Here is a 72,089-nt window from a genome sequence, read left to right on the forward strand (position 1 = left end):
CAAACTTGTCAAACATGACCCAATTAACATCTCTTTCAACTTTAACAAGTGTTTTAGTGACTAAAACGCCATTTAACATTTACAAATCCTATTTTCATTAGAACAAACCCTAGCTTGTGGCTATTAGGGTTTCATTACAACCACATAACCCAAATTCGCCCATTTTACCCTCAAATGGGTCAAACAAGTCTCTAGTAACCAAAACCCTAACCATTAACCAATTAAAACTCAAAACTTAGAGTTAGAACTTACCGAGACTATCAACGCGTAGCTAGAGACACAAGGAACAACTTTAATTCTTGCTCTAAAGATCAATCCTCAATCCTTCACTCTCAAATCTCACTTTTAATCTAAATGGGTGTTGAGTTTTTGGGAGAGAAAATGAAAGAAAAGATAAAAGAAATTAAATGAAATGGATGAGTGGTTGGGACTTAATGCTCCCATCAGATTTATACGCTAAATTACTAATTTGCCCCTTGAAGTCATTTAATTTGAGTTAAAACCGGCACCAGTCTGGCAGAAATGTCGCGGCGCGGCTCAAATCGTCGCGGTGCGACGAACAAAAGGAAAATCACCCCTTCTTAACCCAGGTTCTGTCCCTGGTTTGCTCGATATGCCGCGGCGTGGACCCGTCTGTCGCGGCGCGGCCTAAGGCACTATCTGGCCATCTCGACAACCTTAAACACAAAAATCATTTTACACAACATTCAAGTCGTTCAAGCTTCCAATACACGTCTAAACATCGTATCTAAGCCACACAAGACTTAACGTTTAACCAAACTCATATACAAACTTATATACGCACACATTAACAAGTACATACATATATATATATATATATATATATATATATATATATATATATATATCTACCCAATTACGCCTAAACAACTAGTTACAAATGTACAAACGATTAAGTATGTACCTTTCGATACGTACGGGAAATATATATATTTTTAAACTATAGTTGTATATATATATATATATATATATATATATATATATATATATATATATATATAAGTAGTATTATTATTATAAAAAGGGGGTTTTACCGTTTAATGATCGATTTGTCGATTTTGAAACTTTAGTCGCAGTTAAAACCTAATGTAAAATATTAAAAATAAATATAACTTAATTTAAAGCGTAAAGTAAATGACGATAATTAAAGTGAGATAAATTAAAGTGCAATAAATAAAATGACGATAAATAAAATTGCGATAATTAAAAAGTACGATAATTAAAAGTGCGATAAATAAAATGACAGTAAATAAAAGTGCGATGAGATATAAAATAAAGGAATTATGCTTATTTAAACTTCCGTAATCATGATTTTCGACGTGTTGATTTTAGTTTATTACCATGGGTTAATTGTTTTTTGTCCTGGATTATTTGATATGTCCATCTGGTTTTTGTCCATAACAGTCCATCAGTCATAAATATAAAGTGCGAGTGTCCTTGTCAAATTATCCTTATACCCGAAGTCAAATATTCCAACTAATTGGGGACTTAAACTGTAATAAGGTTTTAATACATTGTTAATGATTACACTAGGTTATCGACTGTGTGCAATCCAAGGTTTTAATACTTCATTAACAATTACACCAAGTGTCCTTGTATGTAATCCACCCCTGTTTTAATGAGTCCATTGACTATTAATCCATCCCCGTGTTCGGTTAAATGAACGATTATTAGTATTTATAAATATCCAGCCCATCGTGTCCGATCGAGTGTAAATGGTTATAAATAAATACGTCAAATTGTAAATCTCTATATTAAATTAACGAACTATCATTTAGTTAAACAAATATAAAGCCCATTAATAGTCCATAGTCCAATTTCCACAAGTGTTGGTCTTTTGTCCAAACCCCAATAATGGTACAAAGCTCAATAACCCCGTTTTTAATATTTAGTCCAACATCATGATTACTTCGATTTAAATAAGCATAATAATAACTTAGCTACGAGATATTAATTTAAAAAGGTTGAACATAACTTACAATGAGTATTAATCGCGTAGTGTTACACGGACAGAATTTTGACTTACAAACTTACAACATTTGCTACCATAACCTTATTATTATTAAACTTTAATATTAAAATTATAATTAAAATATAAATATAAATATATATTAAGAGAGTGAGAGATAGATTGAATTAGGTGTGTTGAAATCGATCAGAATGCGCGACCTTTTATAGGCCCACGTTTCACGGTACAGCTCCACGAGTGCGGAGCTTTTGTGCTTCACAGCTCCGCGAGTGCGGAGGTTCAATTTCCAGCTCACACAATTTGGATCCTAGCTTGCCGACGGTTTTTAATATATAAATATAATATATATATATATATATATATATATATATATATATATATATATATATATATATATATAATTTTATAGAATTGATTATATATTATATTATATTTATGTGCATAGTTAATTTGTAATTTTAGGACCGTTGCGTCGTGCGTTGATAGTTGACTCAGGTCCCGGTTCCGGATTTTTGAACGCCTTTTCGTACGATTTAATATCTTGTACTTTGTGTTTCACAGCTTGTACTATTGTAATTTTTAGACGTTTCTCATCAATAATTTGAACCACTTGGATTGTACTTGGTACTTTTTAGCTTTTTGGTCATTTGCGTCTTCAATTCATCGGATCTGTCTTTTGTCTTCACCCATTAATATTTAAACGAATATCACTTGTAAATAGAACAATTGAAACTAAAAGCTTGTCTTTCTTGAGGGATAATGCTATGAAATATATGTTCGTCTTAAGCATTATCACCCCCCCCCCCCAGTTTAATTTTACGAAGCTTTTTAACCAAGCTATGTTGAATTAAACTCAATCTGCCACTTGATTACTTGATTTGACGTCTCTGATCTTAGCAATTATTTACCCGGGTGCGATTACCTTATCTCAATCGTATATGCAACTAATTCAGGAATCAACATAACCTATCTAATGGCAATATCAAAAGTACAAGCATGCATAATCCTATATACTCGAGCACTAGTCAGGGATACACTATTAGTATGTAAAAATTAAATTATGAGTACTCACATATCAATATTGAGATTCAATATTGCAGGAAAGGTACGTAAACGCAACGGAGATGATAAACACTATATTGACCTCACGAGCATACCCATGAACCATACTCAATCACCTCCATAGCTATAACCCATAATTTCCTTAATCCTATCCCACTCGAAAAAACAACTTTGAAATCACTCGGACAGCACTCCTTCGTAATATTTTATGTATACTAATGATATCTTGAGATAATACGGAGTAAATATATATATGTAAATCGATTGAGAGAGTTTAGAGAAAACTATTTTCAAGTTTCTATGAAATAATGAAACCTATTGAATTCTATTTATAATAGATTTTTGAATTATTAAAGTGAATTATTAAAGTATGAATTATTAAAGTGAATTATTAAAGTATGAACTATTAAAGTGAATTATTAAAGTATGAATTATTAAAGTGAATTATTAAAGTATGAATTATTAAAGTGAATTATTAAAGTATGAATTATTAAAGTTAAAGTAAAGTAAAAATAAAGTAAAGGTAAAGTTTAAGTATAGTAAAAGTATAAAACTATGTACGTATAATACGCGTATAAATATATATAATATTAATTTAAATCGTTATATATATTTAATAAAATAAAATATAAATATCGTTATCTTTATCATACTAGTTAAGTAATGAGTTGTCAAAAGTGGTTCTAGGTATTTATAAAAGTTATATACGTTTTAATAATAAAGTTCTTTTTAAACTGAAAACATTTTTGTACGTTTGAAACTAAATAGATCAATCGAGTCTTTATGAGATTCAATCTTCCACTATCCTTTGTCTAGTTCTCAATGATTGACAATTTGTTCATATTTATAAATCACTTTACCATTTTTCGAATATTGTTAAAATGAAAAGATTTCTCAAATCAACGTGGGCCTTTCAACAGAGACTTGTAATCATAATTCAATATATCTGATAATTCAATCATTTGATCTTATCTTCTAATTCCATTGATAAACATTTTGAAACAGATACAATCATATAAAGTATTTAATCTAATATTTTGTTTACGTTTCAAGTTATAATATATATACACATATACATATATAATCATATTCGTTTAATGGTTCGTGAATCGTTGAAACTTGATCGAGGTTGAATGAATGTATGAACATAGTTTAAAATTCTTGAAATTTAGCTTAACAAATATTGCTTATCGTGTCGGAAACATATAAAGATTAAAGTTTAAATTTGGTTGGAAATTTCTGGGTTGTCACATGGACCTACTAGATCAATGCCCCATTTTGAGAAAGGCCATGCTGACAGTACCGATATCATCTCTTGCTTTGGTTGTTTTTGAACTTTAGCATGGATCTGACATGGCTCACAGGTTCGTAAGAGCGTGACTGTATCTTCGTGCATGGTTGGCCAGTAGTACCTCATCCTTAGTATCTTTGCTACAATTGACCTTGGTTCGGAGTGAAGTCCACATATACCTTCATGCATTTCTCTGATGATCATTGAAGCTTGGTTTGGTCCGACACATCGAAGCCATGGGGTGAGGAAAGATTTTCTATACAGAGCTCCGTTCATCATTTTGTATGACGGTGCTTTGATTCTGATCTTTCGTGCTTCCTTTTTATCTTCGGGTAGAATCCCGAGTTCCAAGTATTCCCTTATTGGCTTCATCCATGTGTTTTCTTCTTCAGTGACTAAGTCGTGGACTTCCTGAGCTTCAATGGACCTTTTTTCTAACACTTCAACCAATACTTCTTTTGCGAGGTGCGCGAAGGTGATGGAAGCTAATTTGCTCAGGGCATCTGCTTTCTTGTTTTGACTCCTCCTCACATGTTCGATTGTGAAGCTTCTGAAGCTTTCCATTAGCTCCCTGACCTTTGATAGATAGAGTTGTATGGTAGGTTGTCTTGCCTTGAAGATACCTAAGACCTGGTTAGCAACAAGTTGGGAATCTACAAAGGCTTGCAAATGCTCGATTTTCATCTCTTTTGCTATTCTGAGCCCGGCGAGAAGAGCTTCGTACTCTACTTCATTGTTGGTTGTGTTGAATTCGAAGCGCAGTGCATAAGTAAACTCTTGCCCTTCTGGGTTAATTAACATGAGCCCTGCCCCTGAGCCATTAGAGCTAGAGGCTCCGTCGGTGAACAATTTCCATTCATTTGTTTCAACACGCAGAATGATAATCTGTGCGAAGGTAGAATCACTCCCTTCGTTTGTCTTCGTTGTTTCTGCCATGAAGTCTGCTAACACTTGGGCTTTAATTGAATGATGAGCTTGGAAATCGATGTCATATTCCCCGAACTCTATGGCCCATTTGGCCATTCTTCCCGACTTTTCTTGCTTCATGAGTACCTGCCTAATTTGCTTGTTAGTTAACACAATGATAGGATGAGCCTGAAAGTACCTCCGTAGTTTCCTTACTGTGTGGACTAGAGCAAGCGTGAGCTTTTCGAGTTCAGGATAGTTGGCTTCCGCACCTTGTAGAACACGGCTTACGAAGTATATTGGGACCTATACCCTTTCTCGCTCTGCTACGAACACCGCACTGATGCATTCTTTGGACGTTTCTAGATAGAGATAGAGTGTTTCTCCTAGCTTCGGCGACGTCAGGGTCGGCATATTAGCTATGTGTGCCTTCATATCAACGAAGGCTTGTTCTGCTTCTTTGGTCCATGATATCTTTTTCGCTCCCAAACATCCTTTTGAAACTTTGAGGAAAGGTAACTATTTTTCAGCCCCCCTGGACAGGAATCGGCTTAATGACGCTAGCTTCCCATTTAAGCTCTGCATCTCTTTGACTGTGGTTGGTGTTTTGAGTTGTTGTAGCTTGTCTACTCTCTCCGGGTTTGCTAAGATTCCTTTCTTAGTGATATAATATCCTAGGAACCTTCCTTCTTCTACCCTGAACGAGCATTTCTTGGGGTTTAGCTTCATGTTGACTGTCTGAAGAGTATTAAAGGTTTCTTGAATGTCTTTCAACAAAGTGCTTTCTTCGGAGCTTTGATCACCATGTCATCAATATAGGATTCCAAGTTTTTCCCCAGTTGCTTACGAAAAACTTTGTCTACCAACCTTTGGTGTGTAGCTCCAGCATTCTTTAGTCCGAAGGGCATCTTCTTATAACAATAGATCCCCTTTCTTGTGAAGAATGATGTCTTTTCTTCGTCTTCCTCGACCATTTGAATCTGATGATAACCCTTGTAGGCGTCAAGAAAACACTTATATTTGTACCCGGTTAGGGATTCCACCTTCCAATCAATCTCCGGCAGAGGATAGCAATCCTTTGGGCAAGCTTTGTTGATATTTTTGAAATCGACACAAATTCTCCATCCTCCGTCAGATTTTTTCACCATGACGGGATTCGCAACCCAAGTGGGGTATTTTGCTTCTCGGATTATGTCAGCTTATAGTAACTCTTCGACTTCTTTGCAAGCAGCCTCATCTCCCTCGCTGGTGAGGTTTCTTTTCTTCTGATGTATTGGTTCCAGGTGCTTGTATTCATTGAGCTTATGCTCTGTGGAGAAGGTTGTTCCATCGATACTGAGCATTCGAGGGATGCCGGTCATATCTCTGTATTCCCAAGCGAAGATATCAATATTGGCATGTAGTAGTTTGCGAAGCTTTTTATTCGTTTCCGTAGATAATGAACCTCTGATTGTCACCTTTTGCTCAGGGAACAGAGGGTTGATGGAGATTTTCTCTTCGTTCGAATCTTCTTCTCTGGCTTCAAGGATACATTCCCCTGGCCTTTCCTCTGTTTCCCTGATAGCCATGATTACTTTTTCTCGATCATAGGTCGAAGCTAGGGTACCGATCCCTTCGGGCGTGTAGAACTTTACTAATTGATGTATAGTAGATGCAATTATTCCCATTTTCATCATGGCCACTCTACCTAGCAGAATGTTATGCTGTGAGGTGGATCGAACTACTACAAAGTCTAGTGTTTCGGTCCTGGATAACGGTGGTTCTCCAATCGTGAAATCGAGGTCTATCTCTCCGATAGGCCAACATCTTTCCCCGGAGAATCCGACTAGAGGTACTCTTGGTGGATTTAGGCGGGCTTTAATGGCTGGGCTAAGCTGATTCAAGCAATGCTCATACATGATGTCGCATGCACTGCCGCCATCCAGGTAAACTCGATGTACATCTCTCTCACAGACTCGTCCGTTGATTGTTACAGGTTTATCGGAGGGAGTGATGGTATCGAGTGCTGGGAAGGAGATCTCTTCCCAATCTATCACTTAGCTTTTTCTTCCCCTCTTGTAGGTCCTTAGTTTCTCAACGGCGAAGCATTCTGCGACCATCAGTATGGCATTGTCAGCATTCGGTTTCTTTTCTTCGGGCTATGGTTCTTGCTTCGGTGTCTTCGGGTTGCGCATGCCCTTTACCAGATGCGCTAATTTTCCAGATCTGACTGCCTACTCTATGGCCTGCCTCAACTGTATGCAGTCGTCTGTTTCGTGCCCGAAGTCATTGTGAAAGTCACAAAATTTGCTTGTATCTCCCAACTTCCCCTTGCTATTCAGCTTTGGTGGAGCTTTAAAAGCTTGAGCAGCTCTTTCGGTAGCTAGGATCTCTTTAGGTGACTTCATCAACGTTCCGAGGATCCCGGGGGTGTTTTCCCTTCGGTAAGGGGAGAACCTGTTCCGTTCGTTCTTTCTTCCGGACTTTTCTTCACGATGACTTGCCTTTTATTTTCGCTTAAAACCTTGGGATTCTTCGTATACGAAGCTTTTGGCGGTGTCTTTAGCATCCAACCAAACGTAAGCCTTGTCTAGTAAAGCTTCGTAAGTTTCGGGGAGATCTTGGCTAAGATGCTCCACCATCACTCGGGTCCTACATCCGTATAAGAGCCCCGAGATTCTTTGTAACTCGGGGAGTCCTGGGATCTGTTGGGTTTCATCCGTATACCGGATGAGAAAAGCTCTCGAAGCTTCGTTATCCTTCTGCTTAATACTGTGAGTAGCAACATGATTTTTCTTGTGCTTCTTTTGCTGGCTGAACTTTGACCTGAAAAGTCGTTTAAGGTCCTCGAAACTCGAGATGGAATCCTTTGCTAAAGAGTCGAACCAGACTCTTGCATCGCTTTTGAGCACGTATGAGAACGCATGGCAAGCTACAGCAGTGTCCCATCTTGACAATCGAGCCGCACCTTTGAAGATATTTATAAAATCATCAGGGTCATCTTTCCCCTCGTAATACCCCAGATGGGAAGGTATCTTCATCCCGACAGGTAATGGGTGGTTTTTTATTGAAGATACAAAAGGGGTTTTCTGACTTTTCCAGGATTGGTCTAAGTATCCGCCGACGTTTCCATTGGCTTCGTGGTGAAGATTGTTCGCTACGAGGGCGCCTCCAGTATACACATTTTGGTAGGGTAAGCTCACCCACGGATTACCTCCGTTCCATATTTGCGGCCCATAGGCAACGAAGCGTTTTGATGAGTCACCATGGGAATGACTCCCGTGGCTGGTAGGACCGTGCTGGTGTTAGGCATGTTTTGCGAAACAATGGGAAACGGACTCCCGAAGGTATATTGTTGCGAAACTGGCCCTCCGGTGTAGCCCAACGGGGCACTGGTGGTTATCATTGAATGAGCCGGTTGCGAAGGCACCGGCTGAAGAGTGATGTTCGGAGGGATTGCCAGCTATGAGATCTGGGGCCGACTGGTAAGAGGGAGACTTCTTGTTGGCCTCGCCTCCATTTCTATTTCTTCGTCAATGTCCTCGCTATCATACGTGAGGGTTCGCCGACTGTGTAGGTTCCCCTCTTCTCGAAACTTTTTGATAACGGCGCGTATGTTATCGTAGTTGTTTAGTATGAAAGTTTTATCGATTAACGGCGGTGGCCCAGAATCACTCTGATCTGTGGTTATGGGCATAGTTGGAGTGATTGGCGTTCGTGTCCCAGTTTCGTGCTGATCTACCTCAGATGGTAAAGAGAAACTGGGTGGTGGGTGATCAGATTCTGCAATGATCTTGTGTTTTTCTCAAACAAAACGAGTATTGAGGTGGTGTCCCACGGATGGCGCCAATTGTTTGTACAATTCTTGGCACTCCTTGTTAACGGAACAAGGGTATTGAGATCTGATCACTGAATGGGTGATATAACGGGGTATGATGATGAATGTATGCTTGTTGGCGATTCCCCGAAGGTAGTACGAAGGTATCGTACTTTACGCCACCAAGATACGAAGGTAACTCATTGAGAGTGTTTTGTATATGAGTGATTATGACTTAGAGTGAATGTCTTGTCCAGAGACTACGTTCCCTTTATATAGGGTTAGGCAATAGCTTTATCACCAGCTTTCTAGGTGGATTCAGTCTTCGAGGCAATCTCTGATGAGACAAAGGGGACTTTCCCTTCGGCTGACTGTAACCTCTGCTGGTTCAAGAAAGCTAGCCTGCAGCATTCCTCTTTTGTCATTTGGATGCTAGTGGAAGCGAGTTTGCTCAACCCGCTTACTTCTCTCCTTCAGTATAGGTGATCTTGTGACTTTAGGAGAAGTCCTTGTCCATTGGTAACCGTGATCCCTTCGTCAATACGTTCCTTCGTTGCTATTGCTTCGTATAACGGAAGTGGTTTCGTACCAACTCTGAATATTGGGATTCTACTTTGGTAGCATTCTTCTTTTTATCATTTGGGCGCCATTATTTGATTTCGGGGATATCCCGCCTTTGATTTGTATTTGACATATGTGTTCTTGTGATCCCATCTTATGCCACCTGTCATCGTTAGGCATGATACCTTCGTTAGCGTAGCTTCGTGTGTCTTGACGGGAGGATACACTATCAGAAAGCAATAATATAAATTAGAAACCAAATCCGCAATGGACGTTCAGATTTAAATTTAACATATACAAAATTCAAATCCTGAGTGATTTACTGATTGCGTTATGACGAGGATTCAGATTGAAGAATTAGCAAATCAATTTTGAAACCTGCATATTAAAATTAAAAAAGACGGATCGATAAATAATAATTTACTGTATTAGGTTATTGTAACTGAAATAAACAATTGGTAATGAGAGCCAAGAAAAGTGAAAACGCACCGCGGTCAATAGTTCCTGAAGAATTGGGATGTGAGGAAGAGGTGTTTATCAGTTAGATTTTCATTTTTCGGTTTATTCGAGTTGTTTTGTTCGGTTTCAAAAGTTTAGAGGTAAAACCGAAAACTGGAACCGAAATCGAATTAAAATGATAATCGAATCTCGATTTATTGTCGATTCATGATGTTTTGGATCTAGTTGATTCATAAAAAATGATAATCGAAGCTCTAGGAATCTGTTCCAAGTCTCAATTTGAAGTAATTCGTGATTTTAAATTTTGTGTTAATTGGATATTACCTCAATTCTTGGGGTGGCCAGAGAAGGGTTGGAAACAGGCAGGGAGTATTCCTGATGGGCTGCGTACACTAGAGTATGGGGTCGGATTACTCGCCCTTCCTGGGTAACCCGAACAGGGAAAACCTTACAACTTTATGTTTATGTTTATGTTTGAACACGCAATCTTTTTGTGAGCAAAAATTAAATTGCAATTCTTTTTTGGCTTAACCAAATTGAAGGTTATCATGATTGTCAAATTGGGTAACTTAGGTTACCTTTTCGGGCCTTTTTTTTTTTTTAATTCAAATGTATGAGATCTAACTAAATTTTTACCAGCTAGTGAAGCTCGAGTTGAGAACTCATGTAATGATATCACAACACCTATCATGGGACGATCGCTACATTTTAGACAACCACTCTTTTTCCGGCTGCATTTCAAGAGGGAATATGCAGATTGTACTATGGTAATCAACTTTACAATATGCTCTACTGATCAAAGATTTGCTGATGTGTCGTTTTAGTTTGGTGGAACTGTCTATATCAGTTTTTTTATCGGACGTTCTTAGAGTCACTTCTTTTTCGTGTATCAGATTCACTTGGGACTTTATTCACATCTTGATACTCTGGAGCCCTTTTAGATACAACCAAACTGGCTGATATTTTATGGTTACCAAATACTAAAAGAGCAAAGTTAAAATTAAATGAATAAATCAATATTTGTCTTTTGAGGAACTTAGTGATGTTTAAATTTGCATTTTTAAATTGATTATACTTTTTAGATAACTATCGTTAACCAGTTGTACCAAACTTGTTATACATTAACGGTGTTAAATAACGCAATTATGTAATAATTAGCTTTTTAAGGGGATAATACGCGAGAAAGGAATAAACTGATTATACATTTGCTCCAGTATCCTGCTTTTTCATATTCATGTTTTGTGTCTCTCAAATCAAAAAATAATTGATTTTTATAATTAGTTTGTCAAATGCTATTGATTAATTATTTACGATTTAAGAACGTTATAATCAGATAATCACCTTCTGCAAATGGAACACCCGTAGTGCCATAAAGTATGAATGAATTTAGTAAGTGAAAGCAGCTCCAACATTAGAGATGATTATTTGTTTACATTTGTGTCTCTCTCTGTTTCAGATCCTGTTTACAGTAACATCACCATACCTAGCTAGCTTTCGTTTCTTATTCAAATATACTTATATTTGATCTTTTTCCAATTCGTAGGTCGACCTGTCAAAATTGTTAAAGGATAACATGAATATGCTCAATCGTCATTTATTGTACACTAAAACGATGACACGTTGTGGTAAAGTTGGAATATGATCTACATATAAAAATACTTTTTTAGGGACCATGGGGCTGCTTTTGCACATTCTCACTTTTCGGTCTACCACAGCTTTAATCTACTAGATGCCATATTGTTGGTGGTGAAGTGTGAAATGTTAGCTCCTGTACTATGATCTTTTATGGAAGGTTCATAAAATTAAATATTAGTGCAAGAATTTGCATAATGGAATTTAAATAAGTTACTATTTGTGTAGGAATCAATCACCACAATAAGAAACCACAACAAGAAACCGTACAATTCTTGCCTTTGTAAGTAATTTGAATCAAATCCTAACATTAAGTGTTGTCCGAATTCACACATTAGTCACTTTCATAACGCTGTTACTATGAATTATATGAATAAAGGAAGTTAGTTTTTTTATGGATTAACGGGTTATCCGGCTCGTTTTGCGAGCCGACTAATCTCAGGGCGATCACTTGCTTTGCAGGTAGTCCAATGTCATCGCGGGTAAACCTTTGCGGCCAAGGGTAAATTTTTTCATTATGGGTCCGAATCAAAAATAACTTTTTATGTTCTTGCTAAGCGTAGAGTCTTGATTAGTACACACCTTTGTTCTACAAATGGTGCTCAAACTAAGGTTTCAATAACTTCTTGCACCATAGAATAATCTCACAACCACACACTTCAGTAGTTTTATAGATTCTACCCACCATACTTTTTACTTTTATATTTCAATTGAAACCACTTTATTCCTACTTTTTAGCCTTTATTTAACCAACCCCATGTATCACAATATCTCCAATATCAACATTAACCATGAGAAGCCTAAACAAGAAAGTAATGTGCCTTGCAGACACCTTTTTCTTTCTAATTTGCTTCTATTTTTACTCCTCTTCTTCTCAAAAGATTTGCCCAAATTGTGGCCTACTAAAAGTTCCATACCCGTTAAGTACCAACCCCGATTGTGGCAACACGGATTACACTCTTCTCTGTGACACTCACTCTCAAAAACTATACTTCAACGCCCTGAACGGAAGTTCGTATCTTGTGGTCAAAATCAAACCCGAAAGTCAAAAACTAGTGATTCAAACTCAACCATGGTTGCCGAATTCATGCATCACTCAAGATTTTACCGTTAGTGAGGGACTTTGGTTAAACCAAACACTCCCTTTTAACATCTCTTCCTCAAACACTATCTTTATCTTCAACTGTTCACCTCGTCTTTTTGTGTCACCCCTTAATTGCACTCCTTCAAGTCTCTGCCATCTTTACCTTGAGAACTCGGGCCGGGTTGACCCGTCCCGTGCTCTTCAGTGTGCAAGTACCATCAGCCCATGTTGTACCTTCGTTGCAGGTGGTCTACCATCAGCATACAAAATTCGTCTGCACGCTTCTGGCTGCCGAGCTTTCAAAAGCATTATAAACTTAGATAAACAAAAACCGCCAAGTCTATGGGAAGAAGGTATCGAGATTCAGTGGGCCCCACCACCCGAACCCATATGTAAAACGCAAACCGAATGCTCAGTTTCTTCCAAATGTCAACCTATCAAACAGGGCATCTCTCGTTGTCTATGCAATCAACATTATAAATGGGATCATGTCCTAGGAGTTTGTCTAAGAACGAGTCCTAAGTCAAAGTCAAAATCCGGTCATACCATCAAGATTTCAATTTGTGTAGTCTTGTTTTTTGCGGTTGCAGTGGTGATGAGTGCGATTACGGTTAAAAAATCTAGAAAAGTTCGTCAAAAAGCGAAGGTTGCAAAGGAGAGAGAAGAGTTGTTTAAATCAAGCAACGGGATGAAATCTGCACGAATGTTTAGTTTAAAAGAGTTAAAAAAAGCAACGAACGATTTTTCTAAAGATAAACTTTTGGGAGTTGGCGGTTTTGGTGAAGTTTATAAAGGCGAGCTTCACGATGGGACAGTTGTAGCGGTTAAGTCTGCTAAAGTGGGCAACATAAAGAGTACTCAACAAGTACTTAATGAAGTTGGGATTCTTTCGCAAGTAAATCATAAAAATCTTGTTCGACTTTTGGGATGTTGTGTTGAAGCTGAACAGCCATTAATGGTGTACGAATACATTTCTAGAGGAACCCTTTATCATCATTTGCATAGCGAGTCTTGTAAGTTTTTGAATTGGATATCAAGATTGAGAATATGTTTACAAACGGCCGAAGCACTGGCTTATCTTCACACGTCGGCTCATACTCCAATTTATCACAGAGATATTAAATCGAATAACATACTTTTAGATGATGAGTACAATGCAAAAGTTTCTGACTTTGGTCTATCAAGATTGGCTAAACCAGGGTTGAGCCATGTCTCAACATGTGCTCAAGGGACACTGGGCTATTTGGACCCGGAGTATTATAGGAACTATCAATTAACAGATAAGAGTGACGTTTATAGTTTTGGTGTTGTGTTGCTTGAAATTCTCACTACAAAAAGGGCGATCGACTTCGCGCGAGAAGAAGATGATGTAAACTTGGCGGTTTACGTTGCTCAACGAGCTGATTCGGTTATGGAAGTTGTTGACCCGAGATTGGTCGAAAATGAGGCTTCTGGTCAAGTTTTGAATAGTGTAAGCCTCTTTTGTAAGCTTGCACTTGCATGCTTAAAAGAAAAGAAAGGAGATAGACCAAACATGAAAGATGTTGTTCAAGAACTCCAGTCTATACTTGAAGGTGTAGATCAAGATTTGGTTTCTTGAGGGACAAGTTAATAATGATTTGATGCTTTTTTAATGAATACATGAAATGAATTCCAAAGATAGCAGTGAAGAATCTACAATGACTAATTAGAATAAAACTAGAATAAAAAAAGCAGGAAAGTATATGCATTATTTTCCTTAAATAAATATGATATTGATATTGGCTAGATAAAATGGGTTAAGCACTTGTTAGTGATAACTTACTTTTTACTTTCATTTGTCTTTTAAAGTAGAGCCTTTTTTATGATTGGTCTTTCATTAAATAATGAGTTGATATTTTTACTACACTACAAGCTAGCCATAGTGTTACCATTGAGATGGTTGGTTACAAAATCTTAGGTGATCTTAAAAAGAAACTTGCTAACAATAATGTGATAGTTAATAGATTAATTATTAATACCATGTTGACCATTAAATGATTTAATTATTATTAAATGATACTCCGTAACAAAAAAAAAAAAAAAAAAAAAAAAACCGCATATTGACTGTAGCCCTACTATATATTTTGGATTAATTCATAGTTTGATGAAAAACTAACAAAAGTTATGTTCTCAAGTGCGAAATAGAAAAATTTTGCCCATTGGATAGTAAATATGACCTTTATTTTGTTTAATGTCAAATTGTAATCTTTGAAAGGATTGAGCAATTTTCATCTTTTGATAGCTTTGTGTGTCAGATAATTTGCTCCAACCTTGACCAATTAATAATCCTACAGCAAACTGGTTGTAAAAATACACTAATTTATATGTGTAAATAAAAATGTTTTGGTCTTGATGACTTGGTTGTTTATGTAGATATCATACACATAGCATATCATAAGTATCCATTTAGTCATTCATGTTATAATTAATGGGGAGAGAGTAATGATAACCTAAGAGATGGGAGTAGTCAAAAAGCAAAAAAAAGTGTGTTTTAGCAATGATGTTTTCAAACAAGAACAAATCACAATGTATCAACTAGTGAGATAACTTGTTGGCGATGTACAAATTATCAATGCTCAAGTTACAAGCCAAAGAAACAACATGTAGAACAGTATTATGATACTGAGAGTTGCAGCAAACATACTTGTACAACAAGAACGGATGCAAAACCAAAGTGTGTTGCTGACTCATCTACGGTATCTATGGCGCTTGAAATTGAAATAAACATGCAAGATTCCACGCTCAAATGTGCATTTAAATCCCTTCTTGTGTGAATACTCCCATTCCTTGTTCACAATGCGAAACGCCTGTCATAAATTGATTGATAACCAACTTCAGCATACAAAATAAAAAAATAAAAATGAGCCGAAGTACATTCCTATCAGGGGTCAAATAAATCTTATTATGACCACTTAACAAATTTGGGATCAAAATTAGATCATTAAGACACCTAGGAAACTTTAAGTGTAACATTCAGTGTAAAGATGTAATTTGATACTTACGATATCCTCGTAGGGTGGGCCAGCATGGAACCGAATAATACAAGTTTCAGCACTATCCCCATCCTTCTCGATTGTATAAATTGGAGCTTTAATTTTGTCAACGAGATCTGGGTAAAATATATTGAACTTGTATCCTTGCACAATCTTTGGGGGCGGATTATCATGATCATAGTGAGTCTGGTTGTATTTGTTCCACTCATATCCAGTGTGGACTCTGTTGAAATACTTCGGTTTCCTCGGCCGATATTTGTCATGCCACCAGTATACCTGTAAAAGAATAATGCGTAATGAAATGAAATTATAATTTAAAAGCCTCTAAAAATGAAATTATAACTGAAATGAAATCATTTAGAAGGTAAGTCTAGTGTTATAAAACAACATAAAACAGAAATGGAGATAAGAACCTGTGAATCAACATTAACTTCATCACTGTTCCCAAACACTTCATCACCGTTATCCATCGCTCCCATAGCTTTGACTGCCCGCATCTCCAAATTATCATCGGAGGGAGGTGGTCGTGAAGCCGCCGCTTCTTGAATCTTCCTATGCTGTTCCTCCATTACTTCTATACGTTTCCTTTCCTGTTTACAAGATACAAAAATGTTACTAATCTCTACCTATAAGAAACAGTACAGTGTGTCGCAATTCTAATACATTGACTCCGACATCGCGCAATTTCGAAATACGTTAAATACTTAAAGGACCAATTAAGTGAAAGTTAGACAAAGAAGTTTTAAAAGGAATGGCTAGAACTTGTGAAAAATCCCCAAAAATATATTTTTAATACATACAACCTCCTAAATCATTACCAAAGGATAACTATTATAAAAAGAAATAATAATAATACTTAGGCAATCATCTTTGACACACTAAATGTGAAAAATAATAAACTTTTTGGTTAACAGGTGTCTCGAATCACCTGGGCCTCTAAATCAGAATCCATTTTTGACCGTATACCAAATCCATCCATTTACCAACTCTAAACAATATGTCAAAAAAAGGGGGCAATGTTATATTACTTACCAATAAAGCCCTGTCCACATCAGGGTCAACTGCTTCTTCATTTTCATCACCGTGTAACAATTCTGGTGAAAATGAACCGGCTTCGTCTTCCTCCAAAGGCTCGTTTTTCGGTAGTAGTTCTGGAGATAAAGGGACTTGATCATCTGTACAGCCAAATAAAATTGTTAACTTCTGTTGAAAAATAGTAGATGTGAAAATACATTCTACTTAAAAAATAATTGCCTATATACCTTTCTGATCATGATCAGATTCTTCCTCCACTTTAGGTGAAACAAGTTCGTCTCTTTCCATGTTTCTGTAAGTCCCATCTGGTTGCTCAAGACGTTTTAAATGCTTACGCAACATCTTATTGTGAATCTCTTTTAAGCATGCCTGCAGACATAAAAGTGACATTTAAGACAACATGCTGCTGCGCGATTAGTTTGATTAATAACAAGACAAAGGAGTAAATTATAAAAATAAATTTTAAAAAAAAAAATGGCAGAAACTTGAAAAGAGTCAAATAGGAACTACTTAAAGTTGTCAAATTCATCTAGTATTCAACCAAATTGCTTGCAATGTCCTACAGCATAATACTTGAAAGAAGATATTATATTTCAACAATCTCTATTTTATATCATACCTTTGCCTTATAAATGTGAATACGCTTAAGAACAGCTTCCCAATACTCAACAACTTTAGCTCTGCCAGAGCTCATCTGTGACTCAATGTCGGAGTGAAGTTGTTCAAGTTCAGCATATGATTTTCCATCAAGCAGTTTCTTCACATCTGCATCGATACTTGATCGCAAACCCCTTTCTTCTGCAACCACATCAGCAGGCGGATGTTCCCCTCTCACTCTAGCTCGATCTAGTGTGTCCTTTTTACGTGCCTCCGCTAATTCCCAATCAGAAACCACCAGAAGTGCCTATTTAAATGATGATTTGGTAAGAAACAACAATAAGTTATTTAGTAGACGACGCTGTTGACATCTCTTGTTCAGCAGCCTACAAATTATGATTACAAATGGAGGTGCCAAAATGCTGGGATGGGTAGCAAGCCGAACAGAGTATCTTTAGTAGTGGTTGACTCAAAATGCTTTTGGTCAGATTAAGAAATATTATAGATAATTATTTCTCAAAATATGATTACAATAATTATACTCTTCAATAATAATCTGATAGATTTATAATAAGTTTTGTAACGAAAAGGGAACATAAAAGTCAAATGTAACCGCTATGTACAACCATTTTTGCGCATTAACGACAGTTCCGCTGTCGTTGAAAAAAAAAAACCAATTTATAAATATGGCGAAGTGTATGGAAACAACTGACCAAGTTTTAAGGTAACCCAGCCTATTTTGCTATAAAAACCAACCAAGTCTCAATACTCTGACGCTCACCAGCTTTTACAAAATTGGTTTAGAAATGGATACACACACACACACACACACACACAACCATCACAAGATGTCCTAGTGGTTGGTGTCCTAATATCCTTACAAGACGTCCCGGGTTCAAACATTACTGGCAAGACATCTTGGGGTAGAAGGGAAAAGGTTGAAAACAGCCCAGTATAACAAGTTAAGTTAGGCCGTGTACATCTAAATAAAAATACCCGCCCTCCCAGGGTAACATGGATAGAGAAAACCTCCTCCGCTTACCCGTTTGTGTGTGTGTGTGTGTAGAAAAAATGACACTCACCTCCCAATACTGTATATGTGTGGGTGTTCCTCTGTCCAGATCTAGATGCATTTTTATGTCCTCGTGAAGCTCTTCCATCTCTTTGACAGTCAAACCCTGCATTATTTCGAATTAGTTACATGAAAAATCAAGAACTGGAACTAGGGATGGCAATGGATGTTCCATCCATGGATATTCACCCGATCCGATCCATTTATAATGGATATGGATGATGTAAATGGACGATTAATGGATATGGATATGGATATGGATGATCTAAATATTTCGTGGATCGGATATGGATGACAATATGTCATCCATGGATATATCCACTACCACCCGAAATACATTTATATATTGATATAAACGTACTAAAATATATTTATAAACATCTACATATCGATATACATATACATATAACATACAAATTCTTAATTTATTAACAAAAATAAGGATTATGATCGACACAATTATTAATTTGTTAATAATAACACTTAAAGCAACACATTTATATTAGTTTAAACGTATATTTACTTATATTATAACGCATTTTGCTCAATTAAGTCAAAATCGGAGACAAATTACATCCAAACCTTAGTAAGAAACCAATAATATTAAGATTAAATATTTACATTTGTTATGCTCTATATAAAATTGTAAAATTTTCGTTAGATTAACGTGTTAGATTAACGTGTCATTTAATATCTAACGGATATCCATTAGCCCGTTTAATTCAACGGATATGGATATGGATGGATGAACAAAAATTAAATGGATATGGATATGGATATGGATGAACAAAATTTAAATGGATATGGATGTGGATATGGCATCACCCGATCCATATCCGATCCATTGCCATTCCTAACTGGAACTATAAACATGTCACTAAGCAAAGAAGAAATGTAAACAAGTAAATTACTACTAACGATGTGTACCTTAAATACCATGTATGGCTCCTCTATCTCTACATCAAACTCGTCAGAAGGATCAAGATGCTTAGACAGTATATCAATTGGCTTAACACGTCCTTCACGCAGTCGTATTCCAGATCGAACTTTGCTTTGCTCAAAATGAAACTACAGTAATACATGTTAGTCAACACTAAAATGTCACATCTATTTAGAGCAGTATACTTAGAGATGGCAATTTAGACCGATTTACTTCTTAAAAATTCAAATTACATTAAATTTATCTCTAATGAGATTATGCAGGAAAGCCTAAAAATATGTCCCTAAAAGGAAAATCCTAACAAGTCAGTCAAACTCCATAAAACCTACCAAGTCATTTTATTCAATTCAATTGATCATTATTGATTAGTATATTTTGGTAATCATATTTGAAACACTAAGTACGTAACCTACCAAGCCATTTTATTCAATTCAAATCAATATAGATCATATTGGCCGTTCAAAAAAATCAATATTGATCATATAAACTCTGGACAAAAGGTAATTTGGGTAAACCCAACCTGTATCATATGTTCACCCATATTTTTGACCTGGACCTGCTTTAACACTTAAGGTAACCTTCTTGACATGTTCCATTGCCACCTCTAAGCATTTCAACTTACAGAATTGAAGATACATACCTCTTCCTCTTTCTTTTCCCAGTCTTGAAACTCGGCCCGAGCACGCTCTCTAGCAAGCAAAGCCTAGAAAACAATAGAAATCATGTTAGAGATCATTAACTTAATGAAAACCAAAATCAGTTTTTGATCATCCAAATCACATCTAAGTTTCTCATAATCAAAAGCTTATATATAAGTATATGTCAGTTGGAACTTACCATCTCTTCCTCATGCTGAGCTTTTTCAATAGCCCTTTCCTCCCTTCTCTTCTTAACTTTTTCAATTTCGGCCTGTAATATTATACGAATATATGAATAGAAATGTTCACAACATTTTTTATTATGATCAAAGCAATTGATGTACACCATGATATTGCTACTGTTCAACTTACAAAAGACAGTTGAATACAATATAAGTTAAAATGTAGTTGAAATTACTTGGGAACTTCCAAAAGTAGGTAACTTAATTACTCATGATGAGCACTTAAGAAAATGATTATAATCTTTATTAATCAGGAGATGTAAACAATAATAAAAGAGGGGAAAACTTTTTAATAAAAAGTTACATACCATCCTTTCTTTCTGTCTTTTCTTTTCAGCTTTGACAGAGAACATATCAAGAGGAACTCCTTGAGTGACATCTCGTTCAATTTTCTTTCTCCACACAAATCTGCAAATGTATATCATCAGTATATATAGTACTAATATATGTTTTGTCCACCTGGTTTAAAAATTTAGAGGGTGACTTCATAAATAAAGTTTAAAACGTCATGGAAACAGTATCTTGCAAGTTCAATGCAACATATTGCAAAAAAAAAAACAAATAAATAAAATAAAATAAAAAAAAATAAAAATGAATATATAACAATATCACCAAGTAACATCACATTAATATATGCTATAGAACTATTGTATGTCACTGTACAACTTTTTTTGTACACTAATCTGATAAGGATCATCACAGTAACATGAGAACTACAAAAAATTTACACGCATGGACCTAGTGAACAGGTATGCTTGCTAAAAAATTGTATGTCACTGTACAGCTTTTTGTATACTACTCTGATAAGGATCATCACAGTAGCATCAAGTAACATGAGTGAGCACACTTAATGCCCATTGCATTATTTTTCTTGATCTTTTTCCCTATAATGGCCTCAGCCCAATAGTAGCCATGTACTAATTATTTAGAGACGTCATACTTATGCAGTGTTTTAAATGACAGATTGGGAGAGAAAAAACGAAATCGTCCATTTCATTGGACTGAACATGTTCTTAGTTGAGTTTAAAGGCACACAATCCTTTCAATTTATAGCTTTACATTTCTTATGGGGTCTTTTTCCATTCCATCAAGTATCAGAATAATAAACTAGTTTTAACACAATTATATATTTCTTTTTGAAGGCAACTCACACACCCACTACCAAGAATTGACTCGCGAATATATACAATTTTCCCATTCTGGGACTTGAACCCTCAACTTATGGTTGGAAAATGGCCCTTTGGTAACACAATTATATATGTGCAATCTCTCATATGCAGAACTAAAATCCAAATTTTACTTAAATAAGTTCAAATTATCTAATATGACTATAAAGTAATGATGATGCTAATTGCTAAGCCTACAACTCCATGTCTCCATGCCTTCTTAGATTAAAATTTCACACACCAAGCTAATATTTGGTAAAGTTTATGACCTCCTATTTACAATAGATTGAAATTTTCTTTGATGATTTTATGATAATCAGCCACAAAAAAGTTTCTATAGCAATTTACAATGCGAATAAAACCGAACATTTAGAGATAAAAAGATGTACAAACTTACTTTTCATTAAGATTAGAATCACCAAACGGATTCGAATCATTCGCGTACCCATAAACATTCTGAGATTTCAGCTTCTTCGCTACTTTCATTGCCTACAAATATACAATTGTAGCAACACCAATCAAAATCACAATATATGATCAAATTCAATACTCAATAACCTAAAAAAAAACTTAACATTTATTATATATAAATTGATAATCATACCTTTTTCTGAGCTTTTTTGGCTAAATACTCAGCAATCTCTTCTTCACTAATCTTTTTAGCCTTCTTTTTCCTTTTAGAACTTCGACGGTCATCGGAATCATCTTCGGAATCATCGGAATCAGAGTCCCGGCGACGGCGGTTGTTTTTGCCGGAAGAATGACGTTTTCGTCTTCGACGTGAAGAATTATCTGAATCCTCGGAGATTGATGGAGAATCATCATCATCACTTTCATCAATTTGTTTTCTTCTTGATTCTTTACTTCTTCGGCTACTACTCATTATCGATCGTGTTCTTTGAATTAGTTAAGATTTGGGATTAGGGTTTAGGGTTTGTCAATTTTAAGAATCCGATGGCAAACGGAAACTGTGAATTGCTAACCTTATTTAGGACAACAGGTCGGTGATGTGAGTTCAAGAAGATTTGGTGCAGAAAATGGGGTTGAGGCTTCTTGTTGGGCTGATCAACAGACCAGGCCCGTTGGGCCCACTATTATAATTATATTATAATTATAAAAGTTACTATTGTAGTCCCAGAACAGTCAGAACACCGTATAGAAAAAACGACCTAAAACCGAAACCGGTTTTTTATAAAATCGGTTATGATAATCCGATCTATTTAAAAAAATTGAACCAGTTTAATTGGTTTCGGTTTGGACGAACGTGTGGAATGTACTGATACTTTGGCAAATAGATTTAGAAGGTTGTATCACTTGGATGCTAAACAGGAATGCTCCATTGCTGAAAGGTTTATTGATAATCGCTGGGAATGGGAGTGGAATCATGAGTATTTAGGCAATCGTGATGAAGGTTTGATCATAGACTTAGTCGCTGACATAGGACCTTTATGGATCAACCAGGAGGATGATAATTGGCCTTGGAACATTTCAGGAGTGGCATCTTTTCTGTTTATGATACGCGAGCGTATTTCCCTTCGTGCGATTATGATTTTAAGTCGTCTAAGATTATTTCCTGTATGGGAGCTGATTCGTACACCACTAGATTTTAACCATTCGCCACCAAAGGTGCATTAAAACATTGTACTGTACAACACTGTTGTTGTGGTTATAATCGACAAGTAATACGAGTAATAGCAGTAAAGCGAATAAGTAAAGAAGCAAGACACAAGGTTTACGTGGAAACCCTCAACCTAACGAGGGAGAAAACCACGGGCAACGAACAACGATCCACTATATGAAAAACGAGTACAACGGATCCAACAATTAGTTGGAATAGCAGATATGTAAAGTATGTGTATGTATGTGTGTAGGGTGTTAGATATCGCAGGCTCTAAAGGGTTTATATTTATACCCGTACAATGTGATTTGTACAATACTTGTAATTAAATTAGGAGTCTAAGTTCTAGTCGATATCCAGCTGTAAGTTAATATGGATATTTATCTATCCCTAAACTTGAGGACCAAGCCAAATACTTGGACGGTTTGGATCACGACTTCAACAATTCTCCACCTTGAGCCAAAACGCATAATATCAAGTGTTGTCGTTGCCGCACCGCGAAGGGTCTAGACTTTAGTGATGCCCACTAGTTCCAAGCAATGTTGGAACTTAGTAGGCGGTAATACCTTCGTAAGCATGTCAGCAGGGTTGTCACTAGTATGCACCTTACCAACAATTATTTTGCCCTTCTCGACAATGTCTCGGACAAAATGGTACCTAACATCAATGTGTTTGGTCTTCGAATGGAACTGATGGTTTTTAGTTAAGTGTACTGCACTTTGATTATCACAGAACACCGTAACGACATCTTGAGGCAAACCCAATTCACTAATCATACCACGAACCCATATAGCTTCCTTTACCCCTTCGGTAGTTGAAATATACTCGGCTTCGGTAGTTGAGAGTGCAACTATAGATTGAAGGGACGAGTACTAACTTATGGCCAACCCACAATGAGAAAATATATGAGATGAGAGACACTTCCTCTTATCTAGATCTCCACCGTAGTCGGAGTCAACATAACCTTGAACACCATTTATTCCAGCACGTTTTTCTTCAAAGGAGAGACCAACATTACAGGTGCCTTTTAGATAGCGCAGTATGTGTTTAACAGCCTCCCAATGATATTTTCCTGGTTATGCATGTACCTACTTACGATACTAATTGCATGAGCTAAATCAGGGCGAGTGCATACCATAGCGTACATTAAACTCCCAACAGCGTTTGCATACGAAACCGTAGCCATGTAGTTCTTATCTTTGTCCGACTTGGGGCATTGTTCAGCGGAAATTTTAAAGTGAGGTGCAAGAGGAGTAGATACTGGTTTGCTTTGACTCATGTTGAAACGCTCGAGAACCTTCATGATATAGCTGCTTTGAGAGATAGTCAGCTTTCTAGCACCTATATCTCTACGGATTTCCATCCCTAAGATACGTTTTGCAGGGCCCAAATCTTTCATCTCAAATTCCTTATTTAATTCGTCCTTCAATTTCATAACATGAGATACCTTTAATGCATCGATGAGCATGTCGTCAACATACAAGATCAAATAGAGTACAGAATCATCATCATACCTCTTTATATATACGCACTCGGCATAACTACTTCGTGAGTAGCCATGACTAGTCATAAAGGTATCAAATCTTCGCTACCACTGACGAGGTGACTGTTTCAAACCGTACAACGACTTTTTCAACTTACATACGTGATCCTCCTTTCCGGGTACTTCAAAACCTTCGGGTTGTTTTACATATATTTCTTCTTCAAGGAGGCCATGGAGAAAAGCCGTTTTTACGTCCATTTGTTCTAGTTCCAAATCTAGCAAGGCTACGATGGAAAGCACAATACGAATAGAAGTGTGTCGAACAACGGGAGAAAATACCTCAGTGAAATCAATACCTTCACGCTGGTCGAAACCAAGGACCACGAAACGAGATTTATACCTTCTGCTTTCAACACCCGGTATACCTTCTTTTATTTTAAATAACCACCTAGAACTAATAGCTCGCTTGTTCTTAGGTAGTCGAACAAGATCCCAAGTCTCGTTTTTGTGAAGACTTTCTACCTCTTCTTCCATAGCTGCAACCCACTTATCACCTTCGACACTCGATATAGCTTCTTTGTACGTTTTAGGTTCGGATTGCTCGATATCAGCGGCTGCAGCGAAACTGTACTGGATTATATTACACTCATATAAACTGAACCTTTCGGGCCTACTGATTTGCCTTCTTACGCGGTCTCGGGCTAACGAGTACGTGGGCTGCTGTGGCCCAACAGTTTCTGTTTCAGTAGCGGGCTGAGCTGCTGCGGTTTCGGGCCCATTAGTTTCATTGTCGAGCTCCATCTCAACCGAAACAGTGTCAGTATTAGACTCAGTAGGTTTTGAGCTTAAAGTAGATTCCGGGTTTATGATTGCGTTTTCATTGAATGTAACATCTCGGCTATGGATTATTCGTTTATATTTCGGATCCGGGCACCATACCCGATAACCTTTCACCCCGGAACCATAGCCTAAGAACACGCATTTTACAGCACGTGGAGCTAATTTCCCTTCACTAACATGAACATAAACCGGGCATCCAAAAATTCGAAGGTGTGAATAGTTAACTGGATTACCTGACCATAGTTCCTCGGGTATTTTATCTTCAAGTGAGCGATGAGGCGAGCGGTTTATTAAGTACGTTGCGGTTGTCGCAGCTTCCACCCAGAAGGTCTTTTCTAATTTTGCATGTGAGAGCATACATCTTACTTTTTCCATGATTGTACGGTTCATTCTCTCGGCGACCCCGTTTTGTTGCGGTGTACGTACAAGTGAGTGGTGTCGGGCAATTCCTTCTTTACGGCAGTATGCATTGAAGTCTTCTCCACAGAATTCGAGGCCATTATCAGTACGGAGCACCTTGATCTTTCGCTGAGTTTGATTTTCGATCAATGTCTTCCATTATTTGAACGTCTCGAACACCTCATCCTTACTTTTAATGAAGAATGACCACACCTTTCGGGAGTAGTCATCTATAATGGTTAACATATACCGTTTACCACCTCGAGAAGCAACCGGCGATGGGCCCCATAAATCAGAATGTAAGTAGTCGAGTGGAGCTTTGGTTTTGTGTACACCCGAGCTGAAACTAACTTTCTTTTGCTTACCGAAGATGCAGTGCTCACAGAATTCAAGATTACACTTGTGCTTTAACACCCCTTTCTTTGCCAATATATTCATTCCTTTTTCTCCCATGTGACCCAGACGATAGTGCCAGAGTGTAGATTCATCAGGGGTTAATTTTTCGGTGACTAAGGTTGCGGAACCGGTGATGGTAGAACCTTGTAAGATATATAACCCGGACGACTGGACAGCCTTCATTGAAACTAGCGAACCTTTAATTATCTTCATGACTCCACCTTCACCTGAATACTTATAACCATTTGACTCAAGGGTGCTTAGTGATATGAGGTTGCGTTTCAAGTTAGGGACATGACGAACTCCAACTATCGTTCTTACAACACCGTCATGCATCTTAACTTGGATAGTACCTTTACCGACGACTTTGCAAACGGTGTGATTCCCCATAAAAACGCTTCCTCCGTTATATGATTCATACGAGTGGAACCATGACCGATGAGGGGTCATGTGAAAAGTGCCCCCAGAATCTATGATCCATTCGTCCTTAGATTTTTCGGTATCAATGGCTAGATACACGTCTCCATCAGACTCACCTTCGGCAACAGTGGCTTCGGCATTCTTCTCGTGTTTATCTTTGTTGCTACTGCTAGTTGAGGCTTCTCGTTCTAGCTTATTCTTGAGCTTATAACACTCGGATACAACGTGACCCGATTTCTTGCAATATTTGCATGATTTATTTGAAGTCTTTCCGCGAGACTGAGACCTATGTTTCTTTTGTTTATGGTTGTTTTCACCTCGCTCATGGGTACGACCCCTAGCCATTAACCCTTCGCCGACTTCGGGCTCATCATCATCATATTTCTGTTTGGATAGAAGCGCTGATTTTACATCGTCGAATGATAACGTTTCATGGTTTCCATAGAGCATAATCTCCTTGAAGTGTTTGTACGATGATGGTAGCGATATGATGAGCAACACGGCTTTGTCCTCATCATCAATTTTTACCTCTAAATTCTCGAGATCAATCAGTATACTGTTGAACTCATCAAGGTGGTTCTTGATGTCAGTTCCGGGTTTCATACGGATGGTATATAAACGGTCTTTCAACCGAAGTTTGTTCGCCAGGCTCTTGGTCATATAGAGTGATTCTAGCTTGGTCCACAAGCTAGCTGCTGTTTTTTCATTAATTACCTCACGAAGGACTTCTCGAGATAAGAATAATTGGATTGTAGAAAGAGCTTTTTCGTCAAACTCTTCCCAATCTTCATTGGACATGGCCGCCGGTTTGTGTGCAACTCCCTTGAGAGGTTTCTTGAACCCATGATGGGTTAGTATAGCTTGCATCTGGACTTTCCATATTGCAAAGCTTATCTTGCCATCGAACTTGTCGATCTCGAATTTGGTGACCATCGTGACCTGGCTCTAGATACCACTTGTTGTGGTTATAATCGACAAGTAATACGAGTAATAGCAGTAAAGCGAATAAGTAAAAAAGCAAGACACAAGGTTTACGTGGAAACCCTCAACTTAATGAGGGAGAAAACCACGCGCAACGAACAACGATCCACTATATGAAAAACGAGTACAACGGATCCAACAATTAGTTGGAATAGCAGATATGTAAAGTATGCGTATGTATGTGTGTAGGGTGTTAGATATCGCAGGCTCTAAAGGGTTTATATTTATACCCGTACAATGTGATTTGTATAATACTTGTAATTAAATTAGGAGTCTAAGTTCTAGTCGATATCCAGCTGTAAGTTAATATGGATATTTATCTATCCCTAAACTTGAGGACCAAGCCAAATACTTGGACGGTTTGGATCACGACTTCAACAACTGTAATGCATATTTGGTGGTGTATGGCTAAATTTGGTGGTGTACGAATCAACCCCCTTTCCGTAAAGTAAACATTATTGGAGGTTAAGCTTGGATAGATTACCTTTTCATTTTAATCTAGTGATGCGTGGAGTGGAGCTAGAGTTTTCTGATTGACCGTTATGTGGTTTTTGCATCGAGATTATAGATCATTTGTTATTTTCGTGACTAAGTGGCTTGTGATATTTGGCGAAGACTAAACATATGGACAAGTGTGAATCTACCTTCTTTTTCATAATGGAAAGATTAGGTGCAATGGGTGCAAGATTGGGGTGCTTCGACCGACTTTCACGTTTGAAGACTATTATGGCGGCAGCTTTATGGATGATGTGGAGATTCGAAAACAACGTCGTTTTTATCCAACGCGGTGAAGAAAAACGAGTTATTTAATAATATTTGTAAACTTTCATTTTTTCTAGTTTAAATTTAGAAGTAGGAAAACTATCAGATGACACGATCCGCTATCTAATCCTTTGTAATTATTTACCTTTAACTCGTTGCGTTGTTTTATATAATATCGCGGTTCAAAAAAGCATTGAAAAATTTAGAATTTCATCAAATATTCAAATGACACACGTCATTTTCACTGGTGAAAATAGATGTCGGGTTAGTTAACTTATAAGTTTAAAAATCATTTTTTTTTTTTTCAACTTTTCTATTTAAGAAGTCATAACAATACTATTACATATCACTTACATACATATACATATACATATACATATATACATAATATACACACACATATAATATAAATAAGTATAAGTATACACGAAAATTAAATTATTACAATTGTTATCTCTAATTGATTATTATCATTATCATGTGTTGTCGACCATCATCAGTGATTCATCACCTCTGTACCTATTTACAATCATACCGCCGTTTAACATGAACATGGGACACCTCTGTACCTAGTTGAGTAAAATAACGGCAATGTATGCCTTTCAAAAAAAAAAAATTAAATAAAAAAAAAAAAAAATTTAACGGCAATGTATAGACAAGGAATATTATTAACTATTGTTTTCTTAATTTCTGCAACTGCTTCATATTTTTGTAACATAAACATTATCATGTTTATGATCTGTATTGTTTGACCACATATTGTTTGACCAACACCTGCCCCTCAATACCGTCGCCTAATATGGGCAAGAGGCATCTTGACCTTGCTATCTATGTATGTTCTATAGATAATCATGTTTGTTTTTAACTTATGCTCATCATCTACATATACGTTTATCTGTATATGCCCGTTAGAAATATCAATATCTTTTAACGGGTGATGATATTTTTATCCATGTTTTTTAATAAATTCAAGACAATGATGATAAATATATATATCAAAAACACATTATAAAGTTCATTTAAATATATATACATTATATAAAGCGCGTAACAATAATTCTATGTGTATACAGGTCATGTATTTATTTTATTTACACCAAATCTTCTTGATTTTTGTACCCCTGTTTATTTTATTTATTTACTGCAAAAAAAAAAAAAAAAAAAAATACTTTAAAAAACTCAGGAACTTTAGAAATCTTGATTTTTGCACCTCCTGTTTATTTTTATATTAACAAACAAAAACATTATCATCATCATGTTTAATAAATTAATTAAATATAATACACATGAACACCACTACTTATATATTAACTAATCTTGTCTACATAAAAATCATTAAACTATTTAATCCTTATGCAAATTACTTTATTTTATTTCTAATTTTTACTATTTTTTACATGTATTAGATGATGTTACTTCATTGTTTTATTTATTTTTTCATTATATGATAACAAAATCACAACTGATAAATAGTCTCATATTGTTAGTAGTTATTTTTTAGACATTATATTATCTTAATAAAATCAAATCAAATTTTACAATATTTTTGCGTACAAATATATGTAATTTATATTTATTATCTTGAGAAAATCAAAATTTACAATATTTTTGCGTACAAATATATATAATTTATACTCAAAATAAAAATATACAAAACAATTAATGAAACTAAATTATATTGTTTTGTCATAAATTTTGTAATATGTCTAGGTTTATGTAGCCGAAATAGTTGGTTATATATGAACATGTAACTAAATTTTCAAGATAAATAAAATAAAAATAAAACTAACCAGAAAAATACTCGAGTAAATTATAAGCAATCACAAACACCCTGTCCCTTATGGTGGTCACCTTCCTATAAATAACTAAACATTATGCAATCAATATGCATATGTGTATGCCCATCCCTGATACACACAAACACAATGGGGTATGAAGAGTTCAAGTCATCATCAGTGGCCCTCATTGTAGGGGTCACTGGAATGGTTGGTGTAGCCTTAACCGAAGCGTTAAGGCAACCAACCGCACCAGGTGGTGCATGGACCGTCTATGGTGTATCGCGACGTACACCACCCAAGTGGTTCCCCTCATCCTTACTCGAAGAAAATATCATGTTAGACACTCTAAACAAAGAAAACACACACAAAATCCTTTCACCACTTTCATCCCAAATCACCCATGTTTTTTGGGTCGCGATAAGTGTCAACGAAAACGAAGATTTGAACATTTCTAACAACTCCTCTATGTTATCCAATGTTCTTTTCGCTCTAATTTCTTCTCCAAACTCAAAACTCTGTCATGTAACTTTACAATGCGGGACAAAACAATATATGGGGCCAATTTTTGGCCCAACTTTGTCGTCTCAACTCGTTCCTTATGATGCACCGTTTCGAGAGGATTATCCTAGACTACCTTTTCCAAATTTCTACTATGCTTTGGAAGATATCGTAGCTTCTTACCCAAAACATTTCACCTATTCTGTTCATCGTTCATCCATGATTGTTGGTGCATCAACACGAAGTTATTTTAATTTACTCTTTTCACTCTCGGTCTATGCATTAGTCTGCAAGCACGAAAACTATCCATTTAGGTATTTTATACGGCTTATCTGTCTAGATACGCAAGTGTATATCTATTTATAATAATTAATAAACTTTATATGTATAGGTTTGCTGGTAGTAAGTATTGTTGGGAGCATTTTGCGGATATAACTGACGCTAGAGTGCTAGCCGAGCAACAAATATGGGCCTCGGTGACAAACAAGGCAAAGAATGAAGCTTTTAACTGCACAAATGGCGACGTGTTTACATGGAAATGTTATAGATAGTGCTTTGTGATGTGTTTGATCTCGAGTTTGTGGAATTCAATGAGAAGGAAAATTTTGATATTGCGGATTTTATGAAGAATAAAAGTGTGGGTTGGGAAAAAATTGTGGAAAAAAATGGATTGTATAAGACAAAAGTGGAGGATATGGCTTCTTATAGTGCATTGGCTTTAGTTTCAAAACTCAAGATTCAACATGTTTGTAGCATGAATAAGAGTAGAGAATTTGGATTTCATGGGTATGCAAATACACTTGCAAGCATTGCTCCATGGGTTGAAAGATTGAGGCAGATGAATGTACTTCCAAAAAAAATTTAAGGCTGCTTATCATCCATCTTGTGCATTTTGTCTCAAGTCTATAAGACGGTGTCATAGGCACTGTATAGTCTTGAGCATTCCGTCTTTGTACAAGGCGGTATGAAATGTACTTGTTTGTGTGGGTCGGGTATATGTGAGTCTTGGTATCGATAGGTAGGCAGTCCTTCAATCATGTTGATGTCAGTCTTTGTACAATTTTTCACTTATATGTTCTTTTGGCTCTAGTTTAAACAAGGAAGTTATTTATTGATTTACAGCAGTCACTTATAGCAGATTTATAGCAGTCACTTAGTAATGGTGGTGGGTTCAACATCATCGATTACAAACTTGGACACCACTGCTGTTAGGGTTATTCAATATCAACCAGGTAGAATGGGTCAACAGAACACATGTTGAAAAAAAAAAAAAAAAAAAAAAAAAAAAAAAAAAAAAACAGAACACAAGTTAGCTAATAAGAGGATCTGTAACAGGTTGAAAGTCATTCAAAGCGTATTATTATGCATACAACTATCTAAATGGTTTTATTCAACAACTTAGATTACGGTACTGTTAATACAGATTTTTAACTCATAAAAAGCATTAATTAATTACTAATTTAAAGGTTAAAGAGCTAGAGGATAAAAAAGTCTTTCGGGGTCAACCCTACCCAACTCATACTGAAACTTAACCCGCTTCAACCAAGCAGGAGTACAGTCTTTGAGGCCATACGGGGTGTCCATAAATATCTACAATTTAATATGTTACAGACATTAACGATATGAACACAAATGCTAAAAAAAACACAGCAAAGAAGTAATTATTTGACAGGTTAAAAAGAAACGGTATGTTACCTTTACTCGAGAACCATGACAATAGGTGGAGAACCGTCAGCATTGTTCGGAAAAAAGATCTCCCAAACACCAAATTCATTCTGCTCACATTAGAAATGAAATTGTAACATCCAAATACATAAAATCAACATTTGAATTCAAATAACATATATTTAGTACTTCCAAAACCAGATATTGACATTGTAATTTCGAGAAGGTTTCAACCAGAACTGAATGATCACAAAAGCATTAACCAAGTCAACAAGCATCTCATTTTGACAAAAGAAAGTCCAGTAATGAGTCCATGTGAACCGTCATATATTAATTAAATTGTACACAAAAAAAGTAATTGCATATACATCGACTAAACATACCCGGGTCATTATGTTAGCATTTGGATTCCAATTGTTGAAATCTCCAATAAGCGAAGCAGACTAAAATTCAAAAGAGAATTAATTAATGGTATATTCAGAAAAATAAATGAATTCATAATGTTAAAGACACAAACCTTTGCTCCAGGTGCCCATTCCCTATAGGCGATACCCGCCTCATTGACAAAAATACAATTACAGCAAAAGTACATTAAACTCAAAACAGTAACAACTTTATTGACAACTGTAATAAGATAGAATTGGAAGGGCAAAAATCATGTCATCACACTTTACTTTCCAGATAACAATATAGTACGCTTCAACGTAATAACTGTAAACAGATTCAGAAAACACGTTTCTCAAACTAAAATTGATGCAAACTTTAACAAAAACCATCTCACAAAATTTCGGAAAATGGAATTCAGTTTACAGCTACCTATTTTATGGCCATTAAGATCCATTTCAACTGTTGAAGACTTCCTCGTGATTTGTATTCATGCTCCTTTTTATGGTACTTTTGTGTCGTTCAATCATTTATTTAGTAGTTGAAAAGTATTATAGTTAATGCACCACTTTGATCCAGATATAGAGTGTAGAGTCCAGGGAAACTCCAACATATACAAACATGTGAATGTACTCTTTGGTTTAGTTATTGTGACTTGATTGATTTGGCACTCTGGATTAGATACTATTATGGAGTCGGGGTTGGGTTCGGCATCCTCATCCCCCATTGTGCACGCAAAGCTTCAACATCTACCACTCTTTAAGGACCAAGTAAGGGCAATCAAGAAATCACTTAAGACTGGGGATGTAGGAAATGCTATACAACATGTTATACATTACTCTAATGAGTCTACAACACAGCAGACTACTAACTTGGTAAGAATTTCATTAGATCGCCATAAGGAAGCTGTTCGACCCGAAAACAATGGGGACGACCTGAACTCGGTTACTAACTACGTGTCTCAGCTTCTAGAGAATGTGGAGACTGTATGAAGCAGTTGATCGAGCACAGGGAGGTTGGCATGCATCCAGTGGTGAAAATGGTGGACAATCTTATTAAGATGACGAATGGGAGAGCTTCATCCGAAGATGTTGTCTATTCCTGTGGAGAAGCTTCCATTGTCATGTCAGGGATGGTAGATAATTTGGCGAATATGCCAAATTCGAACAATCGGGAAAATAATTTCAATGACACTCAATTCCTGTAAAGTAGTAGCAGCTAATGGCACTACTAATAACAGAAGGGTAGCTGCTATTTTAAGTGTCATAGGTGCGGTCGCCACTTCCACCGCTAACTCGTGGCCGGTGGTAGCCGCAGTGTGCATTTAAAAAAGCAACCTTGACTTGATGGCAGTCGCGGTATCCCTTTAAAATAGTTGCGGCAGCCACCGGCCACAAGTTAACGGTGGAAGTGGTGATCACATCTATGACATTTAAAATAGCATCTGCCTGTGTGTTGTTAGTAGTGCCACTAGTTGTTGCTTTACATGCATTGAGTGTCCTTGAAATTATTTTCCCGACGTTCTGAACTGGCATATTCGCCAAACTATCTACCATCCTTCACATGTTAACGGACGTCTCTCCAAAGGAATACACAACATCTTCGGATGAAGCTCTTCCATACGTCATCTTAGTAAGATTGTACACCACTTGCACCATTGAATGCATGGAAGCCTCGTTGCGCTCGATCGACTGCTTCGCATACGCCTCTACATCGTCTAGAAGATGGGACACATAGTCAGCAACTGATTTCAAGTCGTCCCAGTTTTTTGGGGTCGAACACCTTCCTTAAGACGATCTAATGCAATTCTTATCAAGCTAGTAGTCTGAGTTATAGACTCGTTGGAGTAATATATAAGTTGTTGTCTAGCATTTTCCACATCACCGGTTTTAAGTAATTATTTGATTGCCCTTACTTTGTCTTTAAAGAGTGTTAGATGTTGAAGCTTCGGGTACACAATGTGGGAAGGGACTACGACGCCAACTCAATAACAATATCTAAACCAAAGTGGAAAATCAACTAATCCACAATAACTAAACTAATGTGTAATAACAGTACATTTACATTTTTGTATATGTTGTAGTTATCTTGAACTCTACTCATCTGATTAAAGTGGTGCATTACTGTAATACCTTTTCAAGTATTACAATATTGATTGAACAACGCTACGAAATAACCATAATAATAAGGAGCATGAATACGAATCACGAGGAAATCTCCAACAACTGAAATGGAGCCTGGCGGCCATGTATAGGTAACTGTAAATTTAATTCCACTTTCCATAATACTACGTATTATTTACTATCACCTCTGATTAAAACCTTACTTCTCATAACCACGAGAAAACACCTCCAAGCCACCTTCATACTTGTTACGCAATTTCTTGTTAGGTAACCATACTAATTCCCGAAAAAATAATAAAATTAATAAACCTAATTGTTCATAAAGACACATACAATTACATGTGTCAATTACGACCCATTTACAAACTTATTAACGAATTGGTAGATTCGAGTTACGTGGTTAACCTCTAAGGGGTCATAAATCATATGTACTAAATTTGAAACAAAGATTAGCTTAAAAGCAAACAGATCAAAATGCTAGAAAATCAATGGTTAAATCATTATCGTAAGTGCTTATTCTAAAAGATTTAGGATTTTTGGAACAAGAGGTGTTTCAGGTCGACCAATCATATCAGAGAATTATTCCACTTCGTATCGAACTAAATTTCTTTGAAAAAAATATACAGGTCAAAACTAATTTAACTGGTAATCCAAGACACCCAACTCGACCATTATACCAATATACACAGACAGTAAATGAGTCAAACAAAAATAAGAAATTGACTCACCGGTACTCAACATGTTCACGATGATTGCTTAAAAGTGGATCGATCTAGTATATTCTGTCCCTGGATCCGAAGGAGGAATTGTTATATGTCTAACCGCCTCACTTTTTTCGCTAATATCAGGTAATGAAACTAACAAAACTTCCCCTGTAAATGCAATATCCTCAACGAGAACCGGTGAATTATCGTAATCTTTTTCATTCATGCCTACAAGTTGTTTCTCATCGATAATGGCTTCATTGTGTGGTATCTGAATCAAAGAATCAAGAAACACGTATATCTGTTTAAACCAAGTATGAGGTAACCTATTCTAACTTCTCAAAACCAAAAATCAAGTATTCATTATGTTGTTCAATACATATTTTGCAAGAAAATTGGGCATGATAATCATTATAAGCTTTAACTTGAAGAGCGTTTGAAAATAGAAATATAAAAATAAAAAGGCCGTGTTAGATTATTTCCATGATGTAGTTCAAGTATTTCATAACAAATTTCCTTTAAAGCAACTAAATTACCACAGTTTCTGTAAAGTTTTATCAAGATAAAGAGAATAAATATGTCAAATCTTCCATTTCTCTATTTGTACCCAAAATTTAAGTATCGTGATCTACATACTCAAACAGCTTAATTTCCGAAAATGTAGTACCACAATCAACAATTATAAAGAATCGCGATTCAACTTACAAACAACTCTCTAACAAAAACACAAGCATGACATCAAAGCATATTAACGTACCATGAAATGTTCAGTATCTGAATCAATAACGTTTAATTGGTCAGTTGAAGAACCATCACTTTGACTAGCAGGAACAAGCACCTTCTCTGTTGCAGCAACTATAAAAGATGGGGATTCGGGCTCATACATGTTCTGTCCAGCTAAAAACTTTCCTAAAAAATCAATGAACTGGATGTATATATGTTTAGTACCACCAAAACTTGAACCCTAAATAGAAAACACAGCAAACCAGATATATGATAATGTTTTTTCAATTTCTAAACAACAAAGAAACTCACCACATTGTTTCATATATAAAATAATAATTCATTAATTTAAGTATACGGAGCTAGCCCCAGTTTTTGACAATATAGTAATTTGATGAGGTAAATTTTCCATTATGTGATTTATCAGTCATTAAGTATCCAACTTGATGATCTGGCAAAATCACTTGTTGCTCATACCAAAATTTTATTGCATTACTAATTTCAACATGAAATATTCATCAACAATCTAAAATAAGCCAAACCCACAAATGTGGCAAAAAGCCAAACCCACAAATAAGAACCCAAACTTAACAACAAGAAAACACGTGATAAACAAAAACCACCAACAAAATTTGATCTTTACGATACCCATTTCAACATAAGCAAGAACCCAAATTTTCAAACAAGCAAGTAAGCATTAAAAAGAGAAATAAAAAAAAAAAAAAAAAATGATAGCACTTACTAGATAATGAAGTTTTTGTCAACAAAAGTGAGAAATTAGTAGAAGAAGCAACAATAGTTTATAGTCTTACGATCACTACCACCCATTGAGAAATTGATGGAAGTGTATGCAACCGAATCACATGAATTGTATGAACCATTTTGTTTTATTGTTGTTGAGTGTTTAATTTTTAATCAAGAAAGCAGTTACTTAGAAAAGAATTTTGGATCTACAGAGAAAAGAAGGTACAGAGGACTATGTATACAGAGGACTATGCAATATGTGGGGCCCATATTGGATTTATATTGTTTCAAAAAACATGTGTATGGGCAGGGACGTGCGTTGACTTTGTTAACCCATCCAGCGGTTTCCGGTAGTCCACTGGAGCCTGGCGAAACACCATCACCCATTTCTTCACAGCATGTCAGGCCCGATAAACAAACCTGCATTGTCATTGTTTCAATGTTCGCATGCGTTGGACCAAGGGATCATTTGAGCCCGATAAAAATGGTTTTTGATCCAATTATTTCGAAAATCCTCATCTAGTGGGAATCGAACCCTCAACTCTCCTAAAGGAGAGTGAGTTATTCACCACTAGACTATTGACCCATTCTTTTCATATTGGATTTATGTGGATAGTCCGTTTTCAATTTCATAGACCGGATGATTTAACACATTCACATGGGGGAAGGTTGAAATTAGGACATTAACACAAAAAGGGTTTTGCTTTTTATGATTCTCACTTGATTACTTGATTATTAGAAAGTTTCTGCATTTTTTACAAAAACAAAGTAGGGCTTAATTTTTCTTTTTTACGTAGATGAGAAATGAAAAAACATTAACATAAAAAGGGTTTTCCTTCTATGATTCTCACTTGATTATTAGAAAGTTTCTACCTTTTTTATTGTTGAAAAATTAGTTTCCAAGTGTATAATTTTTCCAAACTTTGGACCTAAATATGTATACGATATTTATGAATAATATTTTATATGATTACGTAGCTCTTTACAAGGGCTTCAAGATGTTATTTTATGTGTCCAAAGTTATGTAACGGTGAATGAGATATCATGTTACGAAGAGAGGTGTATAATGTCATTTAATGAGTTGTAGCTTTTCAGTTACTTTAAGATTAAAATCCCCGATTTTAAGGGATAACTGATACTCATTTAATATCTCATTTAATGAGTTAGTTGGAAGTATTGATACTCATTTAATATCTCATTTAATGAGTTAGTTGGAAGGTGGAGTATTTTGTGTATAAATGAATACCACCTCCATCCATTACAGACACACCAAGAAAAACACATAAAACACTTTACTTTACCTCTGCATTTTCAGGCAAGTATTCTACTCCGGCTGTACGCAGCTAGAGGCCGTCGTACCCTGGGAAACAGGCTCGTATCTGTTTTAAGGGAATTGCGTTCAACGCAAGCTTCGGCTACCGTTTTAGTCTACTATTTATATTATGTTCAGTCAACTTTATATTTCTAAGAATTTGTGTTAAAACTCAGTTTGTATTTACGAATTTTACTTCTACAGTCTTAAAACAGATACGAAACAAACTGAGTAACTTTCATACGATTTACCTTATGCTGTTTACTTTCTGTCTGATCTTCAATATACGTTTCGTATGAACCAGTTTTGTATCGAGATGGATATTGATTATCATTCTGCAAATAACATGATATCTTTTCTGTGGTTTTGTTTGTATCAGTTTACGTATCGTTTACTAGTTAGCTGGGTTTTATATTGCTTATGTTTGTCTCTATTTAGACTAAATAGATATTAATTATTGAAACCTTCTTTTTATGGCCGACATGAGTTTTAATTTTTTATTTTAAAGTACATTTTGAATGCCAGCATGTTGTGTCATAAAACTCCACTAGCACCCATATAGTTTTATTTATTTAAAGTACTTTTTCACATGGTTACAAATTAAGTTGTCATGTCATTGTGTTTTATTTAAAATATAAAACTATTAAATTTAAATAGATGTATAGAAATCTTGCATTTACTGATTTGATTAAACAACTATTACTAAACTGAGAACAATATCTCTTACAAGGATTGAGCATGGGCTCAAGGTAGTTGTTAGTCCATTATTGTGGTGACTGATAAATGCTCTTTGACTAAACAGATTAGTTTTGTCTAGTTCATTGAAACTAGCTTTCTGTTTAATGTTTTATGTAAACACATTGGCATTAGTTGCACTCAACATATTGAGTGTAGTGCATTTTGTTTTATGTAAACAGGTTGTGTAAGTTACTTGTTTAACTTGGGTTCTCTGCATTTTCAGATATGGCAAGTATTCCCGTGAATGCAACACCCGTGAACCCAACAACTGTACCATTAGCTAACACTATAGCTAATCATGTCGAGAAGCCAGAGAAATTTTTAGGGCTGCACTTTAAGAGATGGCAGCAGAAAATATTCTTTTATCTCACTACGTTGAATTTGGCTCGGTTCCTAAAGGAAGTGGCTCCTCAAGTTGCTGAAGGAGAGGCTGACAACCAAGCTGTTAGCGCCGTGGAAGCATGGAAACATTCTGATTTCTTGTGCCGTAATTATGTGTTGAACGGGCTAGTTGATCCTCTCTATAATGTTTATTGTAAGGCGGAAACAGCTAAGGAACTTTGGGAATCTTTGGACCGGAAATATAAAACCAAGGATGCTGGGTCAAAGAAACATGTGGTTGCCCGATTCTTGGATTTTAAGATGATCGATTCAAAGACCGTGATGAGTCAAGTGCAAGATCTTCAACTTCTTTTGCATGATATACATTCCAAGGAAATGAAAATGTGTGAGATGCTTCAAGTGGCATCAATAATTGAGAAGTTACCACCTGGTTGGGTAGACTTTAAGAACTACCTTAAACATAAGAAGAAAGAGATGACTGTGGAAGATCTAATTGTTCGTCTTCGAATTGAAGAAGATAACAAGTTAGCTTTGAAGAATGCTTACTCTAATGATTCTTCCAAGGCTAATGTTGTTGAGGTGGGGCAATCTTCCAAAAGCAAGACTAATGTAAAGAACAAGAGTAAGTTTGAGAACCTTGGTGTTAAAAGTGGAACTTTCAGGAAGAAGTTCAAGTGCTATAATTGTGGCCAGCCGGGTTACAAATCTGCTAAGTGCAAACAGCCGAAACAAGAGGCCCCACATCAAGCAAACATGATGGATGAAGACATGGACCTCGTGGCTATGGTTTCCGATATTACTTCCATGATTTCGGAAGTTAATCTTGTTGGATCTGATGTTAAAGGATGGTGGGTTGACACTGGAGCTACTCGCCATGTATCTTCCGATAGGAACCTCTTTAATACACTTGTAGAGGTGAATAACGGAGATAAATTATTCATGGGTAATTCTGCTACCGCAAAGATCAAGGGTGAAGGAGATGTCGTGTTAAAGATGACATTGGGAAAAGAGCTTAAGCTCAAAAATGTCTTGTTTGTTCCCGAGATTCGTAAGAATCTTGTTTCGGGTTGGTTGCTTAACAAGTTTGGTTTTAGGCTTGTGTTTGAGTCTGATAAAGTTGTTACAAGTAAGAATGGAATGTTTGTTGGTAAGGGCTATGCCCAGGATGGAATGTTTAAGCTTAATGTAATGGTGACTAAAAATGAAATGAATAAAGCATCTACTAGTTCGGCTTATATGCTTGAGTCATCAAATGTTTGGCATGGTCGACTTGGTCATGTAAATTTTAATTATATCCGTCACTTAATTAAATTAAATTGCATACCAACATTTCATATTGACTCAAATTATAAATGTCCAACATGTGTTGAAGCAAAAACAACAAGATCGTCCTTTCAAACAGTTGAAAGAAAAACCGAACCCCTTGATATAGTACATACCGATGTGTGTGATTTAAAATCGATTCCAACACAAGGTGGAAACAAGTATTTTATTACGTTGATGATTGCACCAAGTATTGCTATGTGTATTTACTTGAGAGTAAAGATGAAGCAATAGAGAAATTTGTCTTGTACAAAAATGAAGTTGAGAACCAACTTAACAAGAAAATTAAGGTTGTTAGAAGCGATAGGGGAGGTGAATATGTATCTCCATTTACTAACTTTTGTTCACAAAATGGAATTAGGCATGAGTTCACCGCACCCTATTCGCCACAGTCAAATGGAATTGCGGAAAGGAAGAACCGCACATTGAAAGAAATGGTGAATGCCATATTGATTAGTTCAGGGTTGAACCAGCGCATGTGGGGGAAGCCATCTTGTCGGCTAATGTGACGATCGCTCCAAATCCATATGGACGAACACGTCATTCATCGATTTCATTGCGAGGTATTTGACCTCTATATGATACGTTTTATAAACATTGCATTCTTTTGAAAAGGCAAACCAAATATGAATATTTAAATCAAAGGTTTTCGACATCTGATGATTTCTACATATAGACAATCACTGTAAATAATAGTTTACAACAGTACTTCCGTTGACAATGCAGTCAAAATAAGATACATGGTGATGATTTGGTGAATGCAACGTTTTCTTGAAAAATATGCCATGTAAGACTCCATGCACATAGCTTGTCTATCATATAAGCAAACAGCGGAAGACTTCTAGGAAACCTGAGAATAAACATGCTAACAAGTGTCAACACAAAGGTTGGTGAGTTCATAGTTTTAGTGTTTCGCATAATCTGTATATAAAAGTGGATCACAAGATTTCAGTTGTTTCATCCAGAAACGTTTATCAAAATATTCTACGAAATTGAGCACCCTGGTAACTAAACTTAACGTATATATAATTTGTACCCTTTGTATAATCATCTTAATAATACACGCAAACCAACGTGTACGCTTCTCAAATAGCATACGTCCGTTAAAAGGCTAGTGCTCTAGCTCTGGCGGGGATATCAAGCCCTATGGATCCATATACTACTACTCGCGCCCACCAGTTCTTATAACTGGCAGTTACTAGTTACCAAAGCTAAGGGATTTTCGGTTCAAACTCAGTGTAGAATTTAGTATGTACTTGTATCCATTGCGTTTAAAATAAAGTGCATGTATTCTCAGCCCAAAAATATATATTACAAAAGCAATTAAAAAGGGATCAATGAAACTCACCTTAGCAGTATATAAAGTCATTCACCAAAATGTGATCGAAACTCGGATTACCAAATAACCGTAGATCTCAACCTAGAGAATATATGTTGGTCAATAAATGTCTATCAAGCTAGGTCAGGTCATAGTGTATCACAATCCTAATGCTCGAGATCGACATACAAAAGTTATCCAAAGTCGTTTCAAAAAGTCAATTTTGACAATAGTTTAACAAAACGAGACGTGCCTTATATAAGATTTCATTTACTCGGCTGGTAATATTTAAAAATCCATTTTATCAATCTTGTAAACAAGTTGTTTAAATCTTAATTGCAGATTCAAAAGCAATTTCAATTAACGTCAATCATAATTCAGTTGATCATATCTCTTAATCCGTTCATCGAAACTATTCGATTTCTAAATGAAAAGTCATTGATTTTTTGCCAGCTTTCCAAAAACATGCATATCATATACCTTTTACCAGTAATATATGTATTTAATTCATGATTCATCATAAACTGTTTAACGAAGAAATTTAGCATACAAGCATGTATAAATATATATACTCGAGCACTAGACATGGATACACAATTAATATATAAAAGATAAAATATGAGTGCTTACGTACCAATATTGAGATTTAATATTGTAGGAAATTACGTAGACGCAACAGAGATGATAAACACTAGGTTTGATTCACAAATATACCCCCGAATATTACCCATAACCTCTTTGACAATAACCCATAATTTCCTTAGCTCTAGCTTGCTCGAAAACCCGTTTCGAAATCATTTGGACATCCCTCCGTCGTGATATTATATATATATTATTATTTTTGTATCGTAAAAATAATAATACTAATACTATTAATAATAAGATTAATAATAATAATCTTAATATTAATAATAATAATAATAATAATAATTATAATTATAATAATTATAAATAATAAATTAAATAAATAACATAAGTAATACGGAGTAATATAAAGTGTGAGAAAACTGAACCAGAATCGTGCAATTTATAGAACCTTTTCTGAAAAAGCACCCCATGCTATCGCATGGGATTTGTGCTTCAAGGCCATGCGATCACATGGCCCTCTGATCCAGCTCACAAACTTTTGTTTTCTTGTTTGTCGACAAATTATTTAAATATATATAATATATTTAATTTATATAATTAATTATATATTATATTAAATTCATGTGCATAGTTGACCTGTAATTTTCGTTCCGATGACTCGTACGTTGTTACTCGACTTATGTTCCGGTTTCGGTTTCTCGAACGCATTTTCGTACACTTAGAAAACTTGCATTTTACGTTTCGTGACACGCACCTTTGTCAAAATATAGCCTTAAATTATCCATAAACTATATCACTCAAAGTATATCTTGATCTTTCGAGTGTTTTGGTCATTTACTTCTATAAATCATTGTCTCATTATTTATTAATATAATAGTATTTATCAAACGTTTCATAACCAAGTTAGTATCTATTCTCAATATTTTTAAACACGTTTTAAAATATACGTCGCAAGTTATTCATACAATTAATATTCCAACTTATCATATATATTCAAATAAATATTTAAACCAATAAGTTTAATGTACGGTATCAAACAATTAATACATTGTTACGTTTTCAAGTTATAGTATATATATATATATATATATATATATATATATATATATATATATATATATATATATATATATATATCTATATACATATAATTGTTCGCGAATTGTCAAGAACAACCGAAAGGTATTTGAATATATGAAAGTAGTTCAAAAATTTTGAGATTCAGTTTACAGACTTTGCTTATCGTGTCAGAAATGTTAATCATACAAAGATTAAGTTTAAATTTGGTCAGAAATTTCCGGGTCATCACAGTACGTACCCGTTAAAGAAATTTCGTCCCGAAATTTGAGTGAGGTCGTCATGACTAACAATAAAAATGTTTTCATGCCGTATATGAGTCGATAAATAGAGTTTTATCACTGTTTGAATAATATGGATAAAACAATCCAATTACTCGAAGCGTATGAGAGAAGTTATCATAATAGATTGAAATAGAGATTCGTCTTATCTTTTGACGTAGTAACGATTGGTTTCCGAAATTTAAGGAATAGAAAATCTTCATAATAAGATTTAATTCTTCGAAATTTAAGGAAATTATGATTTCCTTTGATTAAATGCGTAATCTGCCTCGATTGTTATGTCTGATATTTCGCTATAAATTAATTACTTCCGTTTCATTATTTTCACCACTCCTACATCTTCTTCCTCATTTCATACTTCAAAAGATTGTGAAATGCTTCATCCAGTTCTGATTCTTGATATACTTTTAACTTTTATATCTGTCATTCTTCTTTTTCATCTACCACCAGAGGAAGTTATTTTCTTCTACCATTACCTTGGGGTTATAGTGTTTTTCATTCTCCCGTGTCTTTATATTGCTATACGCATTGATATACACGGTTTGTAATTTCGGGGTTGTTATAGGGCTTTATATTCTCCGTTATATTTCGGAGCTTCATGCTTCCGTTCTCTCTTCCCGACTTTAAGTCAAGCGAATAATGGTCCAGAATTCGTAGGTATGAAGTTTTGGATAAACATAACTAATGTTCTAAGAAAGAGATTGTAATGGCACGATCTTGATTTGTCAAATTAGCAGAATATCTGGAAAAGACCGAATCATCAAGAAATATATTTTCTTGATATATTTAGAGATTAGAATGTAAGAGTCGTGTAACATGGCACATGATGAGGGTGGAATCTGTGAACCTTTATCACGTTCCATTAGAAACTCAGCATGACTTACTGTAATATAATCACGTTGATCAAGTGTCATTATATTATACTAATTCATGCTTCAGTTCCCAACACTACTTCAAAACATTCGTATTTTAAATTCGAATTTTTCAGAATCTAGAAACTAAAACAGTTTCTTTTATGATAACACAGATAGCGTGAAGAGATAAATAATCTCGAACAATGATAGTTATGAAGATATCTTCAGAAATATCGAAGACATTTATAATGAAAGATATGATAATATCTTAGAATTTCTAATATTGAATGATGATGAAGAAGATTTGTTCGTAACAGATTTTGAGTCAGAAGCAAGGTATTCGTTAATGACTTCAGCAGATACTGAATCATTTGTATTCTTTGAAGGCAGGTTTAGTCTTTGTGATTTGTCCACAGCCTCCTTCATACTTTGCTCAATCCGTTTTCCAGTTCTAAACCTTCTCTTTTTCTCAGCTTTACCACCATACTATTCTTTATCATCAAACTTTTGACTGTTAAGGTAATTTGTAGTTTTTTCTGCTTCATCATCATTTTTCTAAAATTCAGAGAACTAGTTTCGCAGTTTGGGGTGTTTTTCAGAAACTTCACATTCGAAGTATGTAAGTCCAGGAGGTAGACGTTATATGTACACATAAACTGTTGGCGTAGACGTGCTGCAAGATTTCAAAATACTGATTGCTAATTCCCGGTAATTCGTATGGCAATTCTCATTACAAGATGTAAATGTGTAAATGATAGAGTTTCAATGAGTATTATGATTTTTCGAAAGGTCAAGGACTAATGAAGTTGTTGGTAAATTTACTGCTAATGTGGTGGGACATGAAAGGTTCCCCTGTAACAGGAACGTATATGTCCAGATTACAATAAGGCTAATCTGAAAAGTCGAAGTTGACTGGTTGGAAGTGTGGTAAAACTGAATACTTTGAAAAGGGATTGTAAGATTATTTTCGGTAAAAACAACGCTAAAGGATCTTGCATAGTTTTGAAGTCAAAGTATAGCTTTGAAAGATGTAGAGATCTAAGAATGATGTCACCGGTTCAGAGTTATGACTTGGATTCTGATCCGTCAATATCAAAATATGTAATTGAATTTGTATGAAAACGATTGTATATCATTGTGAGCATTGTTAATAATTTTTGAATCAAAGTTGAAGAATGTACAGTGTAACATATTAATTGCGAACTTATATGTTTCCCGGGTATTACCTACCCGTTAAAGATTTCACAATTAATACTTTGTACAAAAGAATTTTTATTACCGTCTTTATGAAAATATATGTATGTATATTTTCTTCAGATGTAACACAGATTTAATGAGTTAATATCATATTAAGCTCATTTAATTTTTGGCTGGATTAGAAATGAATAATCTCTAAAACATTAAAGATTTCATAATCTTCGTGGAGTATTTTACTAATGTAATCAATACTTCGTTATTCAGTTTTATTGATATTTCCTCAGTGAATCATGTTGGTGCTTATGGAACTCTTGCTAACTTCGCAAGGTAAAAATGATGTTTTCTGAAAAGTTTTGAGTACATCGAAAATGAAAATGTAAAATCAATTATGTAATTGAATAATACACTTGGTTTATTATGAAATGGAATTCATTAAGTTGAAACAGAGATTGTAGTTAACAATGGTTAAGTTGTTAAGGAAGGATGTACATCATTGCATATTAGTAATATGAACTAACCGAGTAGTACCTACCAGTTAAGATTCACACGTAATAGCTTAGTACGAAAAGATTTATTTTGATTTCAAAATTCATATATATTATATATACATAAAATTTCTTCAGGGGAAATGAGTTAATACTTCATCGGTTATTGTTGCTGGTATTTCTTGGTAACTACGGTGCGTATGACGTTGATGCTCGTGGGACAGATTGTGAAGTTGAGGTTTGCAATGCGGATGTTTTTGGTGGTGGTAATGGTACTGTTGGTGTTGTTGTCGGTGGTACTGTTGATGCCGGTGATGCTGCTGGTGCTTGTAAACTTTGCACCATATTCTCCAAAGCCACTACCCGAGCGCGAAGCTCGTTGACTTCTTCTACTACACCGGGATGATTGGCGGTTCGGACGAGCGGATGAATAAGATCTAGAATTTGAGATAATATATAATCGTGACGAGACACTCTGGAAATGAGAGAGAAAATGGTGTCTCGAATAGGTTCGCCGGTAAGTGCTTCAGGTTCTTCGCCAAGAGGGCAATGTGGTGGATGGAACGGATCACCTTCTTCCTGTCTCCAATGATTAAGTAAACTACGAACCCATTCCCAATTCATCCAGAATAGGTGATGGCTGATTGGTTGATCCATTCCGGTTACACTGCTTTTGGAGCTCGAGGAGTTCGAGGAATCAAGTGAGAAATCCATATTATATGATCGGATAAAGGGTTTTTGATATGAAATAGATTGTAGGATTAAGTTTGGTATTCTCTGATACATAATTTACATATGTATATATAATACCAAAATCCCATAAATTACGGAGAAATTTTCGGAAGGTGTCAAGAAAAGTTTACAGTAACAGATATGCTAAGATATGAATTTTTGTCTATACACTATTTATGCAATAAATGCAGGAAAATGTGTCTAGACTTAAGAATGATAAGCATGTAATTTCCGACAAGAAATGATAAGCAAAACATGCAGACACGGTCGAAGTCCAGACTTACTAATGCATCCTAATAACTATCAGTTAGACACACTCATGCAAGACCTGGTTCAATAGGACCAACGCTCTGATACCAACTGTGACGATCGCTCCAAATCCATATGGACGAACACGTCATTCATCGATTTCATTGCGAGGTATTTGACCTCTATATGATACGTTTTATAAACATTGCATTCTTTTGAAAAGGCAAACCAAATATGAATATTTAAATCAAAGGTTTTCGACATCTGATGATTTCTACATATAGACAATCACTGTAAATAATAGTTTACAACAGTACTTCCGTTGACAATGCAGTCAAAATAAGATACATGGTGATGATTTGGTGAATGCAACGTTTTCTTGAAAAATATGCCATGTAAGACTCCATGCACATAGCTTGTCTATCATATAAGCAAACAGCGGAAGACTTCTAGGAAACCTGAGAATAAACATGCTAACAAGTGTCAACACAAAGGTTGGTGAGTTCATAGTTTTAGTGTTTCGCATAATCTGTATATAAAAGTGGATCACAAGATTTCAGTTGTTTCATCCAGAAACGTTTATCAAAATATTCTACGAAATTGAGCACCCTGGTAACTAAACTTAACGTATATATAATTTGTACCCTTTGTATAATCATCTTAATAATACACGCAAACCAACGTGTACGCTTCTCAAATAGCATACGTCCGTTAAAATGCTAGTGCTCTAGCTCGGACGGGGATATCAAGCCCTATGGATCCATATACTACTACTCGCGCCCACCAGTTCTTATAACTGGCAGTTACTAGTTACCAAAGCTAAGGGATTTTCGGTTCAAACTCAGTGTAGAATTTAGTATGCACTTGTATCCATTGCGTTTAAAATAAAGTGCATGTATTCTCAGCCCAAAAATATATATTACAAAAGCAATTAAAAAGGGATCAATGAAACTCACCTTAGCAGCATATAAAGTCATTCACCAAAATGTGATCGAAACTCGGATTACCAAATAACCGTAGATCTCAACCTAGAGAATATATGTTGGTCAATAAATGTCTATCAAGCTAGGTCAGGTCATAGTGTATCACAATCCTAATACTCGAGATCGACATACACAAGTTATCCAAAGTCGTTTCAAAAAGTCAATTTTGACAATAGTTTAACAAAACGAGACGTGCCTTATATAAGATTTCATTTACTCGGCTGGTAATATTTAAAAATCCATTTTATCAATCTTGTAAACAAGTTGTTTATATCTTAATTGCAGATGATAAGGCTAAAAAGGAACATATATTTCATAGCAATATCCCTTCTAAATAATAGGTTTTCATATGTAATTGTATTATATTTTCATTGTAATTGTTTAAATAAATAAGTGCGAAGACAAAAGGCGAAAATGAAGATTTGAAGACACAAACGTCCAAAAAGCTCAAATGTACAAGATACAATTCAAAAGGTTCAATTTATTGATGAGAAACGTCTAAAAATGACAAGAGTACAAGTTACAAAACGCAAAGTACAAGATATTAAATTATACGAAAGGACGTTCGAAAATCCGGAACCGGTACCCGAGCCAACTATCAACGCTCGACGCAACGGAGCTGAAAGTACAAGTCAACTATGCACAAGAATATAATATAATATTTAAATAATTCATAATAAGAATAATAATAAATAATAAAAAGTTGTTAATAGAGCATAGTTAAGGGGTCATAAGTGAAAATTTCAATTCAATATTTGCCTATAAAAGGCAATTCATTTGATCGATTTATGTACACCTTTTCTTCTTTCTTTCTCTTTACATGTAATATATATATTTATAATTATAATTTTAATTTTAGTTTAAGTTTAATAATAATTGGGTTATTGTAAGGAATGTTTTACGGGTTTTAAAGTTGAAACTCTGTCCGTGTAACGCTACACGATTAATAATCACTGTAAGTTATGTTCTTCCTTTTTAAATTAATGTCTCGTAACTAAGTTATTATTATGCTTATTTAAGCCGAAGTAATCGTGATGTTTGACTAAATATTAAGATGGGGTTATTGGATTTTGTACCATAATTAAGGTTTGGGCAAAAGACCGACACTTGTGGAAATTGGACTATTGACTATTAATAGATGGGGGGTATTGTCTAATTGAGTGACAACTCATTGGAGTCTGTCGAACCTATCTTCAAATTAATTATCCTAATAATTAATAATGATTATGGTTGTCCTATTTAGTGACGTTCATATGGAATCTATTATAATCATTTAATTAATTATTCGGGTTGGGTAATTGATTATTCAAACTGATCAAGTGGGTAAATTAATATTCATATCTAATCAAAACAGGGGTGGATTACATACAGTGATAACTGGTGTAATTGTTGACAGAAGTGATAACTGCGTCACAGTTTAAATCCTTAATTAGTTGGAATATTTGACTTCGGGCATAAGGGTAATTTGACGAGGACACTCGCACTTTATATTTATGACCGATGGACTATTATGGACAAAAACCAGATAGGTATCAAATAAACCATGACAAAGGACAATTAACCCGAGTAACAATTAATTAAAATCAAAACGTTAAACATCATGATTACGGAAGTTTAAATAAGCATAATCCTTTTATTTCATATTCTATCGCAATTTTATTTATTGTTATTTTATTTATCGTCATTTATATATTTTACGCACTTTAATTATTGTCATTTATCTTTACGCTTAAAAATATAAAATCGACAAACCGGTCATTAAACGGTAAAAAACCCCCTTTTATAATAATATTACTACTTATATATATATATATATATATATATATATATATATATATATATATATATATATATATATATATATTATATATATATATATTTATATAAATATAGTTTTATAAAAATATAGTACGTAATCACTTGCTCCCTGTGGAACGAACCGGACTTACTAAAAACTACACTACTCTACGATTAGGTACACTGCCTATAGTGTTGTAGCAAGGTTTAGGTATATCCCATCCGTAAATTAATAAAACTTGTGTCATATTTTGTAGTATTTTGTATTAAAAATAATACTATTTCGTACCCTCACGCTACATCATCAAGTTTTTGGCGCCGCTGCCGGGGACGCTAATACGCTATATTTTTAATTTATATCTGTAAAAATATAGTTATAAAAAAAAGTAATTTCGGGGACACTTTTTGTGTTTTCACGGGGTATTTAAGTTTTTTTTTTAGTTTTTGATTGATTAAAGATATATTAATTTAAATATAATAATTTAATAAATATAATAATATAATAATATTGAAATAAAATATAATAATATAATAATATTTTAGAATCAATTTGATACGTAAAAGTTTTAAAAGTTTAAAAAGTCGTATTTATTAAATATTTCAGGGGTATATTATGTAACTTGCAATTAATAATTTCTATCATGTCGCTTTCATGTGAATAGTAAATTAATTAATTTTTTTTCATTTACTATTCATGAATAGTAAATGAGTTAAAAAAAAGTTTTAAAAAAAATAATAATAATAAAAAAATTATTAATTCCTTTAAAAAAAAATTGTGTAAAAAAAATCATTTTTTTTAAAGAAAAAAAATTCGCTTAAAAAAAATTGTAAAAAAAATCGTTTTTAAAGAAAAAAAATTTTTTTAAAAAAAAGTTTTAAAAAAAATATATATAAATTTTTTTTTTTTTAAAAATAAATTTTAAAATCCTTAAAAAACGAAATATAAAAAAAAATTAAAAAAAAAAGTTTTTTTTTTATTACCTTTAGATTTTTAGACTCTAGTTACAATTTTTAGTATTAAGTTTAGTTTTGCCATAGTTATTTTTATTTTTAGAATTTTTAGGTTTGCCGTAAAATCCCTTAAGTGCTTATTCCTTAGACTAAGATTTATGTGCTTTAGAATTTTGCGACGCCGTTTTTCGCGCTACTTTCTTATTTTTATTTTTCGACGCCTATTTTTCGACCTTTTATTTTTCGACCTTTTTCGACGCGTTTTTTTTTTCTTTCTTATTTCTCGCTATTCTAGTTTTAGGATAAGATTTTTATTCTACTTCTTATCTAAATTTCTTAAATTTACGAAAATTTATTTTAAGTGGTTAAATTGATAGACATCAAAATTTTCTGGTTCGTAGTAATAGTTGGATTTGTACGTGGACCGGGTTATTAGAGCCAAACAGTACTCAATTATATTGAGACCAAACGAATCATGCCCATCTGCTGCATCTTTTGGCTATTCGAAACGTGGGCAAAATCAGAAAAGTCTATTAATTGGATAACTTATATAATTTTTCTTTCCTTTTAAAAACTAATAGGATATTCAGTGAATGCACCGAGTAAAACGTTCACCACCTTTCATACGTTCACCACCTATAACTCGATCAAGACATCTAGCCAATATTGTCGCCGTTGATTTTTCTTTAGAATCATCATCTAGTCGACCAAGAACTCCAACTCAAATTTCCGATAATCCATCTTTTGAACCCGACCTCACAATTGAGAATCCGGAGAATATTCAGGGACAATTCCAAGATCCAGAACCACTAATCATTCCTCCTGAACCACAAACCATTAAATCAGAATCTTCTAGTGATTCGTATTCAACAAATTCAATTATGGAAAATCTGGAACCTCTAAGTATGGAAGACCGAATGAAAGCCACACGCACGGGCCAAGGTCACGCTATTATTAAGCCAGACATTAATGCGCCAGATTATGAAATCAAAGGACAAATCCTACACATGGTAACTAATCAGTGCCAATATAGTGGTGCGCCGAAGGAAGATCCAAACGAACATCTTCGTACGTTTAATAGGATCTGTACACTATTCAAAATCCGAGAAGTTGAGGATGAACAGATCTATCTCATGTTGTTTCCCTGGACTTTAAAGGGAGAAGCCAAAGATTGGTTAGAATCGTTACCTGAAGGGGCGATTGAGACATGGGATGTTTTAGTTGAGAAATTTCTTAAAAGATTCTTTCCGGCATCTAAGCCGTGAGACTTCAAGGAGAAATTGTTACGTTCACACAAAAGTTAAATGAAACTCTATATGAGGCGTGGACAAGATTTGGAAAGTTGTTGAGAGGATGTCCTCAACACGGTTTAGACACTTATCAAATAGTACAAATATTCTACCAAGGTGACAACGTTGCTACACGAAAAGACATTGACATAACAGCTGGTGGTTCCATTATGAAGAAAACCGCAACTGAAGCTTACAAAATTATTGATAACACAGCCTCCCACTCTCATGAGTGGCACCAAGAGAAAGATATATATCGTTCATCTAAAGCGGCTAGAGCCGATTCTAGCCATAACTTTGATTCTGTTTCCGTAAAAATAGATGCTTTCGAGAGACGAATGGAAAAGATGAATAAAGATATTCACGCAATACGAATCAGTTGTGAGCAATGCGGTGGACCACACTTAATGAAAGACTGTCACATTGAACAAACGATGGAACAATGTGAGAATGTTGTCTACATGAACCAAAGGCTGGAAAATAGTTATCAGAATAATTATCAACCGCCAAGGCCAAACTTCAATCGAAATCAAAACATTCTTTACAATCCAAAAGGACCCGACAATAACCCGTATAACCAACAAGGTCCGAATAACCAACCAACTCAAAACAACACTTTCAATCAACAAAGACCTGGCTTGTATAAACCACCACAACAAACCGAAGAGAAAAAGTCAAATCTGGAAGAAGTGGTATTTAAGCTAGTTGAATCTCAAACACAATTTATTGAAACTCAAACTCAAACGAATGAGAGGTTTGATCAGTCATTTAGAACTCAACAAGCTTCTATTTTGAATCTAGAAAAACAAGTAGGTACTCTTGTTAGATTGATGAGTGAAAGGAAACAAGAAAAGCTACCGAGTAATACTGAAGTAAATCCTCGGAATGAAAATGTTAATATGGTTTCAACAAATTCTGAAAAACCAGCATCAGAAGATGGGGAGGTTTTAGATGTAAGTAACAATGAAGAAGTTACACCACCACCACCACCCGAGTATGTAAAGCCAGTGGTGGCACCATACAGACCACCCATCCCGTTTCCAAGAAAAGGAGTTGAGTATGAGCAAGTAATAGGTAATAAAGTTTGTGATACCTCTGGAAAGAAGAAGAAGAAGAATAAAAAAGTGCAAGAAACAAAAACAGTAGAAGTAAACCCGGTGAAGACAGTTCCACCAAATCCTCCACCTAGGGTAGGTGATCCGGGTGAATTTATTGTTCCTTGTCTACTTAGTGACTGTGTCATGTATGATGCACTAGCAGATTTAGGTTCAAGTGTGAGTGTTATGCCTCTTTCATTATATAAGAGATTAGGTGTAGGTGAGTTAACTCCAACGGATATGAGTGTTCGACTCCTTGATCAAACCATTAAGCACTCAGTTGGAATTGCTGACAACCTACCCGTTCAAGTAGGTAATTTAACCTTTCTAGTCGAATTCATTGTCACTGACATAGAAGAGGACTCAAACGTTCCTCTAATTTTAGGTCGACCATTCTTAGCGTCCACCGGGGCGTTATTTGATGTAATAAAGGGTAGAATGACACTTAGTAATGATGAGAAATTGATAGTGCTCTAAATGAATATATATTTTGTAGCAATATCCTCCCAATATGTAAATTATTTAGTTGTAATTGTCCTATTTTAAGTTGTAATCGTTTATATTAAATAAGTGCGAAGACAAAAGGCGAAAACGAAGAATTGAAGACGCAAATGTCCAAAAAGCTCAAATGTACAAGATACAATCCAAGTGGTTCAATTTAATGATGAGAAACGTCTAAAATTGACAAGAGTACAAGTTACGAAACGAAAAGCACGAAGATTAAAGAATTGGAGAAAAAGTGCCACTAAAGCCATAGTGCACTCAAAAGTGCCACTAAAAAGTGAGTAAAAGACTCGCACGGATTTTGGAAGTTAAGGAAAATAATTTTTGTGCAAAATTACAAATCGCGGAACGCAAAGTACAAGATATTAAATTATACGAAAGGACGTTCGAAAATCCGGAACCGGTACCCGAGCCAACTATCAACGCGTGACGTAACGGACCAAAAATTATGAGTCTACTATGCACTAGAATATAATATAGTATATATATAATTATATAAATTATATATATATTATATATATTTATATATAATGTCGACAAAGAAGAAAACAAGCAAATGTGGCTGGATCCAGCTGGCCATGCGATCGCATGGCCTGGAAGGCAAAAAGCCATGCGATCGCATGGGGCCAAAATCCTGGCCACATCTATAAATAACCAACGAATTCGACGAGTAAAAAAACATATATATATATATATATATATATATATATATATATATATATATATATATATATATATATATATATATATATATATATATATATCATACTCCTCTATAATAATATTAAAAAATATATATATATATAATATATAGTATATGGTAGTTTTATATTAGTTAGTTTGGGTTATGTAAAAGTTATTTTACGGGTTTTAAAGTCGAAATTCTGTCCGTGTAAAGCTACGCGATAAATACTCAATGTAAGTTATGTACTCCTTTTTAAATTAATGTCTCGTACTTAAGTTATTATTATGCTTATTTAAGACTAAGTAATCATGATGTTGGACTAAAAATAATTAAAATTGGGTAATTGGGCTTTGTACCATAATTGGGGTTTGGACAAAAGAACGACACTTGTGGAAATTAGACTATGGGCTATTAATGGGCTTTATATTTGTTTAACTAAATGATAGTTTGTTAATTTTAATATAAAGATTTATAATTGGACGTACCTAGAAATAACCATATACACTCAATCGGACACGATGGGCGGGATATTTATATGTACGAATAATCGTTCATTTAACCGGACACGGGAATGGATTAATAGTCTATGGAATTATTAAAACAGGGGTAAAATTATGTACAAGGACACTTGGCGTAATTGTTAACAAAGTATTAAAACATTGTTACAGTTTAAGTCCCCAATTAGTTGGAATATTTAACCTCGGGTATAAGGATAATTTGACGAGGACACTCGCACTTTAAATTTATGACCGATGGACTGTTATGGACAAAAACCAGACGGACATATTAAATAATCCAGGACAATTAACCCATGGGAATAACTTAAAATCAACACGTCAAACATCATGATTACGGAAATTTAAATAAGCATAATTCCTTTATTTCATATTTAATTGCACTTTTAATTATCGCATTTTTATTTACTATCATTTTATTTATTGCACTTTTAATTATCGCACTTAAATTATCGTCATTTATATTTTTCATTAGGTATTAATTGTGACTTAAAATATAAAATCGACAAACCGGTCATTAAACTGTAAACCTCCTTTTATATTATTATTATTATATATAAAAATATATATTTTGTACAAATATAGTTGTTTAAAATATAGTGTAAAATAAGCCCGCTCCCTGTGGAACGAACCGGACTTACTAAAAACTATACTACTCTACGATTAGGTACACTGCCTATAGTGTTGTAGCGAGGTTTAGGTATATCCCATTTGTAAATAAATAATTAAAACTTGTGTAATTCGTAACGTATTTCGTAACAAAAATAATAGTATTTCGTACCCCTCCACTTACACATCAAGTTTTTGGCGCCGCTGCCGGGGAACCGGCGAAACGCTATATTTGTATAAATATATTTGTATATTATTTTTTAGAAAAACAATATAAAATCCCTTTAAAAAAAAAAAAAAAACCTGGAACCCAGACCCATGCGATCGCATGAGCCGGGTGCCTTAAAACCATGCGATCGCATGAAGCCAACTGACACGCCAGGTTTGACTCTGCAACTGCATTAATTACGGAGTATATTTTAATTATTATTATTACAACCCTAATTAGGGTTTATTAGTTAATTAATATTAATTAGTTTAGTTTTATTTATTTAATTTGTATTTTTAAGTTTATTTAGTTTTATAAATTATAAAATTAATACTTTTATAAAATAAATAATATAAAAATAATATTTTTATAAAAATTGTATTTTCATAAACTTTAGTTTTATTTTTATATTTTGTATCTTTTTATTTGTTTTAGCGTAATATTTGTATTTTATCGCTCGTACTTAGTTTTAAACTTAGTTTTTGCCATAGTTAGGCTTTGCCGTAAAATCCCTTAAGTGCTTTTTCTTTAAACTAAGATTTAGGTGCTTTAGAGTTTTGCGACGCCGTTTTTTTTAGTACCTTTTTAAATTATTGCCATTTTGGGATATAGTATTTCTTTTAAGCTTTTATATTTTTTTTGACGCAACTTTTAATTCTTAGTTTTTAGTTCCTTTTAAGTTTCGACGCGTTACTTTCTTATTTTTGTTTCCGCCATTTATTTTTCGACGTTTTCTGACGCGCTTCTTTTTCTTTCTTATTTCTCGACGATCTAGTTTTTAGGACATAGAATTTTCTATTTCTTCTCTAAAATTTCAAAAACGAAAAATTATTTTAAGCGGTTAAATTGATAGACATCCAAATTTTCTGCTTCGTAGTAATAGTTGGATTTGTTAGTGGCTGAGTTGTGAGCTTCCGATTTAAAGGGTTCTGGCTCCCTGCTGCATCTTTTGGCTATTCAAAACGTGGGCAAAAGCAGAAAAGTCTATTAATTGGACAACTTATATAAGTTTTTCTATTTTTATAACTAATAGGATAATTAGTAAATGCACCACATTGTAGCTAAAATTTGGCCATCGCAATAAAATGGAAAATTTTGAAAACAAGGCTATGGAAACCCTTTTTGATATCCAAAATCAATTAAATCAATACTCTCAAACGAGTGTTAATGACAATTCGTTCGGTCAATCTTGGATCACGAATGACGAAACAATAACTGGTTGTGAAATCTGTGGAGATTATCACTCAACATGGGAATGTTTTTATTACGTTCCTATGAAAAATTACGCACCCACAGAACCTGAATGGAACGATTATGAAGAATACAATTCAAATTGGGATTATTCCTAAGAATATATCCAAACTCAACAACTAGAAGGCGAGGAAAATTATGTGTCTAAAAATCTTTTAGACAATATGAAAATCAAACTCGAAGAACTCGATGCTCAAAATGAACAAATGAGAGAGTTTGTAAATCGGCAAACTGAAACTTTATCAGATTACACACCTGTTGATCTGAGGAGTATTGTGCAAGAAAATCTCATATCATCGAATTTTGATGAATTCGAGAGCTCCGAAATCACCAATTATCCCGATGATACTTTTTATTCAGCTTTACCAATTTCACAACATATCGACACATTAGCCTCTACTGACGAAATCATCGATCCATCAATGGATGAAGAAGATGTAAGGGTGACAAATTGGTACTCTTGGAAAAACGATAACATTGAAAATTTTACCCCCAAGACCAAAATGGTGGGACCGATTAATGAAGAAGAATTTGCTTTGATCCCGAAATTCACCATTCCACAACCTTCCAACCCAATATTCTCAATAGACGAGTCATCTACCAAAGATGAACTACGAGCTGTAATAGATAATGACACCTTGGATTTCACCCAATTGGGTAATAGAGGTGAAACCTTTGATCCCGAGAATGAACGGAAAGAAATTTTAGGAATTGTCCACCCTATAGAAATAAGTATGTCGGTGTATATCGATCCATTTGACCAAGAACCAGAAAAAAGACATTTCCATTTACTAAAAGCTACACTAAAAAAAGAATTAAGTAGTGACGATCGGGTGATTCTAAACTTTAAACCCATTGATATATTATACACCACCCGAGATATAAATAACTGGCTCACTATTCTAATTCGTGAAACTTATTCTACCGACTTCACATGTCGTCAGCTAAGTGTGGGGAAGTCTAACCCCACTTAACGTTAAATTAGGGGTTCGGGTTAGTGCATAACTCGTTAATAAAAATGCACAATTAGGGTAAAAGACGCATTTTCAAATATTAGCAAACAGTTCAGAAAAGCAACCGTTTTTGAAGAAAAACATGTGTGAAATAACAAAAGAAGGAATGAACGATGAGGCGCGCCATCTATCATTCGACGAGCTTTGTAATTACAAACTGGGTATTTTTAATTACTTTTCTACACTAATCACCCTCATGAATTTATAATTATAGTCTGATTTCATGCAAATGAGGGCATTGCATGATCTCAAGTGTGGGGAAGGGTTATAAATTCTCTCGGGTTTGCACTTAGTTTATTTGCCAAATTTTGTGAAAATTTTAAAAATTTTCAAATAAATGAAGTCAAAATCATGTTTATACATATTTATGAACGATGAAAACTAGGTGTTAATACCGAAATTATCGTTACCTCGGAAAGGACATAAATTGAGAAACACCCTAAAACGATTGAATTCATTTAAAATGGAATAAAGGAGAATAAAAAGGCAAAGAAAGAAACTAAGTGTGGAGAGAATGTACCAAGTTATTCAATTAAAAACTATCTATCACATGTTTTTGTAAAGTTATTGCAGGTGCTTTTATTTTGGACTAAATTAACTGGTTTACCCGATTTACTGTAAGAAAGATGGATCTACACGATGAATCAATTCCATCATTAAAAGGAAGTAAAGTCTTCCGAAAAAGAAACGCGCTTCTTGATTTAGGTCATGAAGTTGTCGTCCAGACCAGCTGTAGGTTGACAAAAAATCTAGAAAAGTCATCACTAAAATCAGCAGGAAATCCACGGACCTCAGCATCAAACAGGGTCGCCATGTGGTCAGACTTATCCTAACCATGAGAGGATCTGTCTCGTAAAATGGGGAGGGCGCCGTGCAAATTAGCTTGATAAGACCAATGAATCAGACCCCCAGAAAGGATAATCTCCTTAAAGATTAAAAATCAGCTTTTAAGCCTGATATTACTCATTCCTTGAGATTGACCTTAAAGATTGAGAATTACAAACTCATGGAATTCGATGATATCTAAACTCGAGCTTGAACGAGAAAATATTTTAATCAAATTAAAACCGATTTGTTTTCTGAAAACCCATTTTTAATGCTTTTATTACCATTGAACGTAAAATCCTAGGAATTCACCTAGAATTCATTAGGTCACCTGAACCAATTCGAGTGTCAACCGTAAGAACGGTGGTTGCATAGCATGGTCGAAGACAGGACCTTGTGCCAGACCGAAAAAAAAAATTATAGGGTGATCATTACTATTGCTCCTACAAAGGATAGTAATTGCATCCGACACGTTTTAGACCATGAACAAATGTATGTCATTAGACATTGCCTTAACAGTTTCTTGTTCATCGCTTTCCTTTACAATCGGACGGTAGTTTGCCGAAAGGTAATATACGGGACAAGTATACTGGACGTGTTGCTTTCCCAATACAAGGTTAGCAAGTGGGTGACACAAAACCATAAGTTTTGAGCTAAAATTTTCAAATCTGAAACCCACAAAAATATTTTGCAAACACCGGTGAAGGGGTATTCTGGAAAACTTATCTAGGGTAAAAGCTAGAATGAATTTTCAAAAGATCAAATGTTTTCATAAAGATCCAATTTCCTTAAGGATCTAAATTTTCATAGTCATGTGGGACTGTAAACCACATCATTACTATCATTGTTTATACCGCCTTATCAAAATCACTGATGTATAAAGTGTGAAGAATAAAGAAGTGATTCGTGTGATTTAATTTCAAGTTCTGTATTGCTTGAGGACAAGCAACGTTCAAGTGTGGGGATATTTGATAGTGCTCTAAATGAATATATATTTTGTAGCAATATCCTCCCAATATGTAAATTATTTAGTTGTAATTGTCCTATTTTAAGTTGTAATCGTTTATATTAAATAAGTGCGAAGACAAAAGGCGAAAACGAAGAATTGAAGACGCAAATGTCCAAAAAGCTCAAATGTACAAGATACAATCCAAGTGGTTCAATTTAATGATGAGAAACGTCTAAAATTGACAAGAGTACAAGTTACGAAACGAAAAGCACGAAGATTAAAGAATTGGAGAAAAAGTACCACTAAAGCCATAGTGCACTCAAAAGTGCCACTAAAAAGTGAGTAAAAGACTCGCACGGATTTTGGAAGTTAAGGAAAATAATTTTTGTGCAAAATTACAAATCGCGGAACGCAAAGTACAAGATATTAAATTATACGAAAGGACGTTCGAAAATCCGGAACCGGTACCCGAGCCAACTATCAACGCGCGACGCAACGGACCAAAAATTATGAGTCTACTATGCACAAGAATATAATATAATATAATATATATATAATTATATAAATTATATATATATTATATATATTTATATATAATGTCGACAAAGAAGAAAACAAGCAAATGTGGCTGGATCCAGCTGGCCATGCGATCGCATGGCCTGGAAGGCAAAAAGCCATGCGATCGCATGGGGCCAAAATCCTGGCCACATCTATAAATAACCAACGAATTCGACGAGTAAAAAAACATATATATATATATATATATATCATACTCCACTGTAATAATATTAAAAAATATATATATATATATATATATATATATATATATATATATATATATATATATATATATATATATATATATATATATATATATAATATATAGTATAGGTGAAAGGACCCGTTCATATACATTATAAACGATTCACAATAATTGATTACATTGCGAGGTATTTGACCTCTATATGATACATTTTACAAACATTGCATTCGTTTTTAAAAGACAAACTTTCTTTACATCGAAAATTGACAGGCATGCATACCATTTCATAATATCCACTATCCAACTATAAATTGATTTAATAATAATCTTTGATGAACTCAATGACTCGAATGCAACGTTCTTCGAAATATGCTATGAAAGACTCCAAGTAATATCTTTAAAATGAGCAAATGCACAGCGGAAGATTTCTTTAACACCTGAGAATAAACATGCTTTAAAGTGTCAACCAAAAGGTTGGTGAGTTCATTAGTTTATCATAATCATTTATTTCCATCATTTTAATAGACCACAAGAATTTCATTTTCAGTTCTCATAAATATACGTCCCATGCATAGAGACAAAAATAATCATTCATATGGTGAACACCTGGTAACCGACATTAACTAGATACATATAAGAATATCCCCTATCATTCCGGGATCCTCCTTCGGACATGATATAAATTTCGAAGTACTAAAGCATCCGATACTTTGGATGGGGTTTGTTAGGCCCAATAGATCTATCTTTAGGATTCGCGTCAATTAGGGTGTCTGTTCCCTAATTCTTAGATCACCAGACTTAATAAAAAGGGGCATATTCAGTTTCGATCATTCAACCATAGAACGTAATTTCGATTACTTGTGTCTATTTCGTAAAACAGTTATAAAAGTTGCGCATGTATTCTCAGTCCAAAAATATAAAGGGTAAAAAGGTAAATGAAACTCACCATACTGTATTTCGTAGTAAAAATACATATAACGTCATTGAACAAGTGCAAGGTTGGCCTCGGATTCACGAACCTAAATTAATTATATATATTTATATGTTGGTCAATATTTGTCTAACAAATTAGGTCAAGTCATAGTGTACCACAATCCTAATGCTCGAGACTAATATGCAAAAGTCAACAAAAGTAAATTTGACTCAAAATAATTTCCAAAAATCTATACATGATTAATATATAGTTTAAATATCGTCGTTTTATATTTTTAAATATTTTTAAAAGATTTATTAGAGTAAATAATATAATTTATTTATTAATAAATAAAATTTTATATTAAATTTATATAATAAAATATACTTTTATATATATTAAGTAATAAAATTTATAGGGTTCATTTAATATCATAAAGATAATATGATAGGTATTATTAAAGTAAGTTATTACACGTAGTAAAATATGTTTGTATCACATATTTATTTGATAAAATAATATCTATAATGATAGTAAGTAAAAGTTGTATTATTTTGTAATAATAATTATTATTATAAAAATATCAATATTTATAATTACTAAGATGACATTATGATAAAACGATAATTCTAATTATGATAACTTTAATATTTACGATAATTTTTAATATTATCTTTAAAATAATAATTCTATTTAAAATAATAATAATGATGATATTTTATAGTAACAATGACATTTCTATTAAAATGTTAATTTTTGTTAAAATGATAGTTTTAATACTAACGATACTTTTAATAATAATAGTAATGATAAAAATAATAAGAACGATAATTTTATCTAAATTAATATCTTATAATATTTTAATTTCATCATGATACTCTTACTCATTATTTCTTAATCGTTTCGTTTAATAGCCTTTAATCGTCTTTTATATCGTGTTCATAATAATGATAATAATAGTAATCAAAATATTTAGGTGTTACAATTATTTGTTTTAATTACACTAATATTAATAATGATAGTTACTATAATATTATTAACGATAATACTAATAATTATCTTAATGATAATATAGTAATAATAATAATAACAATAACAATAACCATTTTTAAATAATGATATATATATATATATATATATATATATATTAATAATGATAATAATAATAATAATAATACTAATAATAATAATAATAATAATAATAATGATAATTGGATAATAATAATAATACTAATTATAACTTTAACGATAATAACGATAGTAATAAAAAAAACAATTTTTAATGATAAATCCCTTTTATTGATAAAGATAATAATAATGATAATAATAAGATAAAACTAGAACGACGATAAAAACGACGATAATAATAATCATTTTTAATAAAAATATCGAAAATTCAATTGATTATAACTTCTAATCCGTTCATCGAAACCATTCGATATCTAAAGGAAAAGTTCTTAATTTTTCGCTAGCTTTCCAAGGACATGCATATCTTATACCTTATCTCAACCGCAAGTGTAACTAATTCAAGATTCAACGTAACCTGTCTAAGGGCAATATCAAAAGTACAAGCATGCATAATCCTAAATACTCGAGCACTAGTCAGGGATACACTATTAGTATGTAAAAGTTAAATTATGAGTACTCACGTATCAATATTGAGATTCAATATTGCAGGAAAGGTACGTAGACGCAACGGAAATGATAAACACTATATTGACCTCACGAGCATACCCATGAACCATACTCAATCACCTCCATAGCTATAACCCATAATTTCCTTAATCCTATCCTACTCGAAAAACAATTTCGAAATCACTCGGACAACACTCCGTCGTAATATTTTATGTATACTAATAATATCTTGAAATAATACGGAGTAAATATATATATATGTAAATCGATTGAGAGAGTTTAGAGAAAAATATTTTCAAGTTTCTATGAAATAATGAAACATATTGAATTCTATTTATAATAGATTTTTGAATTATTAAAGTGAATTATTAAAGTATGAATTATTAAAGTGAATTATTAAAGTGAATTATTAAAGTATGAATTATTAAAGTGAATTATTAAAGTATAAATTATTAAAGTATGAATTATTAAAGTGAATTATTAAAGTTAAAGTAAAGTAAAAATAAAGTAAAGGTAAAGTTTAAGTATAGTAAAAGTATAAAACTATGTACGTATTATACGCGTATAAATATATATAATATTAATTTAAATCGTTATATATATTTAATAAAATAAAATATAAATATCGTTATCTTTATCATACTAGTTAAGTAATGAGTTGTCAAAAGTGGTTCTAGATATTTATAAAAGTTATATACGTTTTAATAATAAAGTTCTTTTTAAACTGAAAACGTTTTTGTACGTTTGAAACTAAATAGATCAATCGAGTCTTTATGAGATTCAATCTTCCACTATCCTTTATCTAGTTCTCAATGATTGACAATTTGTTCTTATTTATAAATTACTTTACCATTTTCCGAATATTGTTAAAATGGAAAGATTTCTCAAATCAACGTGGGCCTTTCAACAGAGACTTGTAATCATAATTTAATATATCTGATAATTCAATCATTTGATCTTATCTTCTAATTCCATTGATAAACATTTTGAAACAGATACAATCATATAAAGTATTTAATCTAATATTTTGTTTACGTTTCAAGTTATAATATATATACACATATACATATATAATCATATTCGTTTAATGGTTCGTGAATCGTTGGAACTTGGTCGAGGTTGAATGAATGTATGAACATAGTTTAAAATTCTTGAAATTTAACTTAACAAATATTGCTTATTGTGTCGAAAACATATAAAGATTAAAGTTTAAATTTGGTTGGAAATTTCCGGGTTGTCACAGTACCTACCCGTTAAAGAAATTTCATCCCGAAATTTAAGTGGAAAGGTCATGAATGATAATAAGTATGTTTTCATGATACATACGGGCTGAAAATTAGAGTTTTATCATCAGCGAATAATTTGGATAAACAATCCATTTATATGAAGAGTACGAATGAAGCTAACATAGAAGAGTGAAATGAGTAAGTGTAGATTCATCTTATCATTTGACGTAGATATGATTGATTCCCAGATTTCAAGGGATTTGAAGAAAATCTTCTTAATAAGATTTGACTCTCCGGTAATCAAGGAAATTAGGATCCGCTTTAAATGCGATCGTCCATTTTAATTATTCTGTCGGAGATTTTCTTATAAATTCACCTCCTTCGTTTCCTTACAACTCACACCTTCTGTTGATGCATTTTATGCAAGTCCCTAGACATCTACCCACGTCCATTGCAGGTACAACAGTTTACAGGCCACCATGATTGCTCATTATTATCCTGTGTTTGTATGTGGTTACAGGAACTGCAGGAACGAGATTTAGATGTTTGACTATGTTAGACTTAGTCAGACGTACGAGTGAAGCCTCACTAGTACGGCTGACAGGCTCATACGCACGGTTGATGCTGAGCTGAGTCACAATTACAACCTAAATGAGAAGACACGAGTGAGTGATCACCCGTACGGCTGATGAAGCCAACTCGTAAGTGTGATGAATGAATCGTATGGGTGAGTCAACAGCAGGGGTATATAAAGTCTTATGTTCTTCATTTTAGGTTAAGCCTCTTATTTGTTACACACACTCAGATCTAGTGAGCTCCTCCGATTCTCTCTCAGTCCAAATCACCCATGTGGTGAATAATAGCTCTAGGTGTTGATCTAATCACACTTGATTTAGTTGTGGTTTGACTAAATTAATCAAAAAAAAAAACTTAACCTATTCACTAGAGGGTTTGATTCACTTATTCTGCCATTGTGTGAGTTAAATCTGTTGATTTCTAAGTTCCTAGTCATGTTTCATCACCTTCTATTCTTTCCCCCTCAACTCATATTTTAAAGTATTCATCAATATGCTCCATCCAGCTCTGATTCTCGATATACTTCTAACTTTCATATCGGCCATTCTTCTTTTTCATCTATCGCCGGAAGAATCTATTTACTTCTACTATACTCTTGGGTTTATAGTGTTTCTAGTTCTCCCGTGTCTTTATATTGCTATATGCATCGATATATGGTTTATAATTTCTGGTTTGTCGTTGGGCTTTATATGTTCCCTTATATTTCAAAGTCTCTACTTCTGTCTTCTATAATCATTATCATTCACAGTTAATGCTCTCTTTTATTTGCTGCAATTTATACCCCAATTTCTATTTCGGAGTTTTGTCCTTTCGTTTCTTCTTCTTGCGATTAAGCACCGCTTGTAATGGTCCAGAATTCACAGATATGAATTTCGGAATGAACATTGTTAATGTTCTAGGAAGGAAATTGTGATGGCACGATCTTGACTTGTCAAATTACTAGAATACCTTGGAAAAGGCCGAATCATCAAGAAACATTTTCTTGATATTTTAGAGGTTAAATAGAATACAAGAGTCGTATAACATGGCACATGATGATGTTATGATCTGTGAATCATCACGTTCCATTTAGAAACTCAGCATGACTTACTGTAATATAATCACATTGATCAAGTGTCATTATATTATACTAATTCATGCTTCAGTTCTCAACACTACTTCAAAATATTCCTATTTTAAACTTGAATCTTTTAGAATTTAGAAACTAAAATAGTTTCTTTTATGATGTAATACAGATAGTGCGAAGAGGTAAATGATTTCAAATAAGAAAAATTAAGAAAATATCTTCAGAAATATGGAGGATATTTATAATGAAAGATATGATGATATTTTAGAATTTCTAATATCAGAGGATGATGAAGAATATTGTTCGCAGGGGTTTAGAGTCAGGAGCAAGGTATTCGTTAATGACTTCAGCAGGTACTGAATCATTTGGATCCTTTAAAGTCAGGTTCAGTCTTTGTAATTTTTCCACAGCCTCCTTCCTACTTTGCTCAATCCGTTTTCCAGTTCCAAAACTTCTTTTTTTCTGCGCTTTGCCAGCACACTTCATCATTATCATCCAGCTTTTACCATTTAAAGTCGTTTATAGTTTTTGCTGCTTCATCAGCATTTTTTCCATTTTCGGAGAACCAATTCGTAGTTCGAAGTGTTTTTCAGAAACTTCACATTCAAATTAAGTCCAGAAGATAGACGTTATATATACACATATAACTGTTGGCGCATACATGCTGCAAGATTTCAAAATACTGATTGCTAATTCCCAATGATTCGTATGGTAGTTCTCATTATAAGATGCGAATGAGTAAATGATGGGGTTTCAATGAATAATTATGATGACTTTTTGGAGAGGCTAAAGTCAAAGGGTAATAAAGTTGTTGGTACATCTGCTAATAATATGGTGGAATGTAAAAGGTTCCCTGGTAACGATGGTGTATATCTCAAGGTTATAATAAGGTTAGTCTGACTGAAAAGTCGAAGTTGACTTGCTGGAGCTGTGACAAAACTGGCTACTTTGAATAGGAGTCGCAAAGTTATTTTTGCTAATAAATGCCAAAGAATCTGACGCGGATACGTTGTTTAAACTTTTACTTTGGTTTCAAGAGTTTTTCGGGTACATAACTGTGGGTAACATGTGGTTGGATCATCATCTCGATTGCTCATCATTCGAAGTGTCTTCAGAAATTTTCGAAGGGTTTGAACACAGATTGTAATCGTTAACATACATTTGATGTTCTAACACAGTTTTGAAGTCAAAATATAGCTTGTGAAAGATGTAAGGATCTAAGAGTGATGATTTTGGTCATATCTCAAGTTAAATTTTGAGATTTCAAAATCAGAATATGTAATTAAATTTTGAATGAGTATGGTTGTTTTGATTTCTATAAAAGAATGTATATTGTTGTGAAAGTAGGGAGTATAATGGATGATTTGCTGAATCAGATTCGAAGAATGTAACATATTAATTGTGAATTTATATATCTCTCGGGTATTACCTACCCGTTAAAAAAAAATTTCACAATTAATATTTTGTACAAAAGAATTTTATTACAGTCTTTATGAAAATATATATATGTATATTTTCTTCAGATGTAACATAGATTTAATGAGTTAATGTTAAGTTAAACTCATTTGATTTACGGTTGAAACTAGAATTGAATAATCCCTAAAGGCTTTAAAAAGTACATAACTTTTACGCAGTATTTCTTTAATGACATTGAAATTATGAATCAATACTTCGTTATTTGTTGATGTATGGTGTTCGGTTCGTGGAATTCTTGTGAATTTCGCAAAGTACGAATGATGTTATCTGAAAAGTTTCGGGTACATTGATGATGAAAGTGTAAAATCAAATATATACTTGATTTATTATGAATTGGAATTTGTTGAATTGTGACAGAGATTGTAGTTAACGCTGGTTAAGTTGCGGCCGAAGGACGTACATTATTGCATATTTGTAATATGAATTAACCGAGTAGTTAAGATTCACACACAATAGCTTAGCACTGAAAGATTTATTTCTATATATATATATATATATATATATATATAATATAATATAATATACATATAATTTCCTCAGAGGAAATGAGTTAATTCTTCATAACTCGTTGATACAATATAAACGTTATTGATTCGTAATGATGTCCACAGTGATTCTTGAATTGACGGAGTTTGTGATGTTATCGGTGTTGTTGATTCGGATGTTGACTGTACTGACGATGCTGGTAACGCTGATGGTACTATTGATGTTGTTGGTAAAGCAAGTTTAGCTTGTTAATCACACACCATTTTTGTCAGGGTTTCTACTCTTCCTTCCATCATTTTGGTTCGCTTAACTGATTTATGGTTAGGGCTAGATTAGATAATCTCTAAGACTTTAGAGATTACATAATCGCCGCGGAATGTTTCTCCAATGAAGTTATGAATTAATACTTCGTCAGTTATTGTTGTTGGTACTCCTTGGTATCTATGGTGTGTATGACGTTGATGCTCGTGGGACAGATTGTGAAGTTGAGGTTTACGACGCGGTTGTGGTTGGAGGTGGTAATGGTACTGTTGGCGTTGACGATGGTGGTACTGGTTATGCTGCTGCTGCTGCTGCTGGTGTTTGTAATCTCTGCACCATATTCTCCAAAGCCACTACCCGAGCGCGAAGCTCGTTGACTTCTTCTATTACACCGGGGTGATTGTCGGTTCGGACGAGCGGATAAATAAAATCTAAAATTTGATGTAATATATAATCGTGACGAGATACTCTGGAAATGAGCGAGAAAATGGTGTTTCAGACAGGTTCGCCGGTAAGTGCTTCAGGTTCTTCATCAAGAGGGCAATGTGGTAGATGGAAGGGATCACCTTCTTCTTGTCTCCAATGATTGAGGAGGCTACGAACCCATTCCCAATTCATCCAGAATAGGTGATGACTGATTGGTTGATCTATTCCGGTCACACTGCTTTCGGAGCTTGAATGGGATTCCATTTCAGAATCTGAGTGACTTGAACTGATGACGAATTCCATTTCGTACGATTAGATAAAGGATTTTTTTTTCCGATATGAAATGATTTTGGCTAACGGATGGTATTCTAATTACATAGAATATATATATATATATATAGATCAAAAGATTTCGTAGATTACGGAGAACTTTGCGGGATATGTCAGGCAAAGTTTAAAGTAACAGATACAATAAGATATGATTTAGCAGATATGCTAAGATATGAATTTTTGTCTATACACTATTCATGCAATCAATACAGCAAGACGTGTCTTAGACTAAAAATGATAAGCAGGTAATTTCCTGAGGATGATAAGTAGTTAATTTTCGACACAAAATGATAAGCAAAACTTTTGACATGCAGATACGGTCGAAGTCCAGACTCACTAATGCATCCTATCGACTTATCAGTTAGACACACTAATGCAGACCTGGTTCGCTAAGACCACCGCTCTGATACTAACTGAAAGGACACGTTCATATACATTATAAATGATTCACAATAGTTGATTACATTGCGAGGTATTTGACCTCTATATGATACATTTTACAAACATTGCATTCGTTTTTAAAAGACAAACTTTCTTTACATCGAAAATTGACAGGCATGCATACCATTTCATAATATCCACTATCCAACTATAAATTGATTTAATAATAATCTTTGATGAACTCAATGACTCGAATGCAACGTTCTTCGAAATATGCTATGAAAGACTCCAAGTAATATCTTTAAAATGAGCAAATGCACAGCGGAAGATTTCTTTAACACCTGAGAATAAACATGCTTTAAAGTGTCAACCAAAAGGTTGGTGAGTTCATTAGTTTATCATAATCATTTATTTCCATCATTTTAATAGACCACAAGAATTTCATTTTCAGTTCTCATAAATATACGTCCCATGCATAGAGACAAAAATAATCATTCATATGGTGAACACCTGGTAACCGACATTAACTAGATACATATAAGAATATCCCCTATCATTCCGGGATCCTCCTTCGGACATGATATAAATTTCGAAGTACTAAAGCATCCGGTACTTTGGATGGGGTTTGTTAGGCCCAATAGATCTATCTTTAGGATTCGCGTCAATTAGGGTGTCTGTTCCCTAATTCTTAGATTACCAGACTTAATAAAAAGGGGCATATTCAGTTTCGATCATTCAACCATAGAACGTAATTTCGATTACTTGTGTCTATTTCGTAAAACAGTTATAAAAGTTGCGCATGTATTCTCAGTCCAAAAATATAAAGGGTAAAAAGGCAAATGAAACTCACCATACTGTATTTCGTAGTAAAAATACATATAACGTCATTGAACAAGTGCAAGGTTGGCCTCGGATTCACGAACCTAAATTAATTATATATATTTATATGTTGGTCAATATTTGTCTAACAAATTAGGTCAAGTCATAGTGTACCACAATCCTAATGCTCGAGACTAATATGCAAAAGTTAACAAAAGTAAATTTGACTCAAAATAATTTCCAAAAATCTATACATGATTAATATATAGTTTAAATATCGTCGTTTTATATTTTTAAATATTTTTAAAAGATTTATTAGAGTAAATAATATAATTTATTTATTAATAAATAAAATTTTATATTAAATTTATATAATAAAATATACTTTTATATATATTAAGTAATAAAATTTATAGGGTTCATTTAATATCAAAAAGATAATATGATAGGTATTATTAAAGTAAGTTATTACACGTAGTAAAATATGTTTGTATCACATATTTATTTGATAAAATAATATCTATAATGATAGTAAGTAAAAGTTGTATTATTTTGTAATAATAATTATTATTATAAAAATATCAATATTTATAATTACTAAGATGACATTATGATAAAACGATAATTCTAATTATGATAACTTTAATATTTACGATAATTTTTAATATTATCTTTAAAATAATAATTCTATTTAAAATAATAATAATGATGATATTTTATAGTAACAATGACATTTCTATTAAAATGTTAATTTTTGTTAAAATGATAGTTTTAATACTAACGATACTTTTAATAATAATAGTAATGATAAAAATAATAAGAACGATAATTTTATCTAAATTAATATCTTATAATATTTTAATTTCATCATGATACTCTTACTCATTATTTCCTAATCGTTTCGTTTTATAGCTTTTAATCGTCTTTTATATCGTGTTCATAATAATGATAATAATAGTAATCAAAATATTTAGGTGTTACAATTATTTGTTTTAATTACACTAATATTAATAATGATAGTTACTATAATATTATTAACGATAATACTAATAATTATCTTAATGATAATATAGTAATAATAATAATAACAATAACAATAACCATTTTTAAATAATGATATATATATATATATTAATAATGATAATAATAATAATAATAATACTAATAATAATAATAATAATGATAATTGGATAATAATAATAATACTAATTATAACTTTAACGATAATAACGATAGTAATAAAAAAAACAATTTTTAATGATAAATCCCTTTTATTGATAAAGATAATAATAATGATAATAATAAGATAAAACTAGAACGACGATAAAAACGACGATAATAATAATCATTTTTAATAAAAATATCGAAAATTCAATTGATTATAACTTCTAATCCGTTCATCGAAACCATTCGATATCTAAAGGAAAAGTTCTTAATTTTTCGCTAGCTTTCCAAGGACATGCATATCTTATACCTTATCTCAACCACAAGTGTAACTAATTCAAGATTCAACCTAACCTGTCTAAGGGCAATATCAAAAGTACAAGCATGCATAA

The 72,089-nt window shown here is 33.9% G+C and overlaps 6 protein-coding genes across 9 annotated transcripts; 2 read left to right on the forward strand and 4 right to left on the reverse strand.

Moving 5' to 3' along the window:
- Positions 1 to 1,087: 1,087 nt before the first annotated feature.
- Positions 1,088 to 5,366, reverse strand: LOC139855288 (uncharacterized). Its single transcript, XM_071844523.1, has 2 exons — positions 4,304 to 5,366; positions 1,088 to 1,104 (listed from the first exon to the last, which is right to left on the reverse strand). Exons 1-2 carry the CDS (start codon positions 5,364 to 5,366, stop codon positions 1,088 to 1,090), a joined length of 1,080 nt encoding a protein of 359 aa, XP_071700624.1.
- A 1,082-nt stretch (positions 5,367 to 6,448) lies between these two features.
- On the reverse strand, positions 6,449 to 7,147 carry LOC139855290 (uncharacterized). The gene has a single exon (XM_071844524.1). The coding sequence runs from the start codon at positions 7,145 to 7,147 to the stop codon at positions 6,449 to 6,451; it is 699 nt and encodes a 232-aa protein (XP_071700625.1).
- Positions 7,148 to 12,488: 5,341 nt separating this feature from the next.
- LOC139855291 (wall-associated receptor kinase-like 20) lies at positions 12,489 to 14,381 on the forward strand. The gene has a single exon (XM_071844525.1). It carries the CDS (start codon positions 12,489 to 12,491, stop codon positions 14,379 to 14,381), a length of 1,893 nt encoding a protein of 630 aa, XP_071700626.1.
- Positions 14,382 to 15,292: 911 nt separating this feature from the next.
- On the reverse strand, positions 15,293 to 22,493 carry LOC139852196 (splicing factor Cactin). The gene is made up of 13 exons (XM_071841421.1): positions 22,090 to 22,493; positions 21,883 to 21,974; positions 20,628 to 20,727; positions 20,277 to 20,348; positions 20,080 to 20,142; positions 19,427 to 19,567; positions 18,510 to 18,605; positions 17,450 to 17,734; positions 17,058 to 17,199; positions 16,828 to 16,970; positions 16,209 to 16,385; positions 15,805 to 16,071; positions 15,293 to 15,609 (listed from the first exon to the last, which is right to left on the reverse strand). Exons 1-13 carry the CDS (start codon positions 22,366 to 22,368, stop codon positions 15,490 to 15,492), a joined length of 1,977 nt encoding a protein of 658 aa, XP_071697522.1. The 5' UTR covers positions 22,369 to 22,493; the 3' UTR covers positions 15,293 to 15,489.
- Positions 22,494 to 30,258: 7,765 nt separating this feature from the next.
- LOC139855292 (3-oxo-Delta(4,5)-steroid 5-beta-reductase-like) lies at positions 30,259 to 31,525 on the forward strand. The gene is given in 3 exon segments (XM_071844527.1): positions 30,259 to 30,974; positions 31,052 to 31,197; positions 31,200 to 31,525. Coding segments are annotated over 3 exon segments (1,188 nt in total).
- Positions 30,463 to 37,108, reverse strand: LOC139853114 (uncharacterized). Of its 4 annotated transcripts, XR_011761290.1 has the most exons (6): positions 37,002 to 37,108; positions 36,294 to 36,461; positions 35,561 to 35,807; positions 32,709 to 32,768; positions 32,356 to 32,435; positions 30,463 to 30,947 (listed from the first exon to the last, which is right to left on the reverse strand). XR_011761290.1 is itself a non-coding variant. In XM_071842489.1 (3 exons), the coding sequence occupies exons 2-3, from the start codon at positions 36,420 to 36,422 to the stop codon at positions 35,589 to 35,591; spliced, it is 348 nt and encodes a 115-aa protein (XP_071698590.1). In that variant the 5' UTR covers positions 36,423 to 36,461; positions 37,002 to 37,108; the 3' UTR covers positions 35,420 to 35,588. The 4 variants fall into 4 exon arrangements, 1 of the variants encoding a protein (XP_071698590.1); XR_011761288.1 differs by lacking the exon at positions 30,463 to 30,947 and having other exon boundaries at positions 32,065 to 32,435; XR_011761289.1 differs by lacking the exon at positions 30,463 to 30,947 and having other exon boundaries at positions 32,065 to 32,435; positions 36,294 to 36,500; positions 37,002 to 37,073.
- Positions 37,109 to 72,089: the final 34,981 nt, after the last annotated feature.

Source organism: Rutidosis leptorrhynchoides, chromosome 6 (assembly GCF_046630445.1).
Source record: "Rutidosis leptorrhynchoides isolate AG116_Rl617_1_P2 chromosome 6, CSIRO_AGI_Rlap_v1, whole genome shotgun sequence".
NCBI classification, from domain to species: Eukaryota; Viridiplantae; Streptophyta; class Magnoliopsida; order Asterales; family Asteraceae; genus Rutidosis; species Rutidosis leptorrhynchoides.

Bases quoted from the DNA above. Each gene is read 5' to 3' on its own strand.
- LOC139855288 (XM_071844523.1), bottom strand. From the start codon at position 5,366: ATGGCCAAATGGGCCATAGAGTTCGGGGAATATGACATCGATTTCCAA.
- LOC139855290 (XM_071844524.1), bottom strand. From the start codon at position 7,147: ATGTATGAGCATTGCTTGAATCAGCTTAGCCCAGCCATTAAAGCCCGC.
- LOC139855291 (XM_071844525.1), top strand. From the start codon at position 12,489: ATGAGAAGCCTAAACAAGAAAGTAATGTGCCTTGCAGACACCTTTTTC.
- LOC139852196 (XM_071841421.1), bottom strand. From the start codon at position 22,368: ATGAGTAGTAGCCGAAGAAGTAAAGAATCAAGAAGAAAACAAATTGAT. The intron at 18,606-19,426 runs GTACACATCGTT...GAAATAATGCAG, and splicing joins AGCCATACATGGTATTTAAG to GGTTTGACTGTCAAAGAGAT. The intron at 17,200-17,449 runs GTATGATATAAA...TTATGTCTGCAG, and splicing joins TTCACATTTATAAGGCAAAG to GCATGCTTAAAAGAGATTCA.
- LOC139853114 (XM_071842489.1), bottom strand. From the start codon at position 36,422: ATGTATGAGCCCGAATCCCCATCTTTTATAGTTGCTGCAACAGAGAAG. The intron at 35,808-36,293 runs GTACGTTAATAT...TCTTTGATTCAG, and splicing joins CAGATACTGAACATTTCATG to ATACCACACAATGAAGCCAT.